Source organism: Melanaphis sacchari, unplaced genomic scaffold (genome assembly GCF_002803265.2).
Source record: "Melanaphis sacchari strain LSU unplaced genomic scaffold, SCAv2.0 Contig225_pilon_pilon, whole genome shotgun sequence".
In the NCBI taxonomy this organism is placed as follows: Eukaryota; Metazoa; Arthropoda; class Insecta; order Hemiptera; family Aphididae; genus Melanaphis; species Melanaphis sacchari.
In genome coordinates this window covers 186,082-258,170 of record NW_020271102.1, presented here as the reverse complement: position 1 = coordinate 258,170, position 72,089 = coordinate 186,082, and the positions used below count along the sequence as shown (strand labels likewise).

At 26.3% G+C, this 72,089-nt stretch overlaps 4 protein-coding genes across 7 annotated transcripts in view; 3 read left to right on the top strand and 1 right to left on the bottom strand.

Moving 5' to 3' along the window:
• Nucleotides 1–904, top strand: part of LOC112594245 (cholesterol 7-desaturase) — a 23,476-nt gene extending 22,572 nt beyond the window's left edge. For 2 of the 3 annotated variants that reach the window (XM_025338936.1, XM_025338937.1), the window contains exons 6-7: nt 422–592; nt 670–831. In XM_025338936.1, coding sequence (XP_025194721.1) covers nt 422–592; nt 670–831 — 333 coding nt within the window. Of the gene's footprint in view, nt 1–421; nt 593–669 lie in introns of all 3 variants that reach the window. The other variant, XM_025338935.1, reaches the window with a different exon arrangement.
• A 20-nt stretch (nt 905–924) lies between these two features.
• LOC112594243 (xaa-Pro aminopeptidase ApepP-like) lies at nt 925–6,721 on the bottom strand. Of its 2 annotated transcripts, none has more exons than XM_025338931.1 (13): nt 6,497–6,721; nt 5,973–6,090; nt 5,745–5,913; nt 3,610–3,846; nt 3,440–3,535; nt 3,087–3,283; nt 2,835–2,985; nt 2,636–2,762; nt 2,389–2,538; nt 2,184–2,313; nt 1,938–2,115; nt 1,182–1,354; nt 925–1,121 (listed from the first exon to the last, which is right to left on the bottom strand). In XM_025338931.1, the coding sequence occupies exons 2-13, from the start codon at nt 6,084–6,086 to the stop codon at nt 999–1,001; spliced, it is 1,845 nt and encodes a 614-aa protein (XP_025194716.1). In that variant the 5' UTR covers nt 6,087–6,090; nt 6,497–6,721; the 3' UTR covers nt 925–998. The 2 variants fall into 2 exon arrangements, with proteins under 2 accessions (XP_025194716.1, XP_025194717.1); XM_025338932.1 differs by lacking the exon at nt 6,497–6,721 and adding an exon at nt 6,300–6,475.
• Nucleotides 6,722–7,099: 378 nt separating this feature from the next.
• Nucleotides 7,100–9,500, top strand: LOC112594244 (5'-AMP-activated protein kinase catalytic subunit alpha-2). The gene has a single exon (XM_025338933.1). The coding sequence runs from the start codon at nt 7,454–7,456 to the stop codon at nt 9,035–9,037; it is 1,584 nt and encodes a 527-aa protein (XP_025194718.1). The 5' UTR covers nt 7,100–7,453; the 3' UTR covers nt 9,038–9,500.
• An 8,131-nt stretch (nt 9,501–17,631) lies between these two features.
• On the top strand, nt 17,632–40,162 carry LOC112594241 (atypical protein kinase C). The gene is made up of 12 exons (XM_025338930.1): nt 17,632–18,322; nt 19,119–19,169; nt 19,255–19,340; nt 20,115–20,289; nt 20,357–20,467; nt 20,537–20,706; nt 21,808–22,042; nt 23,969–24,149; nt 24,307–24,425; nt 24,491–24,660; nt 24,753–24,868; nt 39,579–40,162. Exons 1-12 carry the CDS (start codon nt 17,818–17,820, stop codon nt 39,664–39,666), a joined length of 2,007 nt encoding a protein of 668 aa, XP_025194715.1. The 5' UTR covers nt 17,632–17,817; the 3' UTR covers nt 39,667–40,162.
• The last annotated feature ends 31,927 nt before the right edge of the window (nt 40,163–72,089 follow it).

The window sequence follows — 72,089 nt, the reverse complement described above, 5'->3', positions numbered from 1 at the left end:
TACTGATCCAAAAAGTGATAACAGCCACAAAAATAAAAAATAAACATCATTAAAATCAATAAATAAGACTAATTTAGACTTATTATGTCTTATACATTTTTACCTTATTTATGGCAGTGATTAATATGTACTATCTATTAAGATAATAGACATCTATAAATTTTAAGTACTTACCTAATACTTAACTATACTTTTTTAATTGGTACCTAGTAAGTAGTAAGTACTAAGTATGATATAAATTATTACAAGTTGTACTAGTTATAGTACTAAAAAATAATCATTGAAATTGCAAATAAACGCGTTCATTGATAACAAATTATAATAATACACAATTTTTTTCTAATTTCATGGCAAGTTGCGATGTTGCATGAAAAAAATGATTAATAATGAATTATTGAAATATTCAATATTTTTTTTATAGATAGGGCCTGGATTAGTGATATTAAATTTTAAAACCAGTTTTGGGCCCATAAAATTGGTCCAAGTAGTCACACCTGTTGAGCCATTGATTCAAAAAGTTGTTCATCGTATCTACTGTCCAATGTATTTATCACTTTATGCTTCAATAGTTTTATTTATGGAAGCTGTAATGGTTAGTTTATTAATAATTACTGTTGTTTAATAATTTTTACAAATTGATACTTAATTATAATTATATTTTAATTACAGTTTGAAAGAGATGTAGTCATTTGGAACCACAAGAGTTACATTGAAAAGCCTTTAGCTTCAAAACAAGAATCAACACTTTTGGCACATAGAAAATGGTACAAACAATTTTATAGTGCTAATAGTAAACAATTCAGCAATAGAAAAGAAACAATAGAATGGTGAATAAATATATTATAATTAAACATAGCTGAAAAGTATTACTAAATATAATATAGTAGTATAGAAGATATATAAAATGACAATATTAATTTTTACTTTATAAATTTTTGTCAATTGAAAAAAAAATAATCAACTTAAAATTGATTAACTAATGTAAATAAATACATCATTTATCGCTTGATTGGTTGTGTTTCCTTTTTTAGCCATGTTAATGCTCTCTTATCGTCTAATTTTTCTAATAATGGTGTTAGAATTTCCAAACACTTGCTATGATATTCATTTAAATAGTCAATCTAAAAATGTTTAAAACAATTGATTAATGCATTATCATTAATAATTATTAAATTTCTTACTTCTTTATCAGTGAGCAAATCTATCACCAACATTTTAGTTTGTATAGGGCACAAAGTAACAGTTTCAAATTGCAAAAATGGTTTCTGTGGCATTTTATAATCAGTTGTAGTATCTTTAACTAAGACAATGTCTTCAAGACGAATACCAAACTGTTCTTCGTAATATCCGGGTTCTAAATAGTATAAGAATTAAATGTTAATATAATTGTAAAGTTAATAAAAAAAATAAAATATTATGATTTTATTATGTCTCAAATCGATGAGTTATGACTAAGATTAGCGGTTCTCGATTTATTTTGTTGCATACCACCAGATGACTTATTAAGTAGGACTACAAACCATTTTGGGTTAAGTCTCAAAAAATTAAAAGTTTTGGTAAACACCAAACAAATGAGTTCATAAAAGTATATGAGAATTGTATCAATTTTCTCTATGATGATTACAAAAATTAGATCAAAAATAGGATATTTAATTAATTTGTTAATGATCATCAATAATATAGATACTTGTGGTTTGAAGAAAAAAGACTTAATTTTTAATTGAAGGTCTACATGACAAGGAGAAAAATTTCTTTGAAAGTAAAATAAAACAATTTTCCTTTTAGTCGATTCTATAGTTATAATTTATGAATAATAAACAGTGCTGATACAACTTTTGCATACGTTTTTATAAGATGGACATAATTAAACACTTAATTGTTTTTTGGGATGATACAACATTTTGTGGGTCATAAGTCATTTCTGCTCAAAAAATTACCATTTGATAAAAACATTCCAGCTTGTAAACCAGGATCATTTGGTATTTCTCTCCAAGATATTCCCATAGGTCCTTCATGTACATTTAAGTAAGCACCAATACCGTGACCTGTACCATGCATGTAATCTAAACCAACATCCCACAAAAATCTGCGTGCATATGAATCCAGACAGTTTCCCTAAAAATTAAAATACAATATTAACATAAATAAAAACATAAAACTTGAAAGAGAACTATAAAATTTACTAGGATTTTGTGAGGAAATTTGCTCATTGCTAAATTTGCTTGGCCTTTAAAAACTCTGGTGAAACATTCTTTTTGATACTCAGTTGGTGTTCCAAAATGTAGTGTGCGAGTTACATCAGTAGTTCCATCCCTATTTTAGTGAAAATATATTTAATAGTAAGAATAAAATAAATTCATTGTTTAAAATAAAAAAAATTATACTTACAAAAATTGACCACCTGAGTCACACAAATACATTTCATCTACGCTTAATTTTCTATCAGTTTCTGGAGTTGGTGAATAATGAATTATTCCACCATTTGGACCAGATGAAGAAATTGTTTCAAAACTTGGACCCACAAAGTCTTCTTGCAAGCTATTAAAATCAATGGTGATCATTAACTGTACTTATTAATTAATAAAAATAAAAAATTATAAATGAAATAAGAATAATGTTTTTAAATAAAAACTACCTTCTAAATGATAATAACTTTTCAGCAACTGATATTTCAGTTAAATTTCCTAATGATATGTTTTCCTCTAACCAAGCAAAATATGAACACAGCGCAGCACCATCTTTAATATGGGCATTTTTAAGACCTACAAAAAAAAATTATCATTTGTATTAAATTAAATTAAACTGATTACAAACTAATAATGACTTTATTTTACCATTAATTTCAACTGAGTTTTTAATAGCTTTCAAGAGTGGAATTGGAGTAGGTTTAGAAATGCGATTTGATTTTGGAACAATATTAACTAAGTTATAACTAGATCGGTCTGATACCCAAACTTTTCCAGTCTTACTGCTGTCTGATGCCAACTAAAATGAAGCATAAAAAGAATTTTATAAATTCAAATAATACTCATTTATCTACATGTAGATAATTATTTAGATAAATAAAATAGCAAAATTATACTTACAATATCATTGAAAAATGTATGCAATTTATCATAAGGTTGTATAATGACTGACAAGTTTTCATTTTTAAAATGTTCAGGTACAGTTGAATCTAGTTTTTTGTCATCAACAAATAAATGGACATCTGTGTGTGTGACTATGACATATGAATAAAATACTGGATTATATGTAATGTCAGATCCTCTCAAGTTTAATAACCCTGAAAACAAAATATGGACAATTAAAAAGTAATAAAAAAAGCATATATAGTATACTGTAATATAAAATATTATCAGCTTTTAAAATAATGATTGGTTTAAAAAAAAAATAATTAAATTTACAAAGAATACATCATTGATAAAATATTCACACTTACATGCAATTTCATCTAGAGCAGTTACCAACAAAATAGTAGCATTTTTTTCAGTCATTTTCTGTCTTATTTCTTCAACCTTTTCTCCACACTTTTTTCCTAGAATAAAATAATAACTATTAACAATAGTTAATAAACTCACTGATTGAAAAAAATAATAATAATTAACAATCCAGTAAACTTAATGTTTAATGGTTTAACTGGATTTGATGGAATAGCTGGACGATCAGACCACATACGATCTATGAGATTGGTATCTAATGGAATCAAATTAATGCCTTTATATTTTATTTCTTTATTGATTCTACGCCATTCACTATATGTTATTAGATTTGCATCAACAGCAATTCTAGAGCCAGTTTTCATATTTTTAGTAAGCCATTCTGCTAATGTAAGTGTATCTGGTAATCCTGAAACAAATAAATAATATTTAAGTAGTATTAACTTGAATTATTTCATTTTTTTTTTAAAGGTTAAATATTAGTCATTTGCAAACTTTTATTAGTGTAAAAATGGTTTTTAGTTTAAACTTGGTATAAGTTTTAAATTGTTAACATTAATTAAAATAATAGTACATGATTTATTATGAATAGGTATTCTAAAATTATTATTTTCAAATACACATTTTTTCACATAACATAATAATGCAGAGTAAATATTTTTCTATAAAATAAAACATTTTTCCCATGTATAATTTATCAACATAGACATTCTCAAGTAAATACAGTAAAATTACATATTATGTAAAATGGCAACTAGGCAGGATGGTAAACAGAATGAATTAGAAAAAAATGTATAGTTTTACATGTTATTTATTACAAAAAAAAAAAATTTAGAATTATGCATACACATTTATAAGGTTGTTAAATTGTATTATATTGCATATACATATTAGTCATATTACTATGTTGTATTATATTATGTATTATTTAAAAAAAAAAAATGGTAATGATTTGTTATTTCAATAAAAAATTAAAAACATATGTATCATGCGTGCACCACTTCAACACAAATAGTTATACAATACAAATATCACGCCACAAAATATCAAAATACCATTCATTATCTTTATTAATCAATGACATTAAATAGGTAATCGGTTAATGAGAGCACTGTGCCAGAACACATAATATCATATTATGAAGGTAAGATGAATGTTTCAACAAAATTTTACCGATGTATAATATGTACAAGTATCCGGAAAATAGAGTGGATTATGTGGGATGGCATTAAGAGGGAGAATATTAATGAGGTTTTACTATATTATCTTTGAAAATTAAAATTTAATAGTTAATATTAGAACCATTAAGATAAAATAAATATAATAACGATGGCCAAACAGTAAATTAAAAAGTTGGTTAAAAAAAATTAATAATAATTAATCTGGTAATTTAAAAAAATTTATTAATATGTATTTTTCTTTTCATAATATTATTTATTTATAATATGTGTAATTATAAAAAACATAATATAAATAAAAAAAGAAATATGTTATAAGCATAATATTTAATTTTTTTTTTTCAAAATTTTAATTTAAATTAAAGTTATATAAGTATGAAAAATATTACATTTTAAAAATACTTTTAAATAGGGAAAGAGTTTCAATGAACTTAGTTTTTTTTTTTTTGTTAATGATACAAAGCTTGTTGTACAATTTAATTATATATCATAATATAGAATGCATATAGTAAATTTTAGTTTTATTAGGAACAACCAATATTAAACAGACTATGATAGTTAAATTATACTATTAATACAAAATTAAATTATATAATTCATACTTGAAAATATTGAATAACAAGACATCTAAACCTATCACAGAAAGTAGTTATACATTTAATTTTAGCAATTGTCCAACAATAAGACCAATAAAAGTAAACATGAAGTGAAGAATGTAATTTGTCATTTGATATGGTATGATGTAGTAATAAAATGGAGATAACAAATAAGGTTATGGCATTATTTTTAAGTTGTCTTAAGTTTACTTAGGGTTTTGATTATTATATTTTCAATGACTAAGGTACTAATTATTTTATCATTATAATCATACATTTTTACAAGATTAAATATTTTCTTATACCATATTAAGTTAACTAGTTTTATTAATTATTTAATATTGCTTAATTAAAAATAATAACCATTTTAACAAATATAAATACCATTAATTGTACTATGAAGTCTATATAAATTATATAATGATGTCAATTTATATTTAAAATTGAATCATAACTATTTTATGACTACATTTTATTATTTATATAAATATATATTTTTTTTAAATATAGTTATTTAATATAGGTATACAAACCCATTTTCATTAAAGTCCAATTATCATCTAATTGTTGCTGGGCTTGTACAAAGTAACGACCATCCGTCCACAATAAGGCCTCACTTTGTGTAATAAGAGCAACACCAGCAGAACCTGTGAAACCAGAGATAAAAGCTCGCCGTCCATCGCACGCAGAAATATATTCATTCTAAAAAAAAAATTATTTTAACAATAGGATAATGTAGAGATATTGAAATATAAGTTTACTTGATGAGCATCTTCTGATAAAACAATATAACCTTGAATAGGTTCACCTAAATACTTTAACTTCATCAGGTCACGTAATCTTGACAAAAGAGGTCCAGTACTACGCACTGCCATGATGCTATAAACATTATCAATCACATAGAAAATGTATAAATAATAAATTATGTTATACTTATAAAAATAAAAACAAAGCATTATAAACTTATAACAAAACAATTAGTGAAAATAAAAGCAACAGTTGTATAGTAAAATTTGAAAAATTAGGTACAAATCAATAAGTTGAATGACTAAAACAAAATTCAAATAAATATATGTCAGTTCACATACAGTTCTGGTGTATCAAATCAAAAATCCACAGAAGACCTTGTATCAGTAACTGTTTGGGGATATTCACAAAGTATTAGAAACCAAGTAATTATAATGCTGGTTTAAAGACGATTTCGAATACTACGTAATAAAGTGAAAACAATACCACAAAAAAGTTGGTCAAATTGAGTAATATCAAACAGTAGAAAATAATGTACCTTAATGTGCTAAGTTGAAATTCCACTTATGTAAAGAAAAAAATACACTACTGTAGTGGAGTGGAGTGAACGATTATTTTGTGTTCAGAAAACACGAATCACGCATCAAAAGTGGTGGTCGATGTGAATTCAGAAAACAAATAATAATAAATTGTAAACGTAAAAATTAAACATGTTATCATCATTCTGCACTCATCATAGCTGGAAAGAGTGGAAAGTGAAAATACTTATCTCATGCGTTATCAGTCCACTGCCAACAGCATTGCACGCCAAGTGCGCATGCCTGACAACAATGAATACATACCGACCTGGGTCTATACACCATATACCATGTACAAGTGTACCGACCACATACCAACACTGCACGACAACACTGCAGAACTTCAGTAGATAAAAAAGCATTTTTCCTTTTTTTTTTTTTTCGTACTTCTAATAGTGTTTTGTATTGGAATGTAATAAAAATGAAAACGGGATTACAATTAAAATTTCTCGCGGTCTAGATCGTCGTGAATGATCTGAGTGTGACTTGGTGACCGTTGGTGTTTATTCCCAGGATACAGGTAATTTATACAATTATTTTATTTTGGTAAAATTTCGCCGAACCTCAATGAGGTTATGCGCGCTGGTAGTTCTGTGCTCATAATATAATCGATTTGATTACAAGACAGGCACTCTGCGTTACGTGCGCGCGCTTGTCTGCGTGTATATGTAATGTTTATGTGTTTATTTTTTTTTCTCCGAATATAAGTGGGATCGAGATCGGCCTTCAAAATATTCTGATTTCCGATGCAATTATTGTTGTGTTTCCGCGGTTCTTAAATGATCACTATTTAATCCCTGGTACGCGTATTTTATTAAAGTAAAATTAAGATAAGTTAGCTGTGTCGATTTTTATCCCCGATGCTTGAGAAATATTGTGTGCGTTCATTGCTGTAAAACAAAGGAATATTGTAAAAAATGGCTGAAGTAAAACCTGCCAGTAGTCAACAACAACCAATCGTCAAAATAGGTCATTATATACTTGGACAAACACTCGGTGTTGGTACGTTTGGCAAGGTGAAAATTGGTGAACATCAGCTTACCAAACACAAGGTGGCTGTCAAAATACTCAATAGACAGAAGATTAAAAGTTTGGATGTGGTTGGAAAAATACGTCGAGAAATCCAAAATCTCAAACTCTTCCGTCATCCTCACATCATTAAACTGTATCAAGTTATCAGCACGCCTACTGATATATTTATGATAATGGAGTATGTATCTGGTGGAGAACTATTTGATTATATAGTAAAACATGGTAAACTTAAGGAATTTGAGGCTCGTCGTTTCTTTCAACAAATCATATCTGGCGTTGATTATTGTCATAGACACATGATTGTACATAGAGATTTAAAACCTGAAAACTTATTATTAGATCATAATCTACATGTTAAAATTGCTGATTTTGGCTTATCCAATATGATGATGGATGGAGAATTTTTAAGAACAAGTTGTGGATCACCTAACTATGCTGCACCTGAGGTTATTTCAGGAAAGTTGTACGCTGGACCTGAGGTAGATATTTGGTCATGTGGTGTTATTTTATATGCATTATTATGTGGTTCTTTACCTTTTGATGATGAACATGTGCCAACTTTATTTCGAAAAATTAAATCTGGTATCTTTCCTATACCAGATTATTTGAACAAATCTGTTGTTAGTTTGCTGTGTCATATGTTACAAGTTGATCCAATGAAGAGGGCATCTATTGAAGATATTAAAAAACATGAATGGTTCCAGTATGAACTACCAGCATATCTTTTCCCTTCACCAGTTGATCGAGACTCTTCAGTGATTGATACAGATGCTGTTAATGAAGTTTGTGAAAAATTTAGTGTAAAAGATTCTGAAGTTCATAATGCTTTATTAAGTGGTGATCCACATGATCAATTAGGTATTGCCTATCATTTAATAATTGATAATAAACGAATTGCTGATGAAGCAGCCAAAGCAGAATTAAAAGATTTTTATATTGCTAGTAGTCCACCTCCAGCAGGAGGAAGTTTGGAGCCATCAACTTTAAATTCAGTGACAAAACCACATCCTGAAAGAATAATATCTCAAAGAGAACGTGCTCAATCTATAGATCAAGGTGCGAGAGGATCTCCAATGAAAAGAGCTAAATGGCATTTAGGCATACGATCTCAAAGCAGACCTACAGATATTATGAATGAAGTATACAGAGCAATGAAAGCATTGAATTTTCAATGGAAAGTAATAAATCCTTATCATGTTCAAGTAAGACACATGAATCAAAAAACTGATAATTATATCATGATCTCGCTACAATTGTATCAAGTTGATTACAAAAGCTATTTGTTAGATTTTAAGAGTTTAACAAATGATCAGTTGGAAAATGGAAATATACCTGCACCAACCTTGGAAATTGAAAATCAATCTCCAAGACAAGATGTTGCTGTACAATCACAAAAAAAATGTGTAGGACATCATACAATGGAGTTTTTTGAAATGTGTGCGTCTTTGATTACTCAACTTGCCCATTAATTAATAAATACAAATATTTGTTGCAATTATTTAATGCAAGTATATACCAAATTGTTAAAAAAGTAAATGTAATCCTTAGATGAGCAGTTAGTTGTTTTTTTGTTGTATAATTTTCTCGTATTTATATGTATGTGGCCATACAAATTTTACATTATAAAATTTGTGAGAGATTCAATCAGTCTATCCTATCAGAAAACATACTTGGTTGTGAATTGGAATGAGGCCCATTAATCAACTATATTGAATTATCCCCCTCCATATCTATAATATATACTATCTTCGCTTATCAAAATTTTGTGGAAAGCATTGTTAAATAAAAAACGGAATGCATCATGAGTGAAAAGTTTTCTTGTGGAAACAGATTTTAGTAACAGAACTTAAATGATCTTATACCTTTATATTATATGATTGTTTTAATATATGTATTATTTTATGGTTGCCTATATGTACTTTTGTTTCAATATTTATTTTTATCGTATATGTCTTGAGAGAAATATGTATTTAAATCTCAAATTTTAGAATAATATAAGATACCTTAAAGATGTATTTTTTATAATTTATAATTGAAAGTGCTCTATAAAGTATCTAATATTATACTATACCTATAGAATATTAATATACAGATTAAAGCGTCATGTTTAGATTTTTAAATTCTTTAAAATTTGTCAACATTAAGTAAAATCAATTATTTATTATGATTTTTAGGCATGTAAAGAATGAAAATTTTTGAATATATTCATTATTTTATTACAAGTATATTTCATTATTTTTGTATGATAAAATTATTTTTACTGCACCTTGATTGGGTTTGTAATTCAGTGATAAGTTGTCAATTGTTATATTAATTTTTAAAACTTGAACAAATAATTAAGTTATATTTTCTTGTCACTTTTATATTTACATTTAAATATAACTAGATTTTTACTTTTAATCAATAAAGAAAAAAACTGTCGAGACTTAATTATAAAATATATTTTTTTTTAAATTTCCTTTTGTTATATTTTGATTGTTTGAAAAATTGGCTAAATTTGAAATATATCTGAATTAATTAAGTTTGGTTAAAAAAAATGTTATTGTACAGTGTACTTATAACTTATAAATGATTATTTAACTGATTAAATTTTATATGCCAAATGTATAATTACATAATGAATGAATATATATATTAGATTCGTGATATATTTGTATGTATTGTTATATTTTGTAAGAGAAGATTTTTTTACAATAAAATTGTATTATAATAATTTGTTTTGAATTTCTTAAAATATATATTATATTGCTTAACATTATTTTCATGTGTATTGTCTTTGTCTTACTAATGTATAACATACCAAAATGTAGATTTACTCAAAGCAATTTCAAATTTGTGTTAACTTAAATGTTGGTGAAATTTAATCTATTCTCAAACTCAAAGTTAAGAACATTATTATTAGTGTTTCCTTGTTGGTTGTTTACAATATTTATATTTTATTAAAAATTTAAATAACATAAAAAACCAACAAGAGAACACAAATAATGTTCTTGCTTTAAGTTGGTAATAGGTTATTTTTTCCAATATTTAAGCTTAATACATAAAATTGGAACTGCTAATCATATATTTTGGTATGGTATACATTAGTTATATAAATAACACATACAGGTACAATGTCTTATTAATATTTGGTATAATTTTAAAGTAAAGTATTTTTGTAACAAACAAGCACTAATGAACTTCATTAAAAACACATTTCATTTTCTATTAAGAGTAATTATAAATTATTTAACATGATTTTATAATTATTACATTTTTCTTAAACAAAAAAAAAATGTGTATTATTAATAATAACATTTTTAAAATATTTCCTTGTTATTTATAAAATAATTTAATGCTTTTTTAGTAAAAAAAAAAAAAAAAGTATATTTAGAGGGTACCATACACACGTGTGATTTTTGCATATTACTAAAATATTAAACAGCGAAATCAATAAATGTTATATAATTAACTTTAATGTTGTAGGTAATTAATTAATTATAATATCTGTGTTAGTTCATCAGTTTTTTCATATTATAATTTTTAAGTTAATTGTGACATGAGTATGTAGAATTCTGCAATTTAAATATGCTTATATTTTGCTATTATCTTATTAGTTATAAATGCATAATATCAAACTCAGTTAGTATTGTTAATTTAAATATTAGATTAGTTTAATTTTTATTTTTATGTTTTAATTTTAAAATTAGATGAGTATTTTTAAATTGTAATATTTGAGTTTAAAATTTAAATATTTTTAAAAAAAACTGATGAAAGATAAAGATAATATTAATTTTCTTCAAGTTAAATATTGGATCAATTCATCATACTAAATTTAATTAAATGGATTTTTTGAATGTAAATAATTTATTATGTTATGTGTTGTAAGACAGAAACAACAAATAACAGTAATAATCTTATTACTATTCATTGCTTAACTTTTTAAATTTTTATTTTTGAAATACTGAAAATTTAGATGAAATTATTTTTTAAATAAATTATTGATTAAAATTTTGCATAAATACGTCAATGTCATCTTATGTGCTAATGTTATGTCTTAATACTATGTATATATAATTCTAATTTTTTAGTATCTGATAAAGAAATAAAACAGAATTCGATTGACATTTTTTGATAGATGTTACAAAATGTTCAATAAGTATTTAAATTTTAGATAGTTCTTCACCAAATATTGTTTATTTGTACTTATGAACTAATATTGGGATTTGGGCTATTATCAAGTTGATGGTTAATTTCTTAGTTTTTAAAATTGTTTTTTTTTTTTTTTAATATAATACAGTATTAAAATATAAAATATTATATATTATTTATAATATAAATATTAGATACCTATCTATTTTTATTTTAGGGATGGATATAAGTTAAAATAATTATTATCATCTAAATTACCAGTTTGAATTTTTAAATATTTTCTGATAAAATGAACATTTTATTTTAAACTTCCAATACTCATTTTTATATTATTATTATTTACTCCCTTTATTTACCCAAATATTTTACTAATACAAATAATATTAGTAATTGATAATTCTAGTAGTATGTCGACATTTTAATATATTATATTTTTTTTATACTATACATATGTAGTATGTTGATTGTACAATAGAACAATGGGACTGTAAACATAATATAACTGCTAAACAAACAATTTTTATTTTATTTATATTTATTACAATACATTATTACCTAACACATTGATAATGTATAAAATGTTATATATGCTGTGACTAAGATAAAGAATTGTTGAAATAGTCCAGATTCGAGTAAATATCTAATTTATTAATATTTTTATTGCCAAATAAATAGAATCTTATGACAAATTACAATTATTATTTTATGTATTTCATTGAAACTCTAATAATAATTATTTTTATTGATAGCTTTTTAATCATTAATGTGTACTTGAATGTTTAGGATGCCTACCGTGGATGTACCAGAAATCCGTGTTAAAACGGCTTTCAATGGGTAAGCTAAGCTAGTATATAATAATATATTATTTTTATTAATTAACAAATCATTTACTAACATTTCAAATATTTGTTTTAGGGAAGTTATGATTACGTACATAGATCCAAAAATAACTGTAGATCAACTTCGATACGAAATGATGGTTATTTGTAGGTTTTCATCTGATCAAGATTTCACAATGAAATGGGTTGATGAAGAAGGTAATAATTTAATTTTTATATTTTTTTTTATTAATTATTTTCTATATATTATTATGTATGCTTTACAAACATACAATATTGTTTATCTTTGATTAGCATTAATAATATTGTGTTGTTAGCTTTATTTATTGAGTAAATTAACTTATTATCAAACTTAATGAGAAAATTATCTGTCCGTTCATTGATTTTTTTAAATAAAAAAGTTAATAGTATGTGAAATATAGCTATTTAAAAATATTAAACTCACAGATACGAATAATTTTCTTACTTTAAGAAGACATTGCATCCAATTGTGTTGTCTCTGTGTTACATATGTGAAACATGGTAAATGTTTTGTTCATAACATTTTATATTACTTTAATATTTTTAAAATAAACTATAGTTAAATCTGTAATTTAAAAATCAATCATAATTTACTTCAAAATTGAATTGTTAATAATTTCTTCAAGATTCCATAAATGATTTTATAATAGATCAATTTACTTTAATTTTAAAAATATCAATAAAATAGATTAATGTGAAGAAAAAATTTTCGATTTTGTACAATTGTAAGATGGAGACAATGCACACACACACATACGTATGTGGCAACTTCTTAGGTTAGATTAGATTAAATTGACACCCAACAATTGATTCTATCAAACGCAATTTTATTTTGTTATGATGTGTATTTAAAAAATTGAACCAAATCATGCATTAATAAGTATGATGCATAATTAATTAAGCTGAATAGATTTAATTGTTATTTTTTTAAATTAAAAACAATATTTATAGTCATAAATAATAAGCATAGATTCAACAAAATTTAAATTTTAGTGGTTGTTGTTAAAGTGCTAAAATTGTTAACAGCTGTCAGATTTACTTGACCTATACTCATCAAATCATTTCATATTCATCTTGGGCTTGGTTAAAAAATTCTGTATTAGATGTTATTATGAAATTGAGTGTTAATAATTTACTTTTTTTATAAACTTTTCCTTGTGTATGCTAATACAATGTATTAAATAAAATAAAAACAAAAAATAAATAAAAATAAGTCATGTACGTTCAAATATGTATTATTTTCAAAGTTTTTTTTTTTTTTTTATATATATGTAAATATTCATCTAAAATTAACTAATTTTTGTAATATCTGATTGAATATTTAAAAAAAAAATATAGTGTAACAGATTTGTGGAACTTGTACTTGTGTAATATGCTATCTAGTGCTACTTTGTTGATGTAATATAGTGTCCACTGGAAAATATGACAGGTACCTGTCATATTCTTTTGTATGTTTTATTTTTATTTCATTGTGTTTTTTTTCAGTTAGTCATCAAGATAATTTATTACCATATAATTATATAATGCACATTATGATAACTGGTATCCACCAAGATTTACTTTTTTTGGTAACATTTAATAAATATAAAGTGTACAATAATTTATAAAATTTTAAAATACTTAACAATCTATTGGTTATCAGCTATACATTTAGTAAGTTTCACTTTAATAAATTGTAATTAATTAGTAGGTAGAAAATGCCATTTTTAATTACTATGATATTTTATAGTAGGTAGCATACTACTCAAGTACCAAAAGATATATCATTGAAATATTGTTGTAGGTAACATTTATCTTTAATGATCCTTACCAATTTTGGATTTCCCATATGCTAGACAAACTATGCTTGCATGTTTTAAAATTAACAGAAATTAAGCTAACAGTTAAAAATAATTGATATACGTTAGGAAAAGCCTATTTTTATATGATATTTCTCAAGTACAATGTCATTGATAGTATTAATTATTGTAATTATAATTATTATCAAACCATTCTATAATTAATCTAAAATGTTTCAAAGTAAATACTGAATTTGAACAATCAAAATACATAATACTTTTTTGAATATTTATTTAAAAGTTAAGAATCACAAATTGGATTTTTAGAAGTATTAACTTTGAGTTTGGTTGGGGATGTTAAGATCCTCCTGGATCCCCCTCCCCCATCTTCGTGCCCCTATGACTATATGTTATTCTCATATCAAAATACATTTATAATATCACTTAATAAGGAAAGTCACATATTAATAATATTCAGCCTAAAATGATTTAGAGTATTAAATTAATATTTAAATATATAATTAAATATAACAAAAGCTTAATAATAAATTTAGATATGTTTGGCTCAAAGCTTTCACAGAGTTGTACTTTAAAATAAAAAAATCTAGTTATTTATAAAGAAAGTGTTAATAAATAATTTACTTTTAAATCTATTCACTAGAAAATCTAGACTGCTACACATTAAGATCAAAATTCTTAGGATCCAATCAAATAAAATTGTTTATTCCAGACAAAACTTTTAATTTTTAGTATAAACAGTGACTTTTATATAATTCAATAATTAAAGAATTAGCAAATAAATATATTACTTAATTTAGTATACAGAATATTTACTAAGCATGTCTATCCCAATTTTATGATTTAATAATATATTTAAACTTTAAATTTTCATTACTTTTAAGTATACTTTAAAAAATATCTGTTGCATAAAAACATTTTATTTTATTGGAACTTTGATTTATATAAAAATAAATTTTAATGAGTAATTGCTAAGCTTATACTCTAATTTCTAAGGACAAAAACCTAGAATAATGAGTTTAAAGCATATAGACTATAAAAATTATGATTGTTTTAATATTTTATTTTATTTTAATAAAATTAATATTAATTTATTAACATTTTATGATATTTTTAAAAAGTCCAAGTACCTATAATAAGCACTAGAGTAAATACTTCATCTGTTTCATATTAAAATAGAAAAAACATTTATAAGAATTATTGTCTTTAGTATATAATACAAAAGATAACTCTGAAACCCAATCCTAGATTTTATAAAATTAGTTTCATCACCATATTTTTTTAAACTATTAATCTAACTTAACCTTAACTACTCATTACTTACCTATTTATTAGTTACTAGGAGTTATAAATGTCAAAAAAATTTTAAATTCTAATAAAACTATATATTATTATTAGTGATGTATTAATCTAAACCATTTTGTTAAATGTCTCTTTATTTTATAATAACAATATTAAGAACTGTATCAACTCATTAACTCATTAGTAATTATAGATTTATCATTAGTGACTAATCTTCCATGAATAAGACTAACTAATATAATAATTCTTGATGTGTTTTTTCTCTTTCTGTTATTTTTAATTTTTTCCCAATTTATCAGGTACTATATTTTTAACAACTTCAAATATTCATCAAAACCATTTAAAATGTTTACTTATCACGAAATATGTCTTAATAAATTTATATTTTTTAATAAAAGTACTACATTTATTACAGCACACTTCATTTTTTTGTTCAAATTATGATATTAAATGTTTCGAAAATTAATACAACACAAGTAATTCTATAAAAACACTCTAGTTCTAGCATATAAAAAAAGCAGATAGGTAGGTACATTTTTATTTTTTTATATACATTAAATATTAATGATAAATATAATAAACATACCACAAATTAATGTAGATTATTAGTAAATGTGTCCAACATTAATAATTTCAAATTCGCAATTGTTTTTTTTTATAAATGTCGGCTTTATTTTTAAAAGATTTCTGTGTGTTTAAATAAAATTGAATTTGTTTTGAGTATATTTAGTATTATTATTTAGTAATAATTATTTTTACATTTAGGCGATCCTTGTATATTATCTACACAAATGGAATTGGATGAAGCCATTCGATTATACGAACTGAATAAAGATTCTGAATTAACAATACACGGTAAGTCCAAACCCTCCCCCACCCACTCCTCAACAAATCAAATAACATTTTTTCGATGTCGATCGGTCATTATAATGTTCTCTTGATACATGTCACATAGAGTATTATTTAAATGAAAATAATCTTGGTGTATAGGTTTTAATGCAATATGTATAATAATAATAATAATAATGTGCATGTTAATGGTACTCAAAATTTAAGTCTCTCGTTGTTGTTAGTCAAACACGGCAGACTGCAACTACAATATAACATTATTTGTGCCATTCTTGTCCCCCCCCCTCGGCACTAGTGTCCTCACCACCTTCTAGTTGGATACATGGGTCATGAGTACTCCTTGAACAGTGGCGGTGAGGGTGTTAGGAATCAGGTGGGATATCGTCTACCCCTACGGCGGTTTCAGGAACGAGCCGAGCGGGGGAAGTACCGTACGTAATGCCGGATTCGGCGCTTTGGTGTTTTGATTTTAGGGTGGAACCTTCGTACGACCAGTGGTACTAGAAGTGCTTGTGGTGTCTTTAAAAGCTCAATTACATATCAATACATATCGCGTTGTGGTTTATTATGTCGACGGTAAAAATACTAATTCATTCGTTATGCGTTCGGTGTGATGACAATAATAATTATTGAAAGCAAACAGTTTCGCGCTGCTGGTAGGGCGTCGGTGCATTAGGTTTTTTTTACTGCTATTATTATTATTATTATTGATTTTTCCATTTGTCGTCGGGCTGCGCGGCAGTTGATGAACGCTTCTTTCCCGTATCGTGTACAACGTGTCCGTTCGTATTTTTGTGACGGTTTTTTGCGTTTACGTATTCGTTGATAACTTATCTAGATTACATATTTTATGTTGATTCTTTACACGCGTTTTAAATTTTAAATAAAAACATATTAATACTTAGCAAATTCTATTCACTTATATCTATTTTATTTATTTATTATTTGTATCATCTTCAATAATAATACAACGTGCCACCCATGTTCATCAATGCTTGTTAATTTGTAGATGATCGGATCAATTATTATTAATTCATTTTTCTAGTTTATTTATCTAGTTAATTATATGCAAATATTTGTTTTTTTTTTTAAATATATATTCACGAATTAATAATAAATTGTCTAAAGGGCGGACATTTTGATTTGATTTTTACTTGTTAATTATATTTTTAAATCATTACGGTTTTCTGATTCATACAGCTTTACCCTTGCTTTTTTTTTTTTATTCAACAGACTTTAATTGTACTTAATTTTTAACACCCATTTTTGAGTTTCATAAGTGTAAAAAAAATAAAAATAAATTAGTCCACTATGGCTTGGGGCTATTGGAGTGCATCAACTGTTTCTGACCGAGGCAAGTCACCAAAACGGCAATCGTCATCTTTGGGTTTTTATAATCATCATGTACCAATTTCCACCCCAGCTCCTCCATCTACATCATATTACCAACATCAGCCCTTGCACAGCACTAGTAGTTTTGGTTCCATAGAAGATGATGATTATCATCATAACTCTACATTTAACCGTCGTCCTTCACTAGGAGATATAGAATTCACAGGGCCGGGTTCATTATCTTTATTGTTGAATCAGGCTATTCCTCCTTCTCGGCCCAGAACACCACCACCACGTCATTTGTATGCTCCACCCACTTCACTAAGTTTACCAGATTCGTGTGGATCAAATATGGCTATGCGTCAAAACATAAATTGTTTTGGTTACCAATCTACTCCTATTGTACAACATTATCCTTGCAGTGTTCATGACCCATCACCATCTCCTTCTATATCTGATGATGAAGACCATGTTTACGCCACAGGTAACAAATACAATGGTAATGTTGCCAAAAAAATCATAATCGTTTGTGAATATATGGATATGTTAGTGTGTGGATGTGTGCGTGTATTCATGTGTAGTTGTAGTAGTAGCTATATTAGTGGAAAGTTAGTAAAATATTAGTAATTATAATTCATTATTATTAGATAATAATTAAATTTACTTTTGTTAATTTAAATAAAAATCTGTGAACTTGATAATTTAAGTATATTATATTAAATATGTTATTTCTAACTTTTTGTTTTGACAAATTTGGTATAGTTTAAATTATTGTTGTGTTTGACATTAAATTTGAGTTCCATTATGCACTAACAATGCATGTTAACAATAAAATTATACTTTATTTTAATTTAATAAATTATTATTGAGTATGCTTATAAGTAGATTCATATTACAATTTAAAATATATTTCTTCTGAATGTATTGTGTTCAATATTTAAATTTATTACAATAAGAATATCATTATCATTTAAAACATTTTTGATACAATTTAAGACTTTTGAAAAGGTAGATATGATCTATCAGATCTTACTAACAAATTCTTTATTTTATACTATAGATATTTGATTTACAACTACTTTTATCAATATATGATAGTATTTTTTAAATTATATGCTTGAAAAGTGGAATAATAATACCAGATTTTATAATTATTACTCTTGTTAAATTTGGAATGTGTAAGATAGTAGACTTATTTATTTTATATTGATATTTGAAATACATGATGTTACTAAACTAATAATATTATATAAAAATTAATCATTTAAATTTTTTTTTAGTTTTTCCTAATGTTCCACCAGCACCAGGAATGCCTTGTCAAGGAGAAGACCGTAAGTTTATAAATTTAAAATTTAAAAATAAAACTATACATAAGATATAGATTTTTATCCTATAAAATACATTGATAATTTGCAGGTAGTATATATAGACGTGGAGCCAGAAGATGGAGAAAACTATATCGAGTGAATGGACATATTTTTCAACCTAAAAGATTTAACAGGGTATGTATAATGAATAAGCCTTATTCATTTTTATGTTGCCAAATTATTTTAAGATAATTAAGAAATTTTCATTTTTATTTATAATAGACTTGTAAGAATTACACTATTTTTAAATTTCATTAAAATCCTTAATGTTTTTTAACAAAGTGCATCTTTTTAAAGAATATTGTCAATTTATTACTAATTATAGTACTACTGATTTCTTTTGTGTTATTGTATTAATATAACATAGTTTATAAATGTATTATAATTAAGATAATACAAATAAACTCAGTTAAATATTAAATTCACTTGTATTATTTTGCATGTTATTACGCAATTAATATCTTTTTATAGTTCTAAATTATATTAACTATATTTTCCATTAGAAAGAGGTCTAAGGTCAATTAATTTTTATGTGTATCTGTATTCTGTATATAATAAAAGTAAGATAAAAAGTATGTTGACGTTTAATTAAATATCAACTAGTTATTAAAAAATAGTAATAATAATTAATTTTATAATGCTTTATATGTTTCTTAACAAATAAGATAAGTTTGAATGTTGTGTTCTACGTTCTTTATTTTAAATTCTCATTCAATAGTTTTTACTAAAATTATAAAATATGGGAATATTTTGTAGTTTTTCTACTAAACAACAAGTACATGACAATAATTTAGTATGTAATAGTAATAGTGATGTTAAACATTTTGTTTCAATTTAATCTACTATTTGACTATAATATTATTAGTTATAACTATTTAATTATTATTATTATTATTATTTTATAATTAGCGAGCATTTTGTGCATATTGTCATGATCGAATTTGGGGATTAGGAAGACAAGGATTCAAATGTATTCAATGCAAATTGCTTATCCACAAAAAATGTCATAAACTTGGTAAAAAAACTTGCACTAATGATCCTATAGTTATCGATGACACCAATGGTGATTCACAAACGTCTCTAAGTAATTATAAAAATACATTTTATCAAAATTATTTTATATATTTCATGTATATGCTGTTAATTTATAGGTACACCTAGTTCTGATACTGCCTTGCCCGATTTAAAAGATTATTCTGATCAAAATTCTGTTATTGATCAATCAGCCGATTCTGTACCCATTGAAGATCCACAAGCTAAAAGTAATATTTCAAAATAATAACAATAATAATATTGTTAAAATATTATTTAATGTTTAATTATATTTATAGCAGGTGATGAAGAAGTCGGAGTTTCACGTCAATATTCTATTGCTGATTTTGAGCTAATTAGGGTTATTGGTCGTGGAAGTTATGCTAAGGTGTTAATGGTTGAACTCAAAAAAACAAAATGCATTTATGCTATGAAAGTTATAAAAAAAGCACTCGTTACAGATGATGAAGTAATTATTATATTTTTATTAATAATAGCTTAAAATCATAATGGGTATTGATGTTAATTAAACAATCACACAGTTCATTAATTTACGATTCAACATTGAATTGTATTATAAATATGTATATTAATAGAAAATTCATTATTTTTTGAAATAGATTATAAAGGCCAATATTTTTAAAAATTAAAGACATTTTTATATTACCATTTGTTTGATTGTCAAATAACAGTCATTTATTTAAAATTTCATGACATAGTAGACAATCTAATGGATTTATGAACAACTTCTCTCTCAGCTTATTAATTTCTAAAAAATGTTTTTTTTACTTCTTAATACCATTTATAATTAATTTATAATAAAATAATTATAACTTTGGACATATATTTTATTATTCAATTTATATTTGATGAAATCAATTATTTATCATTCTTATAAAACAAAAATATATACACTCAAAAACAATACTTTTTTTTGTATTTATATGTTATTAGTCTAAAGCTCAAAAGTTATTGTATTTGCATGGTGTTTTTTTTTTTGAGCTATTAGATCTATTGCTAATTAAGTTTGAAATTAATTTTACAACTCCGCGGAAATAATATTAAAATTTATAGTGCACATTTAGTAATTTTTTAAAATTAAGAGTATATTTTTCAATTTTACCATTTTTTAGAGTATAGTTGATGATTAATAATATATTTATAATACAATTTGAAAATTTGATAATAAAAAACAATTCTTTATAATGTATATTTTATTTTGAGGTTTTTTATTAGGTATTATTGTATCATGCTTTTCAAATCCTTAGTTGACATAAAATTTTCTGTTCTTATCAATAAATATCTTGTACAAATTATAAAATATAAAAATATTTGTATTTGTGAAAATTGTGAGTTGAAAAAAATGATGAGTGTATTTGTTTAAAGCATATTTGTGTGCACTTAAGTGCATGCACATTTAGTGCATTTTAAGTGCATTAAGTTTACATTATTAATTAGTGTTTATGTAATGAAAATATAAGTTTTCAAGGTTGTGATATCTTGAATATTATATAACTGTTTAATTAAGTAATAGAAATTCAATATTTAATGTTTATTTTTTTAATTTTAGGATATTGATTGGGTTCAAACAGAAAAACATGTTTTTGAAACTGCCTCTAACCATCCATTTTTAGTCGGTCTCCATTCTTGCTTCCAAACTGCCAGCCGTTTATTTTTTGTGATTGAATTTGTTCGTGGAGGTGACTTAATGTTTCATATGCAAAGGCAAAGACGATTGCCTGAAGAACATGCTAGATTTTATGCTGCAGAAATTAGCTTAGCTTTAAATTTTTTGCACACTAAAGGTAAAATCAATTGTTTTTCTCTTATCTATTAATATAATAATTTTTTTATATTAATTCATCGCAATTCTTGATATAGTCATTTGGTAAATATTTTAATTCGTTTTAATGACAGAATAAAGTAAATTTTTTTATCAAGTCTATAGATGTATGTAGAGTGACCAAACCAATTGAAATATTAATAAAATAAATACCCTCAGAATTATTAAATCTGTAATTGTACAGATAGTATATTTTTACCTGATTGAATCATTATTTTAATAAAAAATGCTTTTTGGTGATTTTATATTTATTTATAAGAAATTAAGGGAAAAAAAATTATTTTTAAGCATATAGTATATTTTCTAGACATAATTTAAATTTAAAAATATTTTAGTTATTTTTAGAGCTATTTATAAATATATGAAATTATTAACTTAATTTACTTTGACTTATTTTTATAGTTAATTACAATATAATAATTAATAATATATATGCTATGTTTTTTTAAGAAATAGTTGAAGCTTTCATACTATTTATAGAAAAATTAACTATTTTTAGTAATATATATTCAATAAATTATTAAATATCCTAAGAAATAGAAGGTGACATATCTGACACACTATCTCTGCTCATAATCAATTTTGTTTAAAAGATTTATCATTTTATAAATATTTGATGCTTTAACAATGGAGTATAAAGGCTATAGCTTTATTTAACATGTTAATTTTATCATATATTTTATTATATTACTTTGTAAATTTAAGTTCTTTTGAACACTATTTTTTTAAATATATATATATATATATATATATATATATATATATATATATTGTATTATCTATTAAAAACATGATTTTACAAAAAGTTTAATTGAAAGAAATGGTTAATGGGATATTTTATTTAGAGAGACTTTGTTACCTTTTTATAAATGTCTAGGCTATATTTCTGATTTTAACACATATATTATGACAACTTATTCAATGTTATCTATTACTCTCTTAAAACCTTTAATAGTAAAACTTTTATCTATCTTTTTAAGATTTGAAATTACTTTATTTTGTATATTTTAAGCTTAAAAGTATATTTTTAATATAAATTTAATACGTTTTGGTGCATTAATTTTAAAGCTCTACTGAGTAGGACCTACTCAGAGTGTTCCTTTTTTTATGTTTGGAATTTTGCCTATTAATAACATACTAAATTTATTTTTATTAATTAAAAATGTTTGTACTTATATGTATTCATATTTGTTAGACAAAGATCATACTAATAATTTGGTATAATTTTTTTCCAGTTAATTAAAATTATTTTTTTAAATCTAAAAGCACTTATAAGTTATAATACATAATATTTATTTGACAAATTACCTGTTTTAGATTAGCAAAGTGTTTCGATTTAGTAATAAGTACCATTTTTTTTCATTATGAAAAAATAGTTTGAGTCAATTCCAGTTTTAAGTTTATTTATTTGTTTTTCATTGATATTTTATATAATTATATTTTTAAATAATTATTTAATATTATAATTATTTACTATTTATATCTTAAGTAAATTACAACATAGGCGTATCCACAGAAAATGCAAAGTATGCACTTGTGTACTCCTAAGATTTCAGGTATACCCACCACACACAGATTTACTTAGCTATCATATCCACAATAGAATTAAATTAACAAACTTACAGTTGTATTAGTTGTAACCTGTATTGTATTTGGTAGTCATCTCCTTATCATAAATTAAATGACACATTCATTGAATTGATAGGGATATACTCAAGGTAAACCTAATGGTTGCCAGATTACATCCTCTGTGATAAAGATCTGGGCATGCCTATGATTACATCCTTTGGTATACTTATTAGTGAACAATTTTATAGTGAATTATAATTTAAAAGTCTTATTTATTTATGTATTATTGTATTATGTATTTTATTTTATATTATTTCAGGTATAATATATCGAGATTTAAAATTGGATAATGTGCTACTTGATCATGAGGGCCATATAAAATTGACGGATTATGGAATGTGCAAAGAAGGAATAAGGCCTGGAGATACAACTTGTACATTCTGTGGTACTCCAAATTATATTGCTCCAGAAATTTTAAGAGGAGAAGATTATGGATTTAGGTATACATTATTTTTAAAATTCTAAATTTAATATAGGAATAGTTTTAATTAATTATTAATTTTTTATTGTTTAATGAAAAACATGTACACTTAAACCTATGTATAATTTAATTAAATACTCAATGTTAATTTCAATTTATTTTGATTTTTTTTTTAGTGTGGATTGGTGGGCTTTAGGAGTGCTTTTGTATGAAATGTTAGCTGGTAGAAGTCCATTTGATATTGCTGGTGCATCAGAAAATCCTGATCAAAATACTGAAGACTATCTATTTCAAGGTAATATAATACAAATAACAGTTAATTTAAAGCTCTTTTTTCATTTTTTAAAACTATTTTTCCAGTTATTTTGGAAAAAACTATACGTATTCCAAGATCACTCTCTGTTAAAGCAGCATCAGTTTTGAAAGGATTTTTAAATAAAAATCCTGTGGATCGTTTGGGTTGTAATCGAGACACTGGATTCTATGATATCATTACTCATCCATTCTTTAAATCTATTGATTGGGAAATGGTAAATCATCTTGATAACTAACTAAATATTAGCATTAATCATTTTAAATTATTATTATTACCAAGACATTAAAACAATTTATACGATTTTAGTTAGAACAAAAACAAGTTAGTCCTCCTTATAAACCAAGACTAGATTCGGATCGTGATCTTGCAAACTTCCCACCAGAATTTACAGATGAACCTGTTCATTTAACACCTGATGATCTGTAAGTAGATTTAAAATTTTTGTTTATTAATAAGTAATAATCATTATATAGTGGTGATTGAATAATTAAATAATAGAAAATTTGAAATATTATGTTAATTTAAAATTGTCATTTAAGTAATATTAACACATAGCCCAGGTGTTTGATCACAGTTGGCACAAAGAGTTTCTCCACAAGCTTAAATGGTTTTTCATTTTCTTACATCTAATGCTTAACTCCTTCTTATCACTCCTAACATTCCAACTGAGATGTGAAGATGAACTATCTATTACCTATTCAATTAAAGTAGGTATCCCTCAAGGTAGAATTCTTGCCCAAAGCATTGTACAATCTTTATACTGCTGACATACTCTATTCCAACCTTACCAATATAGCCATTTTAGCTGATGACACATCCATAAGTTCTTTTGATCCAAATATCAACATTACTATTAACAAACTTCAAAGTTACTTACATAAACTACAAATCTGATTCAATCTATGGTAAATAAAAATACATGAAAATAAATCATCATACATTACCTTCACGTTGTGCCTTAAAATCAGTTCCCCACTATTATTATATAATAAATTAATCCATATTGTCAATTCAATTAAATAGTAAATACTTAGGTATTTATATTGATAAAAGTCTAACTTGGGGTACTTACTTTAAAACTAAAAATATATCCTTAAATTAGAACTTCATAGTTTAAAACTCCTTTGCTGCTTTAATATCTTACTCAATTATAAAATTTTTTTTCTATAAACTACTAATTTATCTTATGACATCCAAATCAGAAGATCGATCAAAGTCTCAAATCTGAAATTGTTTCAATATTTCTAGTTTATAAACTTATGTTTATTAATAAAAATTCCGTAGCACAATAGTAACAAAACTCTTCATAAAGATCTCTCTCTTGCTTTCCTTTACTATAAAAAAATTCTACTCCAGTATTTTAGCCCACTCAAATCTTTTATAATGAAATGTCTCTTTTCTTACTGTCCCAGGTAATTTTTCCCATCGTTTAAAGCATAATTAGCCAGACAATTTCCCAAACATATAATTAGGAAAATATAAAAAATCTATAATAAAAAGCCTTTCAAGCTGAAGTATAATCAATTCACTCAAGTTATTAGGCCCTGTAAATTGTATTATATTATTTCATACTTGTTGTATTTTTTCATACAGATTGTAAATATTTATTTTAAAATAATAATAAAAAAGAGATAATATTAACATATTTTCTCAAAAAATTAATTTTCATTTATTTTTATAACTTCTTATACTTACATTTCATTGATGTGTGTTGAAAATTGACATTGTCATACTTGGCTCACCACTAAGTATTTAGTACTTGTACATATTTGATAAAATTAATTATCATAAAAAAAAACCTGATATACTTACTTAAATAGTAGTGTATTTATATTACCTTATAATGATGGATTATAGTTTATAACTTCAAAAGCATTTACATAAAATAAATAATTTTAGAAAACTTAAATTGTTGTTATCAACATATAAATATAACTTCACAAAGATTCTAGCCTATTGTTAAAATGTTTTTAATTTTTATGTTAAGCATTTACTATATTTTTTAAACTTTATTCTTGAGGAAACCTTTTACTTCTTACATAGGTAATTTACTATAACTAATGCGGTTTCAATAATAATAGGGTTGTGACTTATGGGTAAGTCGTAGGTACATACATTTGTAGCAAATCATTAAATGTAAATGTTTAACAGTAATACTTTTATTTTTGTCAAGTATGCGATTTATATTAGTATTATATTATTTAATATTATTTTGAGCAACCCTAAAATTCTTTAATGTGTTCTATAAATATTGCATAGTAAACCTAGCTCCACCCAAATCGTTTTTAGAATGCATATTTCTTTCATGTAATAAATAATAAAAACATCAACAATAATAATAATAATTATAATAATAATACGTCACAATCCAGAGTCTAACTAGCAAATGAGTCGTGACGAGTGTCAAACACCTGGTTTATGAATATTCTGTACAGATATTTTTCACACACATTTGATACATCTCTGGGGTGATTTACTAAGCATGATCAGTATTTTATAATATGATAAGCGTTTCTATTATCCTCATATTGTATGTGTACATATATTATTTAGTTACATCAAAACACACACTTTAAGTTAAACAATTGCTATTAATTAATTTTAATAAAATATCTGTTCACTTGACTGTTTTAAGCATTACTTGTTTTCTAAGTATTTCTTTGGGATCAAATTTTTAATCGTTATGTCATATTGTCAACATGGCCTCAACATTTATTTGTTTCTGTTTTTAGAATATTTCGTATTTTTGTTGTTATTAATTTTACAAAATAAAAATATGCATATTAAAAAAGTGTCTCATATCCATAATATAGATACTATAATCATCGCAGTATTACCAAATAATCGTTCCAAATTTCAATAAAAAAGAAACTATATGTTATAATACCTTTTATAAGGGGATACATAAAAAGTTTTTCCACGATATTAATAAATATCGTATGCAAGGTTTATTTTGTTGTTTTGTCTGTCAAGTTTGAATTATGTCTATCATTCCTAAATAATTGAATTTTTTTCATTTTACGGTTCTGGTAATATGAAAAATAAGTGGTTTGTATGACCAAAATTTATAATATTATATGTTATATCTTTCCGACATATATATCATATATATTCACGCCAATAATATAAGATTTCCCTTTTAAAACTCTCTTTAACAGGATTGTGTATTTTGTATTTGTTCTATATACATGTATTTCCGTCTTAAAAGCATGCAGACCAAAAACTTTCGGTTACAATGTCCATAAATCTATCGACTATTGCCTCGAATTTTCGGAGTTACACTGTATTTATTTTCATTCGAAATTCTCTATACTGCAGTATTTTCTTTGTGTATTACATTTGTGAATTGTGGTTTTACGATCTACTTTTTATATTTTGTTATATAAAATATTATGTTATTACAAATAATAATCTATGTTTTTTGTTGGTATTGTGTATATAATATCTAATGTGAATCAAAATATCAATGCGTTTTATTTTTATTGTATAAAATGTAAACTGCAGCTTTAATGTTATTAGACGACAAAAATCAGACACTAGGCAATAAATTATTTATACATAAACATATATTATTTAAAACAAATTTAACTTTGAAATTAGTGTAGCATATTAATGTTTTCAAAATCAGTGACCAATAGTTTTTTATATTTTAAACATCGTGAGGTCTATTAGGTATAGATTTTTATTTATTTTAGAAAGTTTACAGTTTTGATTTTAGACTATTAGTAAAGTCATTATTGTATTACTCAGTAATCATGTATGCTTTTAATTGATTTCTGACATTAAGAACTTAAAAATTTGTTAATTAATACTACAGTTTTATAAATATTTGCACTTTCGTGTACTGTATTACTTTAAAGTTTACTATATTCATACTAAAATCATTGATTTGTTGGCTTTTTTTTAAATAGTTTGTAATTTTAAGTATAGTAAGATTCGTTCAAGATTATACTTGTAGATTAACTCTTTAAAGTTTAATTCTCTTTATATATATATATTTTATTTATAGATATTAAAAACATATTATTATTAATTAGTTTTTACGATTTTATTTTTTCAACAAAAAATTATAGGTAACAATATTAATGATATAGAGAATTCCACTTTACGTCCAGTCTTTATGACGTTTTCTGTCTAACCATGTGTTTTGTGCTCTTTAAAAAAAACACTCACACAAACATATATATTTATATTTATATATATTACAATCAACTGATGTGAACTCGGTCTTTTTGTCGGTTTACTCTGTGAAAGCGTGATATTTTTATGAAATAAAAGGTGATCATATTCCGTGTCCACTGTAATAGTAATACAGTCGATGAATTTTTTCCTTGTCCTATTCGTACCTATATATAATGTAAGCGTTTTGTTTGGCATTCTCAATAAAAGGGCTATTATTATAATGACGATGTCGACGGCCGTCGCGCCACCGACGACGACAACGGCAGGTGACCCTAATATTTAAACCGATCTAGGACCCTAAACTGGGAATAATAATAACAAGCCGAGGAAATAGTTTTATATTCTAAGGAGTACATGATTATGTTTAAGGGTGGGTATACTACTGCATTGTTTTAACAAGGAATTATTATAATTACTTGCCCCTCTCCCACCCAGAATCTCCACTATTTCAGCCCTGTTTCACACGTCTCCTGTTTCCTGTACTTTTTAATTGCTACCTCGACCAAAGGAAAAAAAAGGATCAGCTGCTTCACTTTGTGTAATTCCGTTTCTCAATTGTCACAGCGGTCACCGAGGTCAAGCTGTTGAAAAAACGCCTGTCTCTACCGTTTTTGTACCCTTAGTATAATATCTATGTACAAACACGAATTTCGTATTGTTTATTTCCTTCTGCGGGCGCATTTATTTAGTTTTTCCTCTTTTCTTTAATGCATTCACTTTTCTGCTTTTATTATTTTTGTGAGAGATCGGATAGGAGTGAAAAATAATCTATGCCACTACCGAAGAGCTGTTGTATGCTCTTAAAGTGATGATATTATTTTCATTTCGTGACATTATGCTTTATCTGTAGCTTAACCGATATCAACAATTCTTATCTTTTTACGCAGTACGAATTACAAAAAGTGTGGTGCACTTTTATTGTCTTAAAACCAAGAGCATCCGAGTAAATGATTTATATTATGTATTTTCGTTGGCTGACTGGGTTACTGGCTACTGCACGCTCCTTGCGCATAATTGAATAAAATACGTAAAAGTTTGAAATCCCTACAAATAATATTTTTAAATTAAAATTTTTACTCTTCGTTTAAATGTATAATTTCATTCAAATGTAAACTTTCACTATAAGACAAACACACCAAAAAAAAAATCATATCATTGTAAAATCATTACATTTATAATCTAAAATGAAAATATGCGAAGTAAAATTAGGTATAGGTATATCCACTTAACAAGTCGTGAAAAAAATGTACCAAAACGAGTATTGCGTAGCTACCGTTATTGGAAAAAATGCAATGTTCATTGAAATCATAGTTCTAGTAATTATAATACTACACTATTCTATGCTAGACGAAGTAAATCGAGACCAATGATCAGTATATGATATACCTAATACATGACCTATTTGGCTTCTAAGTTTCTATTTTTCCTTTAAAATTCTAAATGTTTTATGGTCTTTGTTAACCTGATAACAAAATATTTTTTTGAGTTATTTGTTTGTTTTAATATTTTCCAAGGTTTTTTATTAGCAAAACAAGATGTATTTAAATTCCATTTTGGTCATAAAATATTTCTAAAAAATTATACAACAATCAAATATTATTGCTATATTCAGATATTCTTACTTAATTTTTTTTTCATAAAATTACATTTATTTAGTAAATTAATAAGTGTTAAGTACCTAATCAATATTTAATAAGTACATTTACTTACAATAATGTCATTATGTTGCTAACTTTAGGACTTTAAACATTTTTAAGAATTAATAAGGGATTTTATGAAAAATTGTATTTTAATGAAGGAGGCATTTGGAAGTTCACTCCTTTACTATTTTCTATTTTCAGTTAAACTATAAAACGAATTATCTTGTTATTTTAGTTCATTAAGCAAGCATCAATGATTTTGATAGCTAAAGTTATTTATTACTCATTAGTTATTAATAATAAATTCTTTATATAATTGGTGTGACTTCGTATAGTTCATTGCTCCATTATTATAATTATTATTATTTTTATATTTCGAATAGATTATTAATAATAAATATATATTATACTAATTATGTTGATTCGTACAATAATAAAATAGATTTGGTGATGTTTGTTTGCATTAATTTAAGAAAATTTAAAAGTATATACTATATAGTTTATATAATATATATCATATAGTATATTTTAGTAAGTATACTCCTGTAAATTATGTTCTACGTCCGTGGTGTATATACGTGTTTTTACATCTTTCTAGCGAGTTTTTGGTTATTGATCTATTCAAATCGTGTCGTCGAGTGCCAATTAAAAATATTTTATAGGAACCATACGAGAGTCGTAAAATCCAATATACACACACTATGTGTACTAAACCAAGTGGTCTATAAATTAAATCTGTTTTTTTCCTTAACTCCTTCCAAATGCGTGTTATAATTTACTTCTATTCTGCACTATCTATTGAAATATCATTATTATTTAATCCAACAGGCAACATCTCTCGTACTTGATTTATGAAGTTAAAAAAAAAAGGATGTACTTGTGCACTCCTAAATTACTACCGCCACATTCTGACAACGTAAAAAACGAAAATAACAACATAACGACAACGCCACCGTAATAGACCTATACAACGCACATACTCCTATTCTTTATACCTACCTACTCGATGCGAATACCACATATCCGGTAAATGTGGGAGAGAAAACATTGAAAGTCGGTAAATTAGTAATAATAGTTTGAGTGCATTTTTTTTAAAAACAATTTTCGCGTGTTTATTCATGAGAACAAAATTAAATATTATATACCGTAGCCAGACAATGTATAACATAAGGTTATGTTTTTATTATAGCAATAATAATACAATTTTCTTAATTTTTTCTTGCCGTTCGTCCCACGACCGATCAAATTGAAGTTCCTGCATCTATATAAATATAAAATAATTAAAATACGAATTTTCAATAATGAATTCTAAAAGCTTTTTTCGTAGATATGTAGATGATGTGTATTATCAAATAAATAATATATATGTATTTCACCTAGAAAATTCTCCTATTTTTATGGTTAAAATATGGATTTTTAACTATTATTGTAGCTCGAATTCTCTGCAGTGATTTTTATCCGTATAAACGTTTTTCAATGAAAAATGTATTTGTTCTTAAATGTGCTATACAATTTCATACACGTATATTTGAACATGTCGTCGCGACAAGACAGAGTATACATAGGAAATAAGCGAATAATAAATCCAGTGCGTATGTTTTCTCATCTTTATTCGTTCGCTGTTGATTTACGACAAAGGAGGGGGGCGTTTCGTCGTGCCAAAAAATCGGCAAAATTCAGCAGCGCATAAACACACGGGACGGTTGCCAAACGACAACGAAGACGACGACATGCACGATATAATATACGAACCTCACGATCAGTTTTCCTCTCCACCCCTCTCCCTCCCCCACAATTGTATTATACTGTAGTATCATTTTTTTTTTTTGATTTTGTATAGGTCAATCATCCTGTTATAAAATAATTCAGGGTTAAGACGACAATAAAATAACAGATGGAAAACGTATGTTCTCCTTTTGCCTTATCTTGTCTCCAGTGGCGATTTTGGAATTCGATAGTCATCTCTTCTGACTCGGAAATCGTTGAAAATTTCCATGTATCATGTTCAGCATATGCAGGATGGCAAATAGCATTCGGCTCCGACCGGGCGCCTTCGTTTTAATAACGTCGATGTGATAAACTATATACTATATACATTACCGTCATTACCATCTATATTTTCTCGAAAATTGTCGCTGTCCCTTTTATTATGGGAATATTCTAATATAGAAGGGCTTAATATAATATTGTTACCCTCCTATTTGATATATATATATTGTTTTATTCGGACTATAGGCATGTGCGAGAAAATAGCCAAAGCTAAATTATCTCAGTGGATTAGATCCTCAAAATATAATATGTTAAATTTGATATTCAGGATACATTTTTATTAGGTAGTGGGAAAAGGGTTTTGCATGGACTAAAATAAGTTTTAGGGTATAAAATGCCTTTTGTTCTCTATCCAATTCTATGAGTAATTATGACTCGAACAATCCAATAACACTGGCGTACAAGACAGACTCCTATAAACTATATGAATGTTCTATTAAATAATTTCTTCTTCTTTCTACCACGCGCGGTTTGATTACGATTAATTTAATCACAATATAATTACAATATGTAATTAATCGTTTTTCACAGGTCTTAATAATAAGTCCTTTATTATTGAATTACACTCGAACGTTTATTTAACTAGGATATTGAAAAGCCTATTATGTGTATTATTAACAGACTTATATAAATTCAGTCCATACATTTTCAAATCAATATTAAGTAAATGCTTGTGATTTCACCCAAAATTAGCAATTAAAAAAAAGTAATAAAAATGATAAATTTAATAAAAAAAATATTAAAAATGTAACTACATATGTATAACCATAATTATTTGTTTAAACGTCTACTTTAAACTAATTATAATTTCATTAATAACTTAATTATATAATAGATTATAAATTAAAATTATTTATTATCGTAGGTGCATAGATATCTTTGATGCATATAGGTACTCATACATTTTAGTTTTCTAGAATTATTTTTCTGAGTCAAAAGAGAAGGTTAGACTTATAATATTTTATTTATAAATTCTATTTTTTAAATTTAATTTATAATTTGGAATGAATTTACACACATTTAAATTTTACTAACTTTTTCAGGCATCATTTATATGCATCTTTGTCCTGCAGTGACCGTAAAATTAATAATTAATATTTAATAACTCTTACGTTGCACTTAAACACACGCACTGACACAACCCTCTCGCGCTTTATAAAATCTTGTTCGCGTGCTCGAACCATACTAATGTGGTTTTAGTTTGATTTTTTAAATGTTGTTCTTCTTGGTATATACGTTATTATGTAATTTTCTTTCATAGTTATTAGAAATTAAGCTTATCATTTTCTTTTTCTGTATTTTAATTTTTATGAAAACAGAAATTATTCGTTATTTTTAGCTTTGCAATTCGCTGACAATTGTGACATAACGTTATGTTGAGTTGAAGTTTATTTTGCATTTGAAAAAAAATATGTTATAATATATCTGTATAGGATTACGTTGCATGACATAACATTACAATAGTGTTTATAATTTAAAAACTAAAATTCATTGCTTTTAATGTTTAAACCTATGCATAGTATTTAATATACTAAAACCGTACACATTTTTTTCAAACAGGATATTATTATACTTGGTTGTAAAATTTTCAAAAACTAACGATTTATAAAGTATTAGGTATAGAAAAAATTTTCTATTTATTAGAAATTATGATATTATATTTATGTTCATCAGTCAAGAGCATATTGATTTTTATTAACATTTTCACTTATTGGCTTTGTGAATTCATATTATATACAATTAGTAAACTGAACCGTTTTAATCATTGTTTTTGCTCTTGTATTTTATCTCAGATCTACGTTGTAATGCATTAACTTATATTGTGTGTTTAAAAATAAAGATTGAGTAATCACAGTCGAGCGGCTATGAAAATATTAATTTCGACTATTCCCCAATTGTCGCGCGTTACCGTTTTGACATATTTACGGTTTTTAAATTACAAATTGAAAAGCGACCGCCCGGGTGTATGTGCGTGTGTGTGTCAATATTTTAGTGTAACGGTTTGCGGAGGTCAAAGGGACACGTCGTGTAATTTGTCAGGACACGCGCAATTATTCAAATTCTTCTCTGTTACATTGTCCGCGCTATTATTGCTGTCCGTTTCGATTAGGCACATCCCCCGGGGCGTGAGATAACCGTAGTGGCGTTCCCTTTATTTAACACCTACCTATTGGTTCATTATCTCAGCGATGTTTTTTTATTCTCCGTTTCTTTTTTTCTTCACGCTCGTCGCGTGTTTTTCTCCGGTTTCTCCGCGGAGGTCTTCTCCGCTCGTCGAACCCTCTTCTATAATAATTTATATTATAATAGTTTTGTCTACGGCTCATTTAGCATCTGAATTAGCATATCGCGATAAACGCGCGGACATATACACTTAAAAAAAAAAAAAAATGAAGAATGAAAAATGAAAAATATGTATGCGCGTTCTTTCTAAAGGAGAGGAGGGTCATTTGTCCGCCGCCGTTTGTGATGACGATGATGATGATGCGTGTCCACTAAAATATTATTGTTATACATAATATGAGAGATACGCATATATGTATCGTCTCTTATATAATATATATGTACATTGGTCAACGCGTTTTGGCGACATCTCACGCTCTTCGTAGTTCGAAATGCGCATGTATGTGTATGTGATTGCTTGTTGCGCGTGTGTCTGGTACTTTATTTATAGAGACGAATCCCAGGGGTGTTTGAAACACATATGCAAGCAGTAAAACTCTATATAAATTATACATGAATAATAAAGATTTGACTTGGTGTCGTTATATATTAGTATAAGTCATAACTAAACGTATTTTCCGGGGCTTTGAGCCAAAATCTGACGGATTATCAGCAAATATTCGCGTTCTCTAAAAATAATCTCCGTGGTTTACTTACGTACCAGAGTCGAAAGTTCCAGAATCGTTGCATAAAGTTATGAACACGGACAAAACCAGGTCGGGTGCACTACAAAAAACCTCATAAGGTACCTACTATCTACGTTTGTGCTCCTGTAAATAGCTAAATAATACTATTGTAATTTTATTCGCCATTAGTAAGAGTAGAGTTCAACAATAACGAATTTTTAAATTGGTTCTTCCCTGCTTATAAAAGTTATCTATAGCGCTAGGGTTTGATTTTTCCCTTTATTATACAATAATAATAATGGTGGCCTACCAAATATTAATGAAAAATCTCGTTGAATTTTTTTTGTTTGGATTTGAATTTACGACCGTGTGCGTAACGGTATGTATTATATATATATATATAGTGTTATAGATCCCGTCATTGAATGGTCCAAGAAGGACGGAGAGGTGAAAAAAATAAATAGTCGTAAAACCTTTGTGAGTAGAAGGAGGAGGAGGTTCAACTACTATACTCGTATACTGCACTATTCGTCGTTCGCCGAGAAGTCTGCAGAGACAGCATGCTCCCTTATTATTATTATTATTATTACTATTTAGGAGATGAGCAGTGCATTTTTATGACCGAGCATTACCTTAAAAACCCAAGAAATTTTACGATCCATCAACCCCCTGGCCATAGGGTACAGATACGCAGTATATATAAATATACGTATATAGTAATTCCTACTTACAATACAATGAAAAACGCGAGAAAAAAATAAAGGGAAGTTTTTCGATTACTATCTGAGCTCAAGTTCGTCCTCTTCACATTTTCCCTTTTCGGGGTTTGGCTTGGCGAGGAGACTGAATTGGGGTTTACAAGATTTAAAAACGGTGTATTTTATAGCCGGAAAAAAGCACAACACCACTCTTTTCAAGTACACTAGGATTCTCAATTATTCATTATAATTTAAATATAATATGATATACATTACACTCATTTATTTTATGGTACAGGACAACTTGTTTCACTAGATCTGTCAACTAAATATTCATTGTTCTGTGATAAAAAAAACCTACAGCCACGGTTACGACGACGAGACAAGTTCTAATTTTAATAGTTTGCTGCCACTGACAATATTAATTCTGCTTGCACTAATCATCTGGGTATTATTATATTCTCTAAACTCTTCTGTAATCTATACTGTTGTATATATTACATACACTTAATACGTTCGAATTGAATCATAATATAGATCATGGAACGGCCGTTACATATAGCCTATTCTAATTTTGTCTTAAAATCTTATTTATAGCATAATTTAATTTAATTTTACAAAATTAATATTTGTCCCATTTAACTATGCATAAAATTTACACGTTGATAATTTAGTAAATATTTTGTATTGGTATTTATATTTTGTTAATAATTCTTGATAATAATATGAGTGTATAATAATAATATAGTGCATAAATTACTACAAAAACTTTATTATAGTAAAGTACTTTATAAGATAGTTAAAAAAAATGCATCGTATGAAAGAATATTATTAAATTATGTTTGTTGCATTTTTGATTACACCTTAAATGTTTTGAAGTGGTTGATGCCTGATAAAAACATGATTGAAATTTGAAAAATTTCATAACTTAAATAATAGTTATGTAGAAATTGTATGTATGTACAAATAAGTTGATGTTAAAAATATTTATATAGCTTTTTTTTCAACCATTGAATTTTTTTAAAAATTAATTTCTACTTAAAATATGACTATCAGTTTTTGTTTATGTTATACAAAACCTACTCATTTAATAGTTACTTAGTTTTCTCTAGGTTTATTAATATATGATTATATGAATAATGATATATCTAGGCTAAATTAATTTAAGGTCAATTTATTGTTAGAACAATTGTTGATTTTGCTATTTGGGACGTTTGTTTTATAATTGCTAGTTTCGTAGGATGTTCAGGTGGCAATATTTTTATTTTTAAAATAAAGAAAAATATTTATTTATTTAAAGTAAAATAATAAAAAAAAAAATTCTAAAGATTTTGTTATATAAAAAACTGTAGAGTTTAAATTTACTTATAAGTTCCATGTAATATAATAAGATTGTTTATAGATAAAATACAAAATAAAATGTGTACTAATCATAAATAAAATATTCAATTTATGGTTTATTAATGTTAAACGTTTTTAGATAACTTTTTTTTTTTTTTTGAGGAAAAATGTCTATGTTTATATCTTCCTAATTTTAAATAACGAAGTTATTTTATATACAATGCTTGTTATTTGTAATCAGTAATCAAACAATCGTAAACTGAAATAATATGGAAAATAACTGAAATTATACTTTAGTTACTTGTTGTTGTAAATCATCAGAAATGGCGTGAATAACTTCACATATTTTTTTATATATAAAATATACATTGTTGAATAAATTATTTTGACTAGAATTTAAAATTTATTAAGGCCAATGTTCGTTTACGAATACATTTAATTATAAGTATATAAAATATTTAAAATTATTTATTTTTACAGAGTTATTTACTTAGTTATTCACATTATTCCATATTAAAACTTCGAACTTTAAATGTAGTAATTTATACATTGATATACTCTTATGCTGACTTACACTTAGCTACATTTTAAGGTTATTACTTAAATTATTTGTCCGTTTTTGTTATTTGTATAAAATATAAATATATTAAATTAATTGTTTTAAATAAATAAGGTAAAATCAATAACTACGAAAAAATGTCGATTCCTATAATATGTCCAAGTTCTGAAGGATAGATGAATTTTATAAGTATTATCCACCTTTCATAAAAATAAAAGTCATACATAAGTACTAAATTTTTTTTTGTAAAAGTATATTATAGATATATAATATGTATTAAGTATATTATTGGTAATTTGATGTTTTAATTATATTTGTTTTATGTCATGTTTATATTTATTTTATACATTTTAAGTAAATTGCCAAATTTAAAAAAAATAGTTTTAAAAATCACCTTAGTGGTAGAATTTTTTCAATAAACTAAAGAAATAAATAAAATATTAATGTAATGAGAAGTACCTATATGCATGAAAATATGTTTGCAAAATTGAATTAAATCTAAACGGAAAAACAATTAAAATTGATTTATAAATTGTTATAAACGTTTAAGCTTAAAACTTTTTAAGTATATGTATTATATATTAATTTTTTGTAAACGAAATATGTTATTGAAGTTGAGTGTTAATTTATTATATTGATAGATTGGGAGATAGTATTTTGCGCCATATAAGCAAATTAATTTTGGTATTTTGCGCCACACTTTTTTACTTCAATCGCAGTTGGAATTTACTAGTAGATAAATTTACTGATAATCGCATAGAATACACAATACTACGTACTGACGCGTGTCCAATATAATTTTTATATTGATATTGATTTGATTTTTATATTTTATTACTAAACGAAAATTTACTTATTTAATGTTCATAGAGTTTCTTTTATTTATATACATTTATTTAAACTTATAGCATGACTGATTTTTATGTTTTATTACTAAACGAAAATTTACTTATTTAATATACATGGAGTTTGTTTTACTTACATACATTTATTTATAATTTTAATATTAGTGGCACTAATTACAATTTTAATAAGGCGAAGAATGGCGCAAATTACAATTTTAGTAGGTACACGATGGTACAGATTACATAATGCCTTTTTATTTAGTTTTATTTTGCGCAAATTACAAACTTAAAAAGTGGCGCAAATTACATATGCCTGCAGATAGATCAAAACAGAAGTTGGAAATGATTGACTTTATTAATTATGTTTTAAACTTGATACCGAATGAGTATAGGTACACCTTAAATTAAAATTCGTCAAGTAGATTGTTAGGCATTTACAAATAAGTCAGCATTAAATATTTGACTTTAGGTTTTTTTTTATTTTTTATTTACTTATTCAACACTGAAACCACATCGTTGATATTTCTAAAAAATTATACTTTTGCAAACTAAGTACCTATGGTAATAATTAATAATAATTTAAAATTAAAATTAAAATTCTATTGCACCCCTACTAAATAACGTGTATATGTGTAATAAACTATATTTTATTTTGTTTTAATAATTATAGTAATATCCTGAATTATATAGATAGCATTGACATTTTTAACTATTAAACGTAAATACTATTTAACTTCATGTCTCCTCGTATTAATCACTTGATTGCATTCGAATTATAATTAAGCGACTCATTAAACCTTTTTCTGCCACTAAATAGATTGATTTAAAATAAAGATTAACATATATGTGTATGGTTTTAATATATTTAATTTACTCAAAATAATAAGATAAATATAGGATAAGGTATAAAATGTCATCGACTCGTTTTATTGAATCGTTAATAACAGTTTTGTTTTTGATTTTTTTCAGACGTGTCATCGATAAAATCGATCAGTCCGAATTTGAGGGTTTTGAATACGTGAACCCGTTGCTCATGTCGCAAGAAGACAACGTGTGACACGAGGAGGACTGCGACGATTACGTCGCATCTCATAATATACAGCATTACCATCACGAAGCCGACTGTCCCTGTTCGACGACTATCGACTCGCCCCCAGACAACGGCAGGCCGCCGTCTAGGGGATGGTTCTGCTTACCGCTCCGATAAGTACACTCCCCCCTCATTTTAAAAAAAAGCCCCAAAAAAATGTGATTACTATAAAAATACAAATCCGCCGATGACGACGGCCATATTTATTTTATATATTATTATTATAAATATTTAATTATTTGATTATTATTATTATAAATAGTTATTCGCGTGTCCGTCGCCGGCATCGACGGTTTTCAATGGCTCAACTTATTCCGACAATTTATCATTTTCGGTTTGGACTTTTAATTCGTTTACAAAACCAAATTCTAAAAAGTTTTTGTTCCTCTTCGATTATCACATATTACTCGCTTTATTTTCCATTTTATACAAAAAAATATATACATAATATGTTATATTTACGTATGTAATTTATATATATATATATATATATATATAAATATATATTAAAATATATTAAATATATTATAATTTATATATATATATATATATAAAAGACGTATATGTTTCCACATCTCGTGTGTGTATCGGATACAACTTTGACCTTAAATCTAATTTTGTCTTTAACGCGTACGTTTAATATATTATGCAAAAAAAAAATATCGTTTTCACTTTCGCTGTCTATTGATGACGATTGATGCTCTCACCCCACTCATTCATCTACAAACTCACTTGCCGACGACGGCTAAACAAAAATTTTAACTCGCCGATTTAACGGACCATGTCGCAAAATACTAACATTATTATTACTACTACTAATATATTGTTATTATTATTATTATTATTATTATTTATTAATGTTATTATATTTTTATTCGTCGGGAAAAACTTGTTGTACCCCACCGTTTACGCCTGCCACGACCTTTGTCCATAGAAGAGTCTTGTTGATATATACAAATCTCGTGAAAAAATTGCCGGCTTCTCCACCTTTTCCCCGACATATCCCCTAACAAACTCATACAAATATTGACTGATCTACGTCGGTGTGGTGGATTGTAATTTATATAATATTCAAAAATAGAGAGAGAGAGAGAAAGAAAAGGAATGAAAAAACAACTTTTCGCCTCCTTCCCTTCATTTCTGGTTACATATAAATTATAATTTCCATTCATTATCGTCGTCAGTCACTAAATATTGTAAAAAACCATCTCCCCGAATATCAAAATTCATAAATCAAAATTGACGACGAACGATCAGGGTTCAAGTTTTTTTTTTTTGTTGTTACGCACGAAGATGCGTTTAGATGGGTACAATGTATAATATTATGCAAATTAGTATCCTCCAATGCTCAATGATTAATAGTAATAATAAAAATAATAATAATAATAATAATAATAATATATTTAGATGATCTAATTACATTCCTTATTTAAATTTACAATCTATATAAATAATAAATATTTTATACATAGGTATCGCACTCACATATTATATTAATATTATTGTATTAATATAATGAATTTGGTATTTTTAATTATTAACGCACGTGAATTTTTATTAATGTTAACTTAACTATTTAGTATGTTATTTTTAAGTTCTTTTACAAGAAAATATTATTACTTTTGTACTATTATTTATTTATTTTACTCGATCGTTAGTATTATTTACATAAGTATTTTACTTGACTTCCCGGCCAAACTTAGTGAATTTTTGTCATACATAATTTATTACTATTATACATATTATGGTATATTATATTATTTTGATCGGCCATATATGTCCGATTAATGGCCCATATAAAAATACAATTTTTATATAGTTGAACTGTATCCTCACACACAGATGTTCGTTATTTTTATTTAAGAAAAAAAAAATTGTTTGCACGTTATTATTGTGAATATAATTTTATTAAATTCTTACAAAAATTATAATATTTGATTAAGATGTTGATCGGTATTGCAAATTTTAACAAATATTAAATATTGTGATTATTTATAGATTTATATATATATATATTATGTACCTCATTGTACTCGTATTAACATATAGTATTATTATGAATGATAAATAACTAAATTATCTAAAACGATTCCGAGAGTTATTATACTACTACTATTATATATATTATACATATACGGTTGCTATCTTATTTAGGAAAATTATAAAACTTATTGTTTTTTCGTCGTTGTACTGATTTCTTTTTTTTACCCCTGGACGTTCTGTTATTTTTCCTTTGCCTGTCGAAATTCAACCAAATACTAACGTATTATACATCACCGAAGCGGTTGTCATTAATGAATTTACATGCGGTGTATTAATATTTAACGCGTTTAGTATATTTTATAAATCACTAATTAGTACCTACTCGTATACATACCTCCTCGATACTACGGTGGCAAGATTTCTAGTTCCGCGGTTTATTTTTATTTTCTTTTCTTTATCAATTAATATTATTGTTTCATTTCACTTCACTCGTATTCGGGTGAACGATACTTCTTTACAGCTGTCCATGTGAAGCGACGAGCACACGTCACACGGTTCTCATGAAAGTGTCCAAAAGCATCGACAACGTTAAAAAAATAACTAGTTCATGTTCACCTTCATCTTATTAAAAAGGAACCAAATACTTTCCCGTTTTAGGCTTAATGAAAAAAAACTATACTATACTTCTTTATTGAAGTATTGCCTCAATGGAATTGTCAATACAATTTTCCGCTGTACCTACTTCGCGTATATTTTTCAGATGTTTGAAGGTCACTCTTGATGGTTTGGCTGGTGCTTTATTTGTCAACTTTTCAAAGTAATTTTTATATTTTTCTACTACTTCCTTTCATTAGTCATCAAGTTATATGCCTAATTATTTACATATACATTGCTATTTATAATTCAATGCAACTACTGAAATTTTTTATGATCATACCTATTTTTTCAAATTATTTCATTTTTCACTTTTTGTTGGATCATTATATAATTGATTTAGTCCTTCACCACTCCATTTAAAGCTACCTGTGTTTATTTATAAATCCCTTAAAATATATACTACCTACTTATCCTACTCCATTTGTTACTTAAAAATTAATTAAATGACTACCGTTATCTTTATTTATATTATGGAGAATTCTTCATTTAATCGTTGATCTGTTTATCTATATAATTTTGTACTGCATGGTGTACCTGTTTTAATGGTATATTTTGGCTACAGTTTTTTTTTCAATTAAAAAAATATAGATGTGTGTATTATAATAGACCGCGGTGTTCACATGCCACCGATAATCAACTTTATAATATACGCTGATGTTGTTCTTTATGCCCTGTCATTTTTAAATGTTCGTTTTCGAATATTGTTTTACCAGTTATGATTTTTTCAGTTTAATTTTAGCAACCTTTAGCTATAACTAATTCATCAGAATTTTGACTGTATTGTGTGGTAGTAATTTTTTAACTATTTCATGATTGCTCACGTGTACAAAGTTTCTCAGAAATTCAAAAACATCAAATGTTGATGAGCAAAGTAATGAATTCCATAAAAATAATATTTTCCAGGAAAATATTTTGCAGCCGTATAGGTACAAACGTTTGGATCAAACCCGAATCGCCGGAAAGTAGTTATACTAAGCAGTAAGCATGAACTATTACGTTATTCGGGAAAAGAAATAATTTTAACCAAATGAGTACCCTGCAGTATTTACAGAATAAATAGCCATCGAAGTGATCTATTTTATTTCTGCTTACACAACTTTTTTCAAAGTAAAATTATTCATGTAAATTTTCTCGTGTGTATTATTGTAGTCTATTAGTTTTAATTTTTCTTTTTTAAATTCCATACTATTTAACTAACTTTTGTACTAAGATCTTATAAATACTGCAGTATTTTTCCCATTGATTTTTATTCATTTAAATATACTTTAAAATTAATAAACATTAAAAATAAAATTAAAAATTTATCTGAGACGATTAATATGTAAAGATACATAAAAAAAAGATAATTCTTATTGTTTTACATATTTTATTGGTATGGTTGTTATTTATTCTACCAGTAATTATATCTATTAACATTTAGCTGTACAAATATAATATGCTAATGAACTTTTTATATGTATATACTGGGTGATATATTTGTAAGTCCTTCTTTATTTTTTAAAAGATTATTATTTACGTTTTACGAATTGCTCTTTAACGATACTATAGGCGGGATTGCGTCCAGCATTGCATTTTAATCTAGTGAATTTTGGATATATATCAGAATGAAGCTTCTTATCTTTTTTGGCGTAAATGGGTTACACATAATTAAATGTGCCTGTCGTCTGAAAACCAGACAGGGTTTATAGTTGCCTCGGTAGCCAACGGATCGCCTAATGACACAACCCATAGGATAACGGTCATCGATCCCACAATGTGAAAACGGCTACTGTGACATGTATCTGTATATTAATTAAAGATAGTGCTTGTGGATTATGTACGTGAATGTGAACGATCTACAACTAAGATTATTGTCTTCATAGTTTTGAAATTTGGTACATACATAGACAATTCTATACTTGATGATGTGTATCTCGAAGCCAAATTTTTTAATTTTGAATTTTAAATAGAGGCTTATGCAGAGATTTGTTGGCTTGTAAAATTCGAATTGTATTTTGTTAGTATGAGGTTTCTATTAATTATAGATTAGAAAGAAATTATTGTAATTGGATATAACTACTCAAATAATTTTTTTTTTAAATACGTTTTGTTCAGATTTAACGAAGTTTAAAACAGCTGTGTAAACTGCGCATGGCTTATTTAATTTATCATTTGTACAGAATTAGCTATAATTATAATACATTAAATAAAACCAAAGACCTAAAACGAATGACCTTAATGACAAGCCACAGTTTTTGACTGATGTTTATAAAATATTCAGGCAGATTCTTAGCGTCATATAGGCTACTTTTATATTACTTACCTACTGTTAGTATACTTTTTAAGATATAAACCTTGAATATAATTAACTTACAAAGCACTATAATCATTTTTTTATTATTAATATTATAATTAACTTATTGTTGTCATTGGTTAAACTGTAGAAAATAAAATAGTTACCATAATTTAATATAATTTTAGACGTGTATTTTATATTAGGTCGAAAAAAAATCCAAATAACTGTGTTAAATATTTGTACGACTTACCGCTTATATTTAACGGAGTTTAAGGTGAGATTAATCCATGGGTATTAAATGAGTCACGGAAAACACTGTACAAGATTAGCAAAGTTAGTATCTATATACCTACGATATGTACAGAATATAATTTATTGTTATTCAAATAAAAGTCGTCTCGTCAAAACACCCGACGACGACGGATGTTGGCCGTTTGAAACGTACCTACCTATGTAGGATATTGGTACTTATTTAACAATATATGTGTGTAATGACTTCAAATGACTGCGCCGCCGCTGTTGCTGCCTCGAAATAAATAGATGAGGAGTCGAGACCCCCTCGCAAATGCCGCGTAGGGGTAGTATAAGTAGGTATATAAGGCGAGTTTTGGCGTGTCCTGGTATGTGTGTAGGTAGGTGGTAATAAAACGACGCTAGGAACAATGAAACGGGAGAAAAAAATGATAGCAATAATAATGAAACGTTTTATTCGCGAACATTTTCCCAAACATTATTTCTATTATTTATTTTATTTTTTGTTGTGTTTTTAATACGCTACACCGTGCACGTGGGGTAGACGAGTTTACGACGCTAATAAACATCACGACGGAAGCGTAATTTACGTGCGCCCAAACATAAGGGGCCCTCGGATATCATCGCGGCCGATGCGCGCAGATACGCATGATATAATATAGGTACGCACATCACATTATATATTATTATTATTATAGTCGCGTACATTCGCCGCCAATACACTAAAAGTATAAAAAAAAGCCCGTGCGACGTGATCCTTTTCATCTCATCTTGCACCCTTTATACGTTAAACATATTATTATTATTATATTATGTATGCATATGCGCCTAAAGTCGTATTTTTTATTTATTTATTCATTTTTCCGTTCACATTCTTTTTATTCTAGTTTATTATTACTTTAATCGTTATTTTTTTTTTTTTTTTTTGTTCTCGACTAATACCATATTATATAATGTATACATTGGAACAATACTTCTCTTACCTATACTATTATACGTATCTATATATAGTGCAAGACACGAAGTCCCCAGTATATATTTTTATTCACGAATATAATATAATGTAATTATACAGGGTGATTTGCCGAGCATGATCACCCCTAGTTTTCTCTTTGATAATGAATTTATTCAAATTATGAGTTTTGGTACGTAAGCATCATATTTTTAATTATATAGATTTTCTATGCCATTTGAGAAGCGTCCCATGATGACACAAATTTATTATTTCCAAATGAAAATTATCATTTTTTCCTATAAATTATGAATCCAATGACTATGTTTGAAATATTGATGTAAATCGTTGTTGATTGTATAAATCGAAATTCGAACGAGTAATTTTGAAAAATTTAACTTTGTGTAATTTAATAAATTTTTCGTGATAGTGGGTTTTAAAGATATTGAGGCAATTATGATTCGAAAACTTGAATATAGGTAGGTATCTCCTATAGTTTATTTTTAACAACATTTATGAATAATTATATATAATTTATAAAAATGTTAGATATAATTATTACATTTTAGATACGTTCTATATTTTTGTTAAATTATTTTAAGGGCCATAACCTTTAATATAATTATATGATAAGCTCAGAATCAAAAACTATATTCATTAAAACTTTAATTTAAAAACACTAAAGTTTTGAAAAAAATCATCTTGAAAATTGCAAAAATTGAAAAATCAGAATTAAATAAATTTTTACTAACGAAAATAACGGGGGTGAATATGCTCGACAAATCATCCTGTATAATATGTTTATAGACATATGTATAATAATATTATCAATTTATTATGTATGTGACGTTTATACGTGATGTGCATATATTATATAACGGGCGCAATACATGCATATTATATTTTATATGCAGTCCTCTATCCCACCAACCACCGATCGGACGAACTGTCTAATAATATTATTACGTCGTTTATTATATTATGTTTATGTATAGTTATAAAAAAAGCTTCTTTTTTCGTTTGATAGCCAACAATTCCGTAACAACTGAGTGAAGGAATAAAAAACCGTGTCGCGCTATAATAATATACCTATATATTATATATTTATACAAGCGTATGGGCTGTTGTAGATGTGCGCAGACGATTTTTTTACGATATAATTTGACTTCAGATCTTTCGTCATGTAAAATAATTTGGTGGAAAGGAAAATTTCAGAATTGAACAAATATATATATATATATTTACATAGGTTTCTCTTACTTGAATAATGTAGCATAGGTCACCCGAAAACTTCATTATATATTCTATAAAATATAAAGTGGCGGGATTTCGATCCGTTCAAAAATTTGATTATTCCACTCGTTTTCTGTGTGTATATAAATTTTCTCTGACCGTCGCGATAATTCGTCGGCGACAACTCTTTATTAATGCTCTACATTTCTTTTTCGGCCGCCTCTATAGTTGCACTGCGGGTTTAATACGTATATATAACATTGTATTTTATGACGTAGTTTGTACCCTTTCTCCGAATTTCATATTTTGAGCATTTTTCTATAATGTGTATTATGTGTGTTCTATGGTGCATAGCGGAATTTTTCATATATGTTACAGATAGGGTGTGGATGTTTATTGATTTGAATAAAAAAAAGCGTGTCTAATTCCGGTCCCGATGATGACGATATCTCTTGTCATCAACCATATATGCTGAATACTGCAGGGGGTATAGCTATATGATATATATGAACCATTTTTTAACAGTCTTCTATATATTTTTTAGTTTGAAATATTCTGTGTCATAGGCATAACTATAGAGTCAACATTCTCTGGATGCAGGGAGGCTATCGTTCCAGAAAAGATAATGATGCGAGCAATGTAATAATACAATTTATTTTTTCTGTAGAAATTTGTTCGGCACGATTTATATATATTTTATACTAATATATTATAACATGTACATCGAATTTTAAAATTTCAGCTCAGGTATACCTGCTTAAGAATGCATTTACTCAAACCAACAACGTCCACACAGCCTGTTCGTATATACGCGACACAAAGCGAAAAACGACTGCTGTGCGCGTGCGACGATAATTATGCGCCCATACGGCTGTACCCGTCAAGATCCCGTCGAAATGTAATGTACATAGTGTGGCATCAACATCAACTGCTATCTGGGCACGCGATCGATATGAAAAATTTAAAAAAAAAAAGATTATGAAAACGGAATGATAATATTCGTCCGGGCAATGTTCACGGCTTCACGTCAATATAATAATATAATATTATATACGGGCGCGGTAACAGGCAGGGACACCGCCACCTTCGCTGCCGCTAGATCGCGTATGCCGGCGTTGACCTATATAATATAATATAATATAATAGTATTTTATTTATTACACACATAATATTATATTATTCGATAGGTTGTATATTATTTTGTATAAAAAGAAGAAAATTATGACGTTAGTGTTCAATTTTCGAATGAGTTTTTCATTTTTCAAATAACAGCAGCAGTGTACACAGTAAAACGCGTTCGATAATAATATAATCTACTATCATTATATTATATTGTGTTTACTGTCTAATGAAATTTATGCGTTTTCGCGAATTCGGAGACTATATACACGATAACTATACAATATTATTTACGATCGCCGTATACTTTGTAGCGCCAACAAAGCTATTTAGGTTACATATTTCGATTAAATTTGTCCGGCGCCAAACACATAATATACATACGTAAAACAATATGCAGTGTGTAGGTGAACCATACGGATATTATTATGTTGTTGCTGTTGCTGCTGCAACAACACTCGTTGAACGTGTACCTATACATACCTACACCGCGGGTATCGATCGCGTTGTTATGACAGACGGACGAACGGGAATCGGGATGTTGTACGTAAATGGTTATGTCGTTTTCGTGTAGGTATTATATTATTTTGTATAAGTCGTATGACACGGTCGATGTGATTTCGGTATTTATAATTTTTCGTCGTCGAGAAAATAACTCGGTATAGCAAGTACCCATACGGCCATACCTACCGCTTTGCTCCTTATTCGCCATTGTTGCGTTGTTGTTATCATGTAGAGTATGATTTAGCGAGCACGCAAGTCCGTTTTTTTTTTTATAATGAAAAATGTATTAAATCACTGACTTGGAATATTATTTAAATACGAGTACTTTACGATCACATTTTCAAATTCTTGAGATTTTTTTTTTTTACTACTTAAGGAGTTTCCTTTGTGGTGACGACAAATTTTTGTTTTTCAAATGAGAAACTTCCTGGTATTTATTGTCAATTTATTTAGAGGTTATTATTTATTCATTTTTTTGAAAACTTAAATGTTAAGGAATGAGGACGATTTAGTCTTCAAAAATGGTCTTGCAAAAATATAAAATTTATATGCATCTAATATTGTATCTAGTATTTATTATACTTGGATAATTTTTACGAACTATTAATGTTGATAGACCTGTATTAATTAATAATTACTAACATTTTTAAATCACCATAGCCCCCATGTTTTCCAAACCCATTATTTTATGGATCTATTATCCTCAGTGATGAATTAAATAATTCGAAAAATACTCGTCTAAATTTTGATTTTAATACTTGAAATTATTCAGAAAATGTATCCGCTAAATCATTTACAGTAGTAAAAGTTGCTCTAATTTGAAAAAATTACGTCATCAGATCCTATTTAAATAATTGTTCACTGCCTAGGGTTGGTAGTCGTATGTTTGATGGTACGAATATAGTAATACAATTTTATACTACTTCGTCTCGAAATACATAAATACAACACCATATTTTGACTTGACAAACATGCCCGCGTCGTCACAGGTGAGAGTAACATATTATAAGTATTGTACGCGTGCGAATAATATATACGTATAGGTAAATACATAGGAGGGTACCTATACATAGTTTTATATCGATGGTAATTTTGAGGCTGCCGCCGGCCGGTCTCGAGAAAGCGTCGTTGAAAAATTGTGAGCATAATAATACACGCGGGTATACGGTATATTATTATGGGTACAATACACATATAAACAATTTTTTCCCCTTTACATATTATATGCATACAACACACTCTAAGGACGTCGTCGACGTTGCGTGTATATTATAATATGCGACCGTCTGCCGCGATAGTCTTACTCATACAAACAAGTTGCGTAGTGTGTGCGCTCGAGGGTTCTAGCGTTAAAAATATTACACTCAATGCAGCCCTTCCGGAGAAAACGATTTACGCGCTTGCTGTATACACTGTCACCACTTCCACCCACGAAACGGTTCACCATCATTGACGTTTAGACGGACAGACGTTCGTTCGTTGTTATTTATGTCGCAGTTTTCTTTTCTCCTTTCAATGATATATAGAAAACACTAAACGAAAATGATTTGATGTACGACATTTCACGCCACGTATAAAGTATATTTTTGGACGACCGCAACAGCCCTATAATATTCCGTAGATATATTTTTTGTGTAAAGATCATTTCAACAGAAAACCGCCAATAATATTGTATATACGTGCTGTATATATATTTTAGTTAAAACCGTATAATTTAAATACCAGTAAAACCTGATGTTGTATACACTTTAGTTTTGTGGTTTTATTTTTTAATGATTCAAAACGTCAATATTATATTAAATTATATAGAAAATAAAGATCTATTATTTTGTGTTTCGGATATATTATATACCAATAAATACACGATTTGAGGTGTAAACAGGGTGTATAATATATTTCTATGTTATTTTACGCATTGTTGTTTAATGATTAAAGATGTTGATGATATGGAATTAAAAAAAAAAAAAAATGATGATAAATTAACAATCGACAACATAATTAAATACTTTTAAATGATAACTATTTTTAATAAATTTTGGTTGTACTTTTTTGAATAATTTGGTAAGTATATATTATAATTGAATCATCAATAATTTTTATTTGCTGTTTTTTGAACTGCAGATGTCTTCTATAAAGTTTAATAAATTCATTTATAATTTAAATTGAAATAATTAAAATCAAAGTAATTTATTAGAGCTAAATTTCTTTTTAGATTCTAAGCGGAGTGATGAATGTATTGGTGTCACAATAGTAGTGTGTTTCTTGTGTGTATATACACAATAAATAATTGAAACAATGCTTTTATTTTGAACTTTTAAGGTGATTTATAGTTATAAAAGGTAAAATTAAGAAAGAATGGGAATTTTTAGACAAAACCAGTTTTTGATCAAATTGATTTATTCTATTTTATTATAACTAATTTAAAAACTATTGACTATAGATACTTTCTCCAAATTTTTATATTTTCTAGACATGATTACATTTTCAAAACATTTTGATTTTTTTTCCATAAATATCAATAAATTGTTTTCACTATGTCAAAAAGCCTAACAATGTATTTTAGGATTTCTTATGAATCATTTATTCACAAATTAAAATATATATATAAAAAAAAAACATAGTTAAAGCTTTTATAAGGGTTTAAAGTTTCAATTTTGACAAAATTAGTCAAAATCACCGAAAATTATAAATTATTTTCCAGTCAAAAATTTATATATTATTATTTAAAAATTTGATACAAAATTTCACATAAATAGTTTATATTGAAATCAAAAAAAAATTTCAAATTATTTCAACTTGATTAATTTTTTTATGTAGACATTTGGAGTTCAAATTTGAATGATATTCTTTATTTAAACAAAATTTAATTTTTAATTTTAATATTGAAAGCCAAAAATTATTTTCATTGGAGTTTGAAACTTACGTATAATATTATAATATTTTGTATATACAATGAAATTTTTAAAACATTAACATTAATTTTATGGTATTGCGTATTTATAATTAGTATACCGTATTACTTAAAGTAAAATAAGTTATTATAGTTATTAATTGCAGTACATTTTTATGATAATAGGTTGATAAAGACAGTCTTCGCACAAATTTTTTTTCGTATGCAATGATTTATCATTGAATTCAAACTTTACACTTCCATTACAATGACCTACTTAATGACAAGATACACTCGACTTCTATTGTACAACAGAGTGGTTACTTACTTTACTCTCTTTTTCAATTACATATTTATTTACATTTAAATCAAGCATTTTATAAAATTAAATAGTTATAATAAATATATAATGCTTATTATTTACACATTATATTTACATGTCTGGTCACTCTTAATGGACAGTGAACAGACCAGTGAATTTAAATCAATTTTAATTTAATTATTTTATACTGTGGAAAGAACTGATTTGAATACAACTCTCAAAAATTACTGTTGCCTCAAATTGCGAAATAATTTTTAACATGCTAGATTTACAGAACTAATAATATTTATTTTTTTATTTCGCTATGTATATGTTGTGGCTGTTAAGCTTTTAGTTGACAACTGTTTTTAAATACCTCCCAAAAAAAAAAGCTTATCAGTGTTAACCTAGCGGTCTTAACTGTGAGAGGCCATTAAATTGACAATAAGTCTGCTACACCCAATTTACTTGCCAGGATTTTCATGTTTCGGGTACAACTGGCTGGCATTATTAAATAAAAAATAATTTGCTAAGTATTATACAAATAGTCAAAATCAATACATAGGCATAATATGTAATATGTGTCAATTATAGATGTCAAATATTGTTTTTACATCAGCCAAACAATTAAGTATTCAAATTTAAGCTAATCTAAGTACCTATTTAAGCAAAGTCATTATTAAAAAAGTGAATCATAATTGATGATTTTACCACAGAAATCTTCAGAAAAAAAACGCTACTTGAATTCATCAAATAAATAAATTATTACTATCCAAAAAATATAAAGTTAAATTTGGTATTGGTACTAATAAAATATGTGCTTCTAAAATTTTTAAATGTTCATAAAACAATAATATCTAAGTAAAAATTTAAAAAAAAATCATCTTTTATTTTCATTTAATATTGATTTATATTTATTAATAACATTATGTACAACAACATAACATACACTCTGTATATAAATATAATATATTATATATATGTATTATCTTGATATTTTTAATATTCATTATTCATGTTATAGTGTATCAGGTATTGTGAAAGTATAGAATTACAGTAAAACAAGTTATATATGTAAAAAAATTGTTGAATTTCAAAATGTTCAAAAATGCATAGAATTTTTAAAAAGCAATGAATAAGGTTCAGGACACAAGGTTATAAAATAAACAAAAAAAATAAATCAGCGCCTATAGTGATGTTTTCTATTTTAGGGCGGACAAAGGAGTTGTATATGTCAACATTATTTCAATATCGTATAAGTATAAATCGTATATGTATTTATGTATAATACACCAAGTATAGGTGTAGTAGGTCTAATTATGGTATAAATCGAAGGAGAAAATATATTACGATTTTGGGAATATAATTCCCATACACTATTATAGTGTTTGTACGATAGTAGTATTGATTTTTTTTACAAAAATCAATAGAAGCAATTTATAGCTACGCATAAAACAGATTTTTATTGAATTAACTTAATGAATTTTTTTAAACATAACAAATAATGACAAGACAAGTTTCTATTTCAGATAATAGCAATCCGTTTGAATTAAACATTAAAATATCCAGAAAATTCGACAAGAGGCCTAGTTAACTACGTTTGTACATACGTATTACCTCATTCGATTCCAATAGATATTGGTATGCATTTTCATGAAAAATTTCAACAAATAGAATATTATTTTTTTTTACAATTTATACAGTTTTTGTTATGTATGATAATTTTATAATTATCTAGCATAAATTATTATTCAATTATATATATATATATATATATATACAAAGCCGTATATGAGGGGGGTTTTAGAGGTTCAACCCTATATACGGATTTGTTTATATAATATATATATATATATTCACATATTTTTTTTTAATCTTTTAGAATATTAACAATTTAATAAAATCAGTAAACCTAAATACAAAGTTGAAAATGATAATAAGTTAATGATGATCACGGTATAGAAAAAAGTCAAGAAAACAGTTGATTAAGTTAAAATAGATTGGAATCGATATAAAAATTTAAAAATGTTGGAAGTGTTCGAAAAATGATTTTGTCATGGAAATATCGGGAAATTAGAGAAAGTTGAAAATCCATACGTAGATAGAGCACGAAGTTACTTACGACGTGTTCTTGACATCATGTACTGTTTGATAATAATTGATTAATAAATTAATAACATCTTAACTAAAATGGTTTTGAGTTGTATTTCAGTAAAAAATAACGTCTAGGTATAATGTTTATATCTTTGTACAAGTAAATAAAACTACAACAACTATGAACACATGCAAACAGATGAAACCAATTTAAAATTTGCAAAGAAAATTGTATACACACAAACGATGTACCGGAAACTTTAATTTAATTCCGAAAGCAGGCTGCAACGTCTCCAACCTTTGAAATACCTACCTGATTAGTAGTTGTACTTGTATTGGCAATTTGCAAAATGGACAACATTTTAATGCAAAAATTTAGGTAGAGTAGGTAGATTTTACAATTCAAACTTTTTTTCTAATAATTCATGTACAAATAAATATTTAAATAATGTATATTTATATCTCTAACATTAGTAATAATAATAATTAATATAATAAAAAAAATATTAATTCTTAAGAAAAAAAATGGTTTTATTCATAAATTAAATCCGCACATAAATCACACATAAAAACTTAAAAACATTACCATATTTTATGTTGTGTGATATATTGTTTTTTTTAAATTATTTTTTTTCGATATTATTATTTTTTTAAATATTAACAAAATTAAAAAAAAAAATTAAAGCACACATAATATTGCCTATTATCGTATATTATTTGGATTATTTATTTATTTTTAAAAATTGTGTCAAGTATTTAATTTTAAGAAAAATATTTTTTATTTGCTATTTATATTGCTTGATAGTTCATTATGCCGTTACAATATTTTTTATAGAGGATAGACAATGAGCAAGAGTCATAAAGGAATATTATAAAAACACACATGCCGATTTCTCGTGCATAGGTTGTTCAATGTCCATACACTAACACTATAATATATACATAATACACTTTAATTCTACACATTATAATATTACACTATACGTGTGTAAACATTCGGCGCACTATAAACGTTCAGTATTAAGTTAACAGCACTTATATAATAATATGTAGTATTATCATTAACATATATGACATAATATGGTATTTATTATCTACATCGACATTCGACACGAGAATATTATGAGTTATGACTACTTTGTGTTGTACGGACAAATTATTCAGCTAATAATAATATATAGGTACCTATGTTGTTTGGATGTGTCGTTTAATAATAATAATAATAATAATAATGTGTACATTGTACATAGTACACGGCCATCACTGCAACAATAAGTGGCAAAAAACGTCCATACAATATTTTATAGGTAATATTAAATATACATAGGTAAGGTACACAAATATTAATACATTATGTAGATATATCTATGTATTAGACTATTTTATTGCAATGAGTAATTCATATCACATTATATTATAATTTAAACGCAAAAATTTAGATTTTAGGTCTATTATTAGAAGGAAGTAGATATAATTGTTATATATTGTAATGAGTGGACTTCCGTGTGCCATGGTATTAGGTATGCACCTATTATAGAAATTATATGAAATACACTAAAATAGATTAATGTAATATTTAAGGTGGTTCTTTTAAGGTAAAGTAAATACCTACTATTTTTTTCTAAATATCTTAACGTATTTGGAAATGTTTATTTTATAAATGAGCGTGAGTAATATGAAAAAAATTTTCAAAAAAAAAAAGTTATTTATAATAAGATCTTTTTACTATTTTTATCGTTATAATAATTTCATTTTAATGGCACCACATATATATTTAGTTTAATTTATTACGGAAGAGCGCAGAATATTATTTTCAATATGCAAATTTATAATTAAATCTATTTCTAAATCGGTAGTTAATTAATTATAACTATAACATGTATTTGAAATTATGACTATATAATATTCAATTATACGTATAAAAAAAAAGCAATACTTTCAATAACATTGATACTTTTCGGGAAAACTAGTGTTTAACTCTAAGAATCGCCCAGTAATTGTTACATATTAATTATTATTATATGTTTATATACACAGATAAAATGTATTACAATATCCCTGGTGTGCCTATTTTAATATTAATTTATTGCACTGCAGATTATTACGTGCGGGATAAACGTGAAAATATGCCAAAACGCACATAATCTCCTCCGTGCGCGTCATCGAATGGAAGAAGCGCGTGATTTTCGCGTCCACGAAAACAAGTCCTGCAATACTTTTGGGTTTATGTGATTTAGTTCGAGCAAAGCGATGCGCCAATATTCATATCCTGTGCACGAGATCGTCAAAATACCACCACTTACCTGCTGCAGTGGCAGTGCAATCGTGTATGACCGCAACAAATAATAACAATGTAATTTCACGTGTACCCACTCTCCGCCACCGGCACCGAAAACGTTGTACCTACGTATACACAAGTATAATATAATGGTTAGGTGTACTTGTGGTTCTGAACTTCCGACCCATCGTATTTACTATATTTACACCTGTATAGTGTATATATTTATAAACGCGTTCTGTGTGTGCATTTATTTGTCTTACTTTTTCTCTCGATGCCGTTTTAATGAGCTATAGTGCAGCGTACATTATTACAACCACACGCGGTGGCCTAGTAAATAATATGTACATGCATAATACATTATATTTTATGATGTACTACAATAACATTGAATTTTGTTGTTGTGTCTTATAATATATACATATTATATACATGCGAATGCACCGCGCAAACATGTTTCTCTGAGCCAATGCCCAATGACGTTCTTATAAATCACGATTTTTTTTTTCTTCAATTACATATTATAATATATTAGGTATATATTTTTTTCCATAACTCGTTTCCCACAAATTTTACTCTAAACCCATGCACACACCCGCTATCCTTGAAAACCGAATATCACGTGGCGCACGTTACATGCTTACGATTATTATACATATTACTATATCAGATATCTGCATATTTAGTGTTATAATATTACATTCTTGAAGATTACGTGCAAAATGGTGGCTTATGGCGAACCGGTGTATTGTATCCGAACTCTGTGTAGTTTTCATCGTCATAACTATATTAATGCACAAATAATACAGTTGTTGCAGTATAACTCGAGATTGCCAAGAAAAAAAATGAACACAGTATCTCGATTTTAGTGTATATCCTTTAGTGGCTAGTTTACAGGAAAATCGGCGTCCGTGTTCTTACTTTCTTCCCTTTGTGAACTAATTCGACCAGCATATGCAGACCGCCTGCGGTGGATTAAATTTGGCACTTGGTATATTTTCAAACGTAATTCAAATTAGTCATTATATTTTCTTGATATCTTTAATACAATCTTTGAAACTTTCTTCAAAATTAGTTGAGTAATTTTTAGGTCTATAATAAGCTATAAACATAAGGACATTACTTTTTGCTATATAATATATTTGAATAATAAACAATAAATTAAACATAATTTTCTTTTGTTTAAAAAAAAAATCCCATAGTACGCAGCTCGGCTAGTCAATAGCAATTTTTTTTTTTTTTAATTGTGTTTTTGTAACCAATAGATACCCCGTGTATAAATAAAAAATTATTCGAATTTCGTAAGCCAAAACGAAATTCATGTGTGAGCTTATAGGGGTTGAAAAAATAAACTTGAGGAATCTATTGATAAAACTTTTATTGAAATCAGTCCAGTAGTTTCTGAAATTATAGTATGGATAATAAAATCTTGAACTATACGATTGTCGAAATACTTTACTGACTTATGTTTGTATATTTTATAGCAGTAAAAGACACAATACGTCATGTAACCAGGAAAATTATAAACAGTAATATAGGTATTTGTATTTTACTTAACTTATCGTCATTGTCAAAACAATACTGCTTATTTCCAAAAAAAAAAAAAAAAATGAGTTTTACACATCAAATTTTACAGAATAAAAAAAACATATAATTTAGTGAAAATACTATACCTACATGCATCCATATTATTGTCGAAATACATCGTATCTCCGGGTTATCATTTTGGAATTACGTAGTATTGTCTTGGCAACGACATAACTTAAGTTGTAATTCTAATACACATCTCTTAAACTAATTATTCATCAACAAATATGTTACCCGGCCCCTTTAACGCACATCCCTGATGACGCTGCCTGAGAAGATCTCACGACCGAGGCGCGGGTAATTATTGATATAATATAATATAATGCGCCATACGCGCGTGGGCGTGTATACGAACTCGTCAGTATAATATATTATATAATATTACAACACAACACAACGCAGTAACGCAGTATATGTATATTGTAACACAGAATTCTGTCAAACCACGGTCAGCAGTCGCGCACACAATATAATATTGTATATACATATATCGGATAGTTTTTTTTTTTTTTTTTTTTTTTAAATTGTATTCTTTGTAACACGCGAAGAATGCGCGTACGAGTATATATCGTATTGTAATTAATGAGCTAATATATATCGCGATGAGAATATCATTTTTTATTTATATTTTTCCGAACAGTCTCCGTTGGCAGTAAGTTATAAATTATGGAGTTGGCACTTGGCATCTGTGCAGCAAATATCACAAAAGTATTTCATCTATATGCACAATGCACGCGTAATATACATGTATATAAATTCAAAATTCGATATATTTATTTATACACTTTTTTTACGCATTTTATTTGCGGCGTTTTTTTCGCGGATAGGCATTGTTCGTTTTTTGCGACTTACTAATAAAAAATAAAAAAACACACACACATTTTTCGAACGGCGCCTTCTACAACGCATATATTAAGAGCGTCTGAGCATATATTACGTTCAACCAGAATCGTTTTCGCGTTTATACCTCTCTCTCTTCATATATATATTATATATGTATTATAATTTACGAATCAGCGGCGTTTCTAGATACATTTCTTTGGAAGACAGAGGAGAAGTGAATCTAAAAAAATTGTTAAGAATATGCAATGCTACTGTGGCACTTTGAGAAAGGATGTTGTAATAGATTCATGACGACGATAATGATTATTGCAGCGCCGTAACACACTCATAGTAGACTTTCCGCTTGTGTACTCGAGTCCTTATAGCACCCTTGTTTTTCCCTTGTAGTTCACTAGGTAATCACTATTAAAAATTTACTTTGGTCGAAAGATTCTTTAAATTTAAACAATTAGGTGTAATTATTAAATTTTTATCTATCCTCGCGGTATCAAGATAGAGGTAAAAAAATGTATACTATACTGTCTTACACGACAATTAAACAATTTTAGTAACCCTAAATTTTAACTGAAATACGTATAGTTTTAAACTGTAAAAAGTAAATATTATAGGGGCTACAATAAATATATACTTAAACGAGGCTAAACCTGATATAACTATATACCGTTTTATCGTAAATTGTCAGGATTTAACTTAGAGATTGTTTTCGAGTCTAACCTAACCAAGTCTATTGTCTATAAAAACTCTTGAGATCAAAATATACCGAAGGAATTGCTCGTAAATCATAATATTTAATAAATATTCGGGATAGGGTTCTCAAGTGTATATTCGATTGACAACGGCCGTTTTCTCGGTAATTGTTAAATAACGTAAATCTTAATTTACACATTTAAAACATATATTATTATGTACATCATGATATACAATGCGTACATAATTATCTATAATAAAGAATTGACGTAAATGTTTATTAATAGGTACAAAGAACACATTTTATTATGGCGCTCATCTATTGTTCTTCGGTCCGGTCTGGTTTATAGAACGCACGTCAGTCCTCTGGAATTCTGAGCATGTATATAAATATATTATATAGTATATAAAGAGTATACGCAATTCAGGTTGGTCGACGTAGTACAATTTATTTCGATACGCTGATTTAAAGGCGATTTGCGAACTGGATACGTATAATATACGTAGGTACATACAATAATAATCCCATTATACAATATGTCATGTGTATAACATATATATATATATATATAAAAATATATAAAAATAGGACCTTACCTACGCTTCGAAAAATGATCTTTTCGCTTGTCGCTGTATCTACGATAATGTATCACACGTTGGTAATGTGGCCAAATAAATTTAGGTTCACAACAACGCGGTGTGTCGCGTGCGTCTATATAAAGCAGTTGATTTTTCCAGGAAGTTTTGTTTTTTATTTTGATTGTTGCGCAAGCCGTAATATTAAAATAGGTACACGTACAGTAGTCACACGATATATTGTATAGAAGTTAACTTCTTCGGCTTTTGTCATGTACAACAAATTGAACGTTTTGTATACCGCACTCCGATGTGACAGTATTAAACCGTATGTATACATATATACTACCGAAATACCCAAGAAATCGATGTCAACTGCAATAATATACCTACCTTCTATACCCCAAAATAATCAGTCTGATTATCTGAAGCAAACATCTACTGCGTGTTCAAAAATAAACTGTCCAATGTTTAATGTGGAAATATCGAATAAGTAGAATAAATAAACTAGAAAAAATAAATAAATACAGTTTAACGTAAACTATACATCAGTAAGCTACAGTCTTGTTAATTCGACTCCGAACTCAAATGACGCATGGATTTTCGTAATATTGTAATCCCGTTTAAAGAAAACATTTTGAATTATACAACGAATATTTTGGTAATCTTTTAAAAATTTAATTTACATATTATTTTAGCTTAATTTATTTGCATATTGTATTGCATTACGTTATCATATCATACAAATCATTATTTAATGTAAAATGTACGACCTAGTCGTCGCAGCTGATCGTGGCCGGTAATCCTATAATTATTCGCATTGGATATATTGACATCTATTGTATAAATAAATCTTCGATGTACATTAAATTTATACAGATAGTTAAATCTGCGTTTACATAGGATAGATTGTTGACGTATAATATACTATTATATAACACGTTATTATTACACGGCTGAGATTATATACACAAAACGGGTTTGTTTATTGTTTTCTTTAGGCGATATGCCTGCAATAAATGCTTCCAGCATTGCGACCAACAAAAAAAATATCGCACACGCCACCAATACGCGCATGGTGCATAATATAGAGGTACGGCCCGTATTCAGTGCTGTTAAAGCGTCCGCTTTAGTAACCTTAAAAATTAAAATACATAATAACTATTAATTATTAATAAGCAAGTGTGTACCACGCACATACAATGCATATATTTCAGTACTCCAGCAGGCTGCAGCACATAATACGTAATGAAAGACTATAATATCACATACTATATGTATAACCTATACCGTAGTATTTGATAAAAAAAAAAAATTATATTTATGATATGGAATTCTATGAATGTTTAATAATATATAGGTACTACACTTATTTTTTTAAACAATATAATAGGTTGAATGAATTGTATTTAAATTAATATAATATATTATATAAACAAGTGGTTATAGCTATTGTTTTAGACTCGTAGCGGAGCGATGGATGTATTGATTTTACCATGTGTGTGTTTATTTTTTTATTTTTGTCTGTCACCACTCACTTGCACCTTTTGGAGTAGTAAAATAATTCAGTTCTGAAACTTCTGATAGCTCGCCGGATTCAGTTAATACTTTGGAATTTTTAAAAAATTCCAGTACATTTCAATATAACCAGAAATACAAAGAAAAATTTGGGTTGAGCAAACTTACATTTTTACGTTTATCTAGTTTTTGAGTTTTTGACAACATCGAAATTGTTATTTTATTATAATTTAAAAACTTTTATTATCATGAATTTTAAAATTACTTAAATTATATTTTTTGTATTCACAATATTTCTCATTAGGTTTTCAAAATATTTAATCTAAATATTAGCTATTTATCAACGTTTTAAATTTTAATATTATTATGTGTAATGCCTGAGGAACAAAAAACTAACCAAGTGACATGTTTCCAAATACTCATTTGAATATTTTCATGTTGAACATTTACAAATACAAAATTATATTTTATACCATCATAAATCATTAATTATAAATACTAATTGATATCTATAAATATATCTCAAAATCAGGACATAAGATTAGTAATATGTTTTATGGCTTGCCATAAGAGAAACTCTCAAAAAGGAAAAAACTAAAAGTTAAATATTTTGTGTTTTTAAATACAATAAATTTATTTTTAATTAATGAAAATATTATTTTTCTATTATAAATCTTTAAAATTTAATAAAAATCTCAGATAAATTTATTTTACGACAATTTAAAAAATAAAAAAAAAACATAGGTACGATTTTTTATAAGGGTCTGTATTTCAATTATTTAACAAAATTCTTTCAAAAATGTGTAAATTATTTGTTGTTAAAAATGTATAAAATTTTCAATTTTAATAGCTTCATCTTGAATATTTACTATGATACAGAGACTAAATAACCCAAAACTTCAAATGCTAATTTTTTTTATATAGACACTTCAAGTTTAAATGTTAAAATATTAGATATATAAATGAAAAAAAAAATTTATTAATTTGTTGTACTTGATTCTAAAAATAATATTATTTGTAGGGAACTTTTAAACTTTTAAAAAAGATTCAAAATATTTAAAATAATTATAAGCTATTTATAGTTTATACCACCAACATATCCACACCGTCATCGGTTTACAACACGGTATATTACTATTTTGCTATTGACGTACGTTTTAATAATTGCTATAGTAATATCAGTAATATCACAGAATATATAGATTGTATGAATATAAAATTTTTGCAAAGTCTGTGGTAATATATGAAATATATTTTAATAGCATTACTATAAATTACAATCGGTGCAAACGAATTGTGTCCTAAGATCCCTTTTTCATACGAATTGCGTCACGATAATATTAAACAGCTACACTAATTGCATCCAATATAAATACATTATTTTCTTTCCCATTTAATACCGACTTATGATTCAATAGCAACATTTAATAAATATTATATTGTTTAGGGTATAAGTTAAAAATATTGTTTTTCATCGTTTCGTAAATATGTACATCAAAAATATGGTTTTCCTCATTAAATATAAAAACAAAAGAATAAATATAAATAGTAAAAAATATAAGTTATATATTATATTATATATGTTATTATAATATATTAGTATAGAAAATCCGGGACGAAATTAGTATGTCACAAATCGTAATTTTTATAACAGAGACGCAATTTTATTCGTATGCAGTTATTACAATACATACGATTGGTTTGTTTCAAAAATTAGTTTGGTCTATCGTTTAACTAGTATAAAAATAAATTCCTAATGTCTAATCGCAGTAAAAAATACCCTTAGGAATATTTGATAATTGATATCACTATCGTTCAGAATCGTTTTTGTATGTGCAATGATTAATTTATTGAATTCGAATTGATTACATCTATTACAGTGACCTACTTAATGATGAATTACACTCGACACCTAAAACATATATATACCCCAGTGACCAGTGAGTTTACGGTTTTCTCCGAATTTGGTTTTATATACTACTAAAATATGCATACACATTTTTATCAATTCTTTTGGAAAATATAAAGTAAAATGTTAAAACTATTGTTTGTTTTTTTCAGCATGTAAAATTTATGACAAGATTTGTCGTTAAAAAAAAACCAAAATTAATTTTAAAAAAAATATGATGAAAATCATGTGAGTATAATAGAAATTTTTAATGTACCTATATATACTTTTGTTAGCAAATAAACCACCCTCTTTCTATATTTATTTAGAATTTATATTTTATTTTATCGTAAGTACTACCTACCTATTTTATTAAAATGTCACGTCCTTGGAGATGACCGATGGAAATTATATAAGTAAATAACACATATTCAGCAAAATAATTATTTATCGTGAGTTTTGCAGTGGTATACAATATAGTTATACCGCATTAACATCTTCCATTTCTAACAAAGAATGTTAATTGGTCGTACCTATAATATACATGTGTATAATGAATATAGTAGTGATCTCATCAGCCATTTGTTTTTGAACACCAGCGATATTGAAGATTTTTTACAAATATTTTAAAATTGTTCGCGGACGATTTTTTTATCATATACTACTTTTGTAGAAATGGTAATTGTATATGTATAATATGTATAAACGACTATTCTACGAATTCTTTTTTAATTCCACACGTAAACAAAAAAACGTATCAATTAAACGGCAAATCGTTAATTAGCCATAATATATGTATACATATTATTATAAATCATTATAAGAAACGCAATTCTTATTTCTACGTAATTATATATATATACCTACTATACAGTTATTAATAACACTGTTATAGACAGCACTCTTTTACTGTTTAACGCATCAAATTATAAACTATTTATGAATAAAACGACCCTGAGAACAGACATATTTAAGGGGTTAAACTCTTAACTTTCTCTGAGCTCTCAATGTTCGTATGTCGTAGCAAAACAAAAAAAAAAATATCTAATTTTAGCATTGTACATGCGTTAGAGAAGACTGCTTTTAGATTTTAATCGCAGATTAGTAATATATAGAGTATCCTTTGTTTCGACGACGATATTTTTTTCTCTGATGTGAACAATATGTTGCCGCTTATATTATACTGCTCGTATGCTGCGGCAGTCTTTTCATTCCCAAAATATTTCAGTTTAAAACAGCATATATTATTATAATAAACCATCCAAAATGTTCTACACGTCGGTGCGGCTATCGTATTTAACAGCATATCAGTGTATAAAATAATTTAATGATACTATATAAAAGTTCGTTTTTAACAACTTTAATGTTTAACTGCCACAATTGGATAATACAATTTCCGATTCCGGACAATAATATTCTATTATACTGTATAGTTAATATTGTCTATAACGTCGAGCATTGTATTGAACATTCGTTTATGTATAATATTGATTCCAAAATTTGCATTGATGCGGCTCATAAAATTAAATATTTACCAAGATATTTTTATAATTTAAACACAGACACTTAAGAATTCAGATCCAATTTAATCATGGTTTTTGCCATAATTTATGTTTGAGTTTCGTTTTTTTTTTTTTTTTTTGATGCTCTACAGTTTTTACATATTCATTAAGTTATAAACTTTGTGGTTAGTTGTATACTTGTATAGTTTGGAAAGTTTAATCATAGAAGATATATTACTAGTTTACTACCTAAGTGAGATATTGTTTTAGTGTAGTTTCATGTACACAATATAATATATCATCAATTTTAATTTTTTTACTCACTTCGCAGTGAAACGACTTACTATAATTTGATCTTGATTGCAGAGGGCGAGAACAAACTTCTAAGTATATCCATGGTACCGATTAAATAAATAGTTTTAAATAAGACTTTTTTTTTTGAATTAGAGTAATGCATTACTTTAAATATAGCTATGTATATCATGACAAGTAACTAATCAAACATTTTTCATAGCTTCAAGCTATAACCAGCGGTTAATATACTTACCTATAGGCTATATGGACAATTCTACAACTTTCAGTGACTTAAAACACCATAAAAATTTGAAACTTTATTTTAATTAATGCTTTTATAAAGGACACGTTATGAAAATTTAAAGATCAGTTTAATTATGTTCAAAACATAGTTATGTTCTATGAAAATCACATTTATAAATTATTTATGATGTATCAACTATATACAATTAGTCACCGGGATTAACTTTCCCGCGTAGCTGCTCTCCTATAGTGTATTTAGCGCTAATTTATTTTCAATATCGGGTTTACATTTTAAAATACGCCATGTTTAATAATGATTGAACAAAACAAAAAAATTCCAATAGTAGTTTTTTATAAAGTGTATAGTGATAATACATAATACTTATAATGCGTTTATCAATATCGTTTTATTATTATATTTAATAATCTATATGCCACTTCCGTGTCTGTCGGGATATTATATAAACGTATAAAAGTTGTTTGTCAATCTTAATTATCAACAAAACGTAATTAAAACGAATTCATGAAATATGATTATGCTCGCGAGTCACCACGACAAACCACCAGTATTATAATATTTTTTCAAAGTGTTTGATATTATATAGGTACAGTTCTGATAACCATGCGTCTATACTTATTAATTATTATTTATTTTCATTAGAATATGGGATATGATTGGAGTATATGACAGTACTTGATTCTTGTATCTTGTGTTAATGTGCTACATCCCCATAGCTTTACAACAATTGTGGTTGTGTTAGTTACATTTTTTTTATACAACTAATGTACCTATATGTATATCTTCAACTCGTTGTAAACACGTTTATATAATTTTCTAATGAATACTATAAGTAATTATTAATATATTTTATAATCGTAATAATCTATGTGCTTAACATTGACATTGACAAGTGACAGCGTTGACATTTGTTATATAGCTATTTTTTGTCAAGTTTAGATGAGACCTAATAGTTTTTTACTGTCACTCTGTTTTTCCATTGATTTGTTTAAATTTGTATATGTTTATTGAATTATCAATTTATTAAAAGTTATGCCATTAATATATAAGACGTGTTAAAAAAATGTTTTCTGTTAAAATTATATTCAAAACGTTCTTATTTAAAAGGTCAGTTATTTTGTTATAGACGAAATTTATTAGCTATGAACATATTGTATATTATATGTTAATATGTTCTTTGTTTAAAATATAAAATTTTTAACGTTTAAATATGTTAATTTGCATTTCAATATGTACTTGGGTGTATACTGTGAGTATATATTATTTAGATATAAAAATTGATATATACAACCAGTTTACAGTATTTTTATTTTTTATATTATTTCTTTTCCACTTATACAATCAATTGCAAAAATAAATATATTCAGCTAATAGCTATATAATAGTTTACTCAATGATAAAACGCTCTATTTTAGTAATATATCATACTAAATTTAGGGTTATGAGTTTGAATTAACTTACGTGAAATTTTCGTTTGGAAATAATTTAATTTTCACCAACCTTGAGGAATTTTTTTTATTCATATTTTCATGGAAATATGATGTAAACTTTATCTATATCTATACCTATATCTCTCATAGTCTTATCTGTGTCTTCTTATAATAAGGAAAAAATATTTGATTAATTTTGAATATTGGACTAATATGGAGTAGGATTATAATTTGAAGGTTACATACATCTATACAGGTAAAAAAAAAATAAAATAAACTTGTTACTCATTAGTCATTAGGATTTAGGGCTCAAGTCGTATTTTAAATATACTATAATATTATAACAACTAATATTTGCATAGTTTTATCAATGTTACAGCCTAAAGTATATATTACTGTTTTAATTATAAAAGTAATTATATTATATAAAATATTAAGACAAATTTTTAAACTAAAACATTATCAGAATTAATAAATTAATATACATAATATACTGATGTGTTATATATAATGATGTATATAGTGTAATTATTTGAATAGGCTTCATTTTATCACAGGATAATTTATTGAATTGTCTATGCATTTATGTAAAAACATGGCTTTCAATATACTTAGTTTTAAATAAATTATTTTTTTATATTTTTCACCAAAATTATCTATTTTAAAACCTTAATTTTATTAACTCAATAGATATTATATATGTCAATTTATAGAGCGTTTAATAACTTATACAATTTTTGTATAAATATACATTATATGTTATTAATAAGAACTAAAAAATAAAAAGTGGTCTAATTTATGATTATGCGATTTATCTTGTCTATAAATTTGTTTGCAAAATTTAAATATAACTTGATAAAAATAATTCTATAATCTATATACAATGTTGATATTACTACATATTTAAAATAATTATGCAATTGTTTTAATCCAGCAACTATTATAATAATTAATTGTTTTATTTACTAGATATTATAGGCATAAGATGACGAATTATACAGATTTTGGAGAAAAGCAACAATAAGTATCATCAATAGTATTTTCTATTTACTTCTTTTCTCAAATTTAATTTATATAATTTACAATTAGAAGGTTACGGTACAATTTACTATGTTGAGAATATAATAGCATAAAATAAAACTAATCAAAAAACATGGTTGTTTTTAACACCATTCGTAATAATTGTATAATATGTGTATACATAACATTACACAATATTATCACGACTTACGAGATTATTCATGCATCGAACATTAAACGCGTTTATAATATTATGATAATAATGTATAATAGATATAATATACACTTATTGACTGCTGGTATAAGTTAGTACAGTGGTTCCGAACTATGCGTTGCAAATATATTTTTAGTTGGTTGCGTATAATTTTGATATATATCTATAATATGTTTATAAAGAAAAAAAATACTCTATATTTAAGTATAGCAATTTTGGTGTTATATTCACTTTTTTTTTGTTTTTCGTAATTTAGTTTTATAATTTATTGTCAACCGTTATCAACGACGATTACGTATGTACAACAATGCTATATTAGGATAAAAAATATCAAGTATATACTTATACAGATAACGACGAATAATATGAAACAATAAATGATTAAAAAAAAGGATCGTTATTATAACGCATTGTGGATCGCTAAAATTCAAAAAATTGTCCAGAATGAGTCCACGAAAAGTTTAGGAACCTCTAGGCTCAGATCTAATACATAATAATAAGTAGAATACTTGACTATTTATGCCAATAAAACGGTCGAGTATATAATAATGTCTAATACAAGTTTTCAACTTATTTATACACTCCACCCTCTTCTTGTCCACATCACTGCCATACTATACATGATGTACCCATCGCGTGTGCGATTAATTTTTTTCTTTTTAAATTAAAATAACAAGCCGTATGGGCGAGACTAGCAATTAGTGCGAGTGTTGGCGTGTTGCACATCATATTAAATTTCCAAGAACATCTATAGAACACATACACGTCTTATAATATACGTATTATTTATATATGCGTGGTAGAATTGTGCTCATATGTTAAACGGCAGATGGATGACGGTGATATGCCAAACGGTTTGTACCTGTGCAGGACCAAAAAGGATGTTTATTTTGTTATACTCGATGGAGATAGTTCATTTAGGTGATCGATAATCGTATACCTTAATAATATTAAATGTTTATGATAATCATATTATTCACAGACAATAATGCATTTTTGATCTTATATAGGTAATATTATTATTATTATTATACCTATCATGGTATATGAATAAACGAACAACCGAAATATCAATCTTTTTTTTTTTTATCTACCATTATTAATTATAATTTAACGTTGTTATACTGCGTTTATCTACACCATATGGACATTCCAAACACTTACGTAATTTTCAGTTGAACGTATTAAAATAACTTTGTCCTAGACTGATTCTAAGCCTCTAAAACAAGGACCTATAACAAACGAGACCTTGCTACAGCTGCATAGTGAAAAAACTGATGGTATCTATCTATTACCTGCACTATTTAATATTATATCTAAATCGCCTAATGCTCCAGTGGCATAATTTTAAAAATCTCATATATTTTAAGCTCGACAAAGATTTACAAGTATCAGACGCGCATTAAAATTTCATTGAGTTTCTTTTTTAATCAAATTTAATTTTTAATTTTTAGATTAGTTTGTCCTTAAGAATTAACACTTGTTCGTACTTTACTGATGATGTTTTTATTAATAAAAACACAAAATTGAGGAATTCCATTGTACGTTATTAGCGAGAGTTCTAATAATTGTTATTCTCTTTCTATATTGTGTACCTCTATATAGAGTCTCGAAACATATATATATATATTTATAATAATTGAAGATTCTCTCGTTTGTTTCATTTAACTTTTTTATTATATTGGTGACGATAACTACACATTTTTATTTTCTATATATCTACTTAATACATTATTTTTGTGCAATATATTTATGTACAATCTGGGTAATCCGTTTATAATATTTTAGTATAGTAGTACTGTCTACTAGGATTATAATATTAAAACTTATAAATTAAATTTTTTTTCATTTATTCAAAACGTAGTTTTAATTAATATTGTTAAATGTGTAATATAAATTATATTATGATATATATAATTCTAATATGGCATAATATTACGTGACAACTATAAATTATAATATATTAATGCGGTAATTTTTGTTTTAGTTTTTTAATAAGTTCTAAAAATGTATTTTATTCTGTCCAAAAATTATACCAAATATTCGACTTACAGTGCCTACTGTACTTTATTTTTTTAGTATCACTACTACAACGTCACTATTTTAAAAATCATAAATTATTGACAGATCGATATCAAGATATTTTATAAATATAATTCAAATAACTATAAAATTTTAATCCAATCTTGTACATTATAATAAATTAATTACTTTCAGTATTCAATTTTTTATACATAATATTATGTACAATATAATTATAGTATTTGAGTATTATGCTAGAGTTATTAACTGTAGTTATAGTATATAATTAATGTACAATAATATATAAGCAACAGAATTACGCTACAGCAGCACTACTCTACTATAAGTATGTGCATTAACTTTATAAAGTAACTTTTTAGTACATTATATCTTAACGTGCTTTTCTTTTTTTAACCTAAAAATTATTATTTTATATATCACTATTAAAGTATATTCAAATTATCGATTGATTCTTTTTATGCTTTTTCCTTTGTTTTTATAGTTTTTACCATTTTTATCGTTTTTGAGAAGTTGCTACTTTTATTCTTTGAAAATAACTTATATTCGATATACAAAATACAATAACTCTATACCTATGTTTTTTAATGTTTAAACCATCTTCTACAAAAATTAAGTCAAAGTAAAAGTATGAAATTTATTTAATTAATACTTTTTTCTCAGTAAAAATAAATTATAATTATTTTTACATTTAATTAGGTACCTATTCATATACAAGAAATAAAAATAAAATAATATCAATTAGATATAGATTTATTGGTAAATTTATAATTAATAACATAAATAATAAAACATAACCAAAAAATAATAATACATTAAAATATAGCGATTAGACACTGTTGCATATTAATTATAAAGTATTAATTGTTATTGTAAGTTTTTCCAGACTGGTTTTCTATTTTGTAATTTGTTATAATATGTTGCTACTTGCTATCAACCAACAAAACTGTGTGATAGTATATATTTTATTATCAGTTTTTTGATTTTAAATCTTAAAAATCTAATCACGAACCATATTATATTGGTTATAAAAATATCGTAATCGTTTTTAATTTGTTACGAGATTCACATAACCGAGATAAAAAAATTCTTGTTTTTTTTTTTCAAAATCCGATAATAAAGTGAAACAGCGGGGGTCAACAACCACGTGAATTAAATTGCGTGACATTCTCTCTATTCTCTTGGGCATATTTATACTTACCTATATAAATATATAATACACTCGTATTTAGGTACATTTCAAATAATAATTAGGAGAGTAAATGCGGTAATAATGTAATATTGTCGATATACACTATTAGTCATGATATTATACCTATATTATTATACTATAATGGTCAATGGCCCCCGATGTCTCTAGTATATATATATATATATATATATATAGTTACATATAGTTCGGCCGTTTTAATTGCGACGAATCGATCAACTATAATATCGATTTCGTTCAATTAATGAACATTTTTACATTTTAATATTTACTAAATAGCTGTGCATCTTTGTATTCTTAAAAATGCATTTTGTAAAGAAAGCATTACTATACGTCTTGTATTGTGTGTAAGCCACAGATTATACATTGCATAGTAGGTACAGAATGATATATATTTGTATAATTCTGAAACATTGTACATCTACGTATAACATGGAGGAAGTTTAAACACGTAAACCGCGACAAACGGAACAAACTTAATTTTCAATAATTTGTTTATATATTCACTAAAACATTCTATTATAATATACACGTTTGTGTTCTTTTAACAATTATAATATTTTCAGACTTATTATATATATATATATATACGTACCGGATATCGTTCCCTATCGTTCTCATTGAAAATCAATAGGTTACTCAAGTTCCTGATTGATATAATATATTGATATATTAATATTATATATAAATTATACAAATGGCAAATTTATAGGAATATAATTTAAAAATAAAAATACATACTTATAAAATTTGGAACTTTATTAAAAAAATCAAAAGCTTA

Bases quoted from the DNA above. Each gene is read 5' to 3' on its own strand.
- LOC112594241 (XM_025338930.1), top strand. From the start codon at position 17,818: ATGGCTTGGGGCTATTGGAGTGCATCAACTGTTTCTGACCGAGGCAAG. The intron at 24,150-24,306 runs GTATACATTATT...TTTTTTTTTTAG, and splicing joins GGAGAAGATTATGGATTTAG to TGTGGATTGGTGGGCTTTAG. The intron at 24,661-24,752 runs GTAAATCATCTT...ATACGATTTTAG, and splicing joins AATCTATTGATTGGGAAATG to TTAGAACAAAAACAAGTTAG.
- LOC112594243 (XM_025338931.1), bottom strand. From the start codon at position 6,086: ATGGCAGTGCGTAGTACTGGACCTCTTTTGTCAAGATTACGTGACCTG. The intron at 5,914-5,972 runs GTAAACTTATAT...TTTTTTTTTTAG, and splicing joins TATCAGAAGATGCTCATCAA to AATGAATATATTTCTGCGTG. The intron at 1,122-1,181 runs GTAAGAAATTTA...AAACATTTTTAG, and splicing joins ATTTGCTCACTGATAAAGAA to ATTGACTATTTAAATGAATA.
- LOC112594244 (XM_025338933.1), top strand. From the start codon at position 7,454: ATGGCTGAAGTAAAACCTGCCAGTAGTCAACAACAACCAATCGTCAAA.